The sequence below is a fragment of the Tamandua tetradactyla genome, unplaced genomic scaffold (genome assembly GCF_023851605.1).
Source record: "Tamandua tetradactyla isolate mTamTet1 unplaced genomic scaffold, mTamTet1.pri scaffold_153_ctg1, whole genome shotgun sequence".
NCBI classification, from domain to species: domain Eukaryota; kingdom Metazoa; phylum Chordata; class Mammalia; order Pilosa; family Myrmecophagidae; genus Tamandua; species Tamandua tetradactyla.
In genome coordinates, this window is record NW_027518276.1 from 49,447 (window position 1) to 121,535 (window position 72,089).

The window sequence follows — 72,089 nt, forward strand, 5'->3', positions numbered from 1 at the left end:
CAAAATCTCACACCTTATTCAAGATTCCACATACTTATTATGTTAAACTAAGCTGATCATACAAGTTGTGGTAGTTAGATTCAGATGTCAACTTGGCTAGGTGAAGGTGCCGAGTTCTATTGCTGTGGACATGAGCCAATGGCATGGGAACCTCATCTGTTGCTGATTACATCTGCAGTCAGCTAGGAGGTGTGCTTGCTGCAATGAGTGATGTTTGATTTAATTGGCTGGTGCTTAAATGAGAGAGCTCAGCACAGCCCAAGCAGCTCAGCATACCTCATCTCAGCATTCACAGCTCAGCCCAGGCCTTTGGAGATGCAGAAAGGAATTACCCTGGGGAAAGTTGTTGGAACCCAGAGGCCTGGAGAGAAGGCCAGCAGAGATCACCCTGTGCCTTCCCACATAAGAAAGAACCTCAGTTGAAAGTCGGCTGCTTTTCTTCTGAAGAACTACACATCAACTAAATAAATCTCCTTTTATTGAAAGCCAATCCATCTCTGGTGTGTTGCATTCCAGCAGCTAACAAACTAGAATACAAGTTAAATTAGGAAATATACTACCCATAATATAAAAACAAACATCTCTCCATTTAGTCTCATATAGAAGTTGAAGTTTTAAAATATGGATGATATCATCCTTTATGCTGTCTTCTGATATATCTTAGTCTCACCTGTCAGTTCTCAGAAAATAAAACTTGACATGCAAAATGGATTCTGTGGCAAGAGGGTCCCTTCAGTTTCTCTCCCTCAGCAGCTCCTCTGAAAAGGTCCTGATGTTCTAACAAGATAGATGGGCATGAATGTGCTGACACCCCACCCACCAGAGGGCAAACCAGATAACCATGAGCATGAGGCCATGATCTGCCCTGGCCTGATATCTGCCGGTGATGTCTGTGGCCACAAATCATTCCCCACCCCTCTTAGCACATTTCTTCCTTTAAAACCAAAAGCTGTCAGAAAGAGAATTTGATCTATTTCTCTTTTGCTAACAGGTTGCACTGGCTTCCACCTGCCTGCTCTCCCCTTGATTTCATTCTGTCTGTTTCTTTTCTCTAGCAATAAACTACTAAGCTTTAACTTGCTGTCTCATGTGAAATCCTTTAATGACCCCGTGCCAAACATAAATGTTGCTGAGAATCCGGAATGGAGGTCTGACTAAAAGCTTAGCTTTCCAGCCCCTGAGGGCTATGGGACCACCTTTCAGCCAATCTAGTTTGGAGATGGGACTGAGCTTGAGTTTCTGGACCCATGGGGCTATGTGAGCACCTTCTGGTCATTCTGTTCCCTGAACTACCATGGTCGCTGTAGTTTCCATGTGCTTGATGCCTTGAGTTTCTGGCTCAGACCATCTTAACAAGATGCCAGCTCACATCCATGGCATCCAAATGACTACAACTAATTTGGTCCTAGGTAAGTAATGTCATTCTGCCCAGATCTCCCTGTAAGAGTTTTGTTCAGTGTCCTGGTGACATCTTGTCTAGCCTCGGTGCATCTGGCCCAAAGCCTAAACTCAGTCTAAACTCTTCAGATCTATGAGCATTTTTCTGTGTAGCAGTCAGAAAATATCTGAGGGTGTGCCCTGAGTGAAAGACTGCACACTTTCCCGATCCCTGACAGCAAACCAGGAATGCCTGCTTTGTTGTTGCAATTAGATCTTGGATCAGGATAAGTTAGTCCCACTTAAAACTACACCAGCCCATAAGCCACCAACAGAGCTGGTAACATCCTTAAGCCTCCTGCCTGCACAGCCTGAACAAGAATCAGCGCATCCCAGATGCAAGTTTCTAGGGAGACTGCAAGACTGCAACAGAGCTGATAACTATCAGCCTTGAAAAGAGCAGTTAAATATAAATCTCCATGAATAAATCCCTGTAAGTGTCCTGAAAGAAAAATCACTAAGCAAACAGCAAACCTCCCCCTCTGTATTAAAAATTAACAAATAATCATGGTTAATACCCTATCAATTCCTGATTCTACTCAGATGTTTTGTTCATAATCTTGGTAAACTCCAATAAAAAAATAAAATAGAATTTTTAAAAACCTTAGTTTTCTCTCTGATTTGACTTGGCCATAATAACCATGCCACAAAAATATCAGTCACAGCACGGCACTCTCCATTAACAAATGGTCTGAAAGTTTCTACTCCCCAGCTTAATAAATTTATAAGTGTTTCATGTCTGTTTAATTGTTAACTAATATAATTGTTATGTTCCTACATTTATTTATATTAGTAAAAGATTTATAACGTTACTAATTACAGAAATTCTTTTAAAAAGGGAACCTTTAAGCTGTATTAAAAATTAAAAGCATTTTGATTATAAGTCTATAAAAAGTTTTATTTCTATAACATAATCTGATCTCACCATAATTTAAAATGAAAATACTACTACAAGTAAGGATTGAATATGTTATTTCATCCCATTTTTACAAAAAATTAAGATGGGATGGAATGACATATTCAATCCTTTATCCCTCTCAAAAATATTTGTTTCCATTTTTCTTTTCAAATAATAGACTTCTAATTTACATCTGTATGCATTTTCAATGTATAGTCTCATGTCTCTGGATAATAACAGCAAATTAATAAGAAAATTCTTAACAGACACTAAGCCTAATATCTTTCTGTCTGTACAACCAATTGAAATGTTTTCCTAAATTTAAAATTGGGACAAATTCAATGAGCTCAGTATATTTCCCAGAACTTAACAGCCCATGTACTTTTAAAGTTCTTCATAATTTTAAAATATTATAAAAACAATAGAAGGAATTGAATGATGAATTTTTGAATTGAACAAATCTGATTTTATCCTACTTAGGTATGCTCTACTTAAAGAAAAAATTAAGCTTAATAAAAATATAAATGGATTTTTTATAACTTTAAAGTTCAAAAATTCTAACTTTTCTTACTTAGCCATTGATTTCCTCAGTATGTAAAAAAAATTGGAGTTATGATAACTTTATTAATGCCAGTCTGTCATGAATAAAAAGACATAAATCTTAGCTTCTAAAGGTTTATATTCTAGTTAAATATACACTAGTTAATTTTTTATATAAAACAAGGAATAAACATACTGGAAAAAAATTAAAAAGCAGAAAAATACAAATACCCTAAGATGTCCTTATAAAGATGATGTGCAAAATCTTTGGATTAAAAAAATAGCTTTTAAACAAAGGAACTCTAAACCAGTTTTTAAAAACTGTAACTTAATTATGTAAATTAATACATACCTGGCATTATTTAGCAGTTAAAAATATTGTTGAGAAAAATCTAAGTTTTTGCTGAATTAAACTAAAAAAAAATTAAATATATTATAAAATAATCATTCATTTGTTCTAAGTATAAAGTACACAAATGCCTGTTTTTATTGTTCTAAACCCTGCCCTTCCAAATAAAGTTGGATATTGGTTTTTCTATTTTTGCATGAGAATTCTTTGGGATTTTAATTGGTATTGCATTGAATCTAAAAATCAATTTGGGTAGAATTGACATCTTAACTACATTTAGTTTTCCAACCCATGAACACAGTGTGCCCTTGCATTTACTTAGGTCTTCCATGATTTCTTTTAGAAATTTTGTGTGGTGTTCTTTGTATAGGTCTTTTCTACCCTTAGTTAAATTTATTCCTAAATATTTTACTCTTTTGGTTGCAATTACAACTGGAATTTTTTTCTTGATTTCCTTCTCAGATTACTCATTACTAGTGTATAAAAACACTACTGATTTGAAGGTGCTGATCTTGTACCCTGCAACTTCACTGTACTCATTTAATAGATCTATTAGCTTTGCTGTGGATTTTTCAGGATTTTGGACATATAGTATCATATCATCTCCAAACGGTGAGAGTTTTGCATCTTCCTTTCCAATTCAGATGCATTTTATATTTTTCTGTGGGTCTAATTGCTCTGGTTAGAATTTCTAGCACAATATTTAATAACAATGGTGACAGAGGAAATCATTTTCATGTTCCTGATCTTAGGAAGAAAGCTTTCAGTCTTTCCTCATTGAGGATGATGTTATCTGTGGGTTTTTTGTAAATTTCCTTCATCATGTTGAGGAAGTTCCCTTCTATTCCTATCCTTTGAAGTGTTTTCCTCAAGAAAGGATGTTGAATTTCATCAATTGCCTTTTCTGCATCAATTGAGATGATTATGTGGTTTTCTCCTTCAATTTGTTGATATGGTGCATTACATTAATTTTTTTATGTTGAACCATTTTTGCCTACCTGGAATAAATCCCACTTGGTCATGATATATAATTCTTTTAATGTGCTGCTGGATTCAATATTTTGAAGATATCATTAGAGAGAATGGTTTATAATTTTCTTTTCTTGTAGTATCTATGTCTGGCTTTGGCATGAGGATGATGTCTGTGTCATAGAATGAGTTAAATAGCCTTCTCTCCTCTAATTTTTCTGAAAAGTTTGAGCAGGATTTTGGTACTGACTCTTTCTTGAATGCTTGGTAGAGTTCACATGTGAAGCCGTCTGGTCCTGGATTTTTCTTTTTTTGGAACTTTGTCATGACTGATTCAATCTCTTTAGTTGTGATTGGTTTGCTGAGGTCATCTATTTCTTCTTGAGTCAATGTTGGTTGTACATGCCTTTCTAGGAAGTTGTCCATTTAATCTACATTGTCTAGTTTATTAGCATATAGTTGCTCATAGCATCCTCTTATTACTCCCTTTAATTCTGTAAGGTTGGTGGTTATGTCGTATCTTCCACTTCTGATTTTATTTATTTGCATCCACTCTCTTTTTCTTTTTGTCAACTTTTTTAAGAGCCCATCAATTTTATTGACTTTCTCCATGCACCAACTTCTGGTTTTGTGGATTTTCTCAATTGTTTTAATGTTCTAATTTCATTTATTGTTGCTCTAATTTTTGTTCTTTTTGTTTGCTTTAGTGTTAGTTTGCTGTTCTTCCTCTAGTTCTTCCAAGTGAACAAATAATTCTTTAATTTTTGCTCTTTCTTCTTTTTTGATATAGGCATTGAAGGCAATAAATTTCCCTCTTAGCACTGCCTTTGCTGTATCCCATATATGTATATAATTTTTTCGCATGGGCACGCACTGGGAATCAAACCTAGGTCTCCAGCAGGGCAGGTGAGAACTCTGACACTAAGCCTTCATCGCACCACCCCCATAGATTGTGATATGCTGTATTTTTCTTTTCATTTGCCTTGAAATATTTTCTGTGTTCTCTTGTAATTTTTCCCTTCGCCCACTGGTTGTTTAATACTGTGTTGTTTAGCCTCCATATATATGTGAATATTTGGTCCTCTGCCTGTTATTGAGTTCTAACTTCATTCTTTTATGATCTGTGAAAGTATTTTGTATGATTACAATCCTTTTAAATGTACGGAGACTTGCTTTGTGTCTCAGCAAGTCATCTATCCTTGAGAGTGATCCATTAGCACTTGAGAAAAAGGCATATCTTGCTATTTTTTGTGCAGTCTAATGTTCTGTAAATGTCTAAGTCTAGTTCACTGTTGCATTATTCATATTCTCTTTTTCTTTATTGATTTTCTGTCTAGATGTCCTATCTATTGATGAGAGTGGGGAATTGAAGTCTCCAATTGTTATGGTAGATGCGTCTATTTCTTTCTTCAGTGTTATCAGTTTCTGTCTCAGGTATTTTGGAGCACTCTGACTTGGTGCATAATTATTTATGATTGCTATGTCTTCTAATTGAATTTTTCCTTTTATTAAAACATAGTGTCCTTCTTTGTCTCTTTTAACTGTTTTACATTTGAAATCTAATATGTTGGATATTAGTATAGCTCCCATGTATGCCAATCAAGAGCTTATATTGTTATATATTTCTATGTGTCCCCAGGCTCTATGTACCCCTCTTTTCTGACATTCAAGCCTTTTCCAGTATTTTCTGCTGCCAAAATAAAAAAACCCTCTGTTTTTTATTTTTTTCCTGTCAGCCCCACCCTCTCTCTACTGGGGTGACAACTCCTGGCACCTTACTGCTTACTCCAGATTTACCTGTGCTCAAGGCCTGTTTTCCATAGTCAGAAGTTGTTAATTAATTTGACAATTAGAGCTTGGTTGAGCCAACTCTTCACTATTAATGAAGTTGGTTTCCTTTCCCCTCAGGGAACCAGTTTGTTGTGCCCATGGGGGAGGGGCACCAGCCTCTGTGGCTTGGGAGGCTTACAGTTGTGTGTGTGATCACAGTCATTCCACACATTACAGACTGGTGTATTATGTGTGTCTGGTCACTAATATCCCCTTAGCAGTTTTTCTGTATAATTCCTGGCTATTTGCTAGCTGCTCTGCAGGATGAACAAAATTACACACCTCACTGTGCTGCCATCTTGCCATACCTTCCCAATATATTAATTTTCTTAATCCCTGTTTTTGGATGGAAAATTGGAAACTGTTTTTGCTTCTGATTCAACCGAGTCACTATTATGATAGATATCTGTATGCCAAGTGATTCAGACCCATGCCCTTCCCCATGGGTAGATTCTAAAAACAGAATTAAGGAGGGCCCTGGCCTTCATTCTTAGCCTCCTCACCCACTTTGAAGTAATAACATATCAAAGGTACAGGTCAGCATGTTGTGGATGGGGTTCTTATTCAATAGCACTACCTTGAGAATTAAGTAGATTTTAACAGTGGAGGTGTACCACCCAATACTCAGTGGCTAAATAGGAATCAGAAGACATCATCTGAAACAAGATTTCAAAGGAGATACAGGTAATAGGAGTCCAGAAGGGAAACTTTAAAACTCCATAAAAGCCCCCCAACAAAAGATTCCATATTAAACATTTACCAGGACAACATTTTGTGTGTTTTCTTGTCCTTCACTCTTCCCTTGTTTCTCCCCACTACCATCCGTACTCTTGGCATCATGATCCTTGCCCCTACTATGTATCAAAATAGAAGCTAGCTGGGTGTAGGCAAAGGCAACTAATGAAGTGGATCTTTATTTGAGCCCTGTGATTCAGAAAGCAGCTGACAAATCTCTAGAGAATCCCAACTCCCTCTTTCCCACGACTTTTTAATGCAATTTTATTGAAATATGTTCATATGCCATATAATCTTCCAAAGTAGTCAATCAATGGTTCACAGTATCATCATATATTTTTGCATTCATCATCACAATAAATTTTTGAACAGTTTCAGCACTCAAAAAATTAAGAATTAAAATTTAAAAAAATACCCCAAACATCACATACCCCTTATCTGCTTATCATTTATATTTTGTCCTTATTTTTTTACTCATCTAGACATCATACATTAAATAAAGGGAATTTGGAAAACACTTTTTTTAAACTTTTTTTATTAATTAAAAAAAATTAACAAACAAAACATTAAGATATCATTCAGACTTCCGGAGAAGATGGCGGCTTAGTAAGACGCGCGGGTCTTAGTTCCTCCTCCAGAAAAGCAACTAAAGAAACAGAAACAATACGAAACAGCTCCCGGAGTCACGACAGAGACCAAAAAGACAGCGTACCCCATTCTGGAACAGCTGAACGGGCAGGGAGAATCTGCTGCGGTGAGCTACCCAAGGGGCGCGCGTTTTCCCGGCCGGGGCGGCTGGCGACTGGGGTCCCCTCCACGCACGTGGCTCCCCGGTCTGACTGGGAACGTTGGATAGCGGGGCCCTCCCGTCATGCTTGGCGTTTCGGGCCAGCTGGGCAATTAGGACCGGCACTCTCCCAAGCCGCGGAGGCCAGCGACCCCCACCTCCACGCGCGGTTTCCCGGGCCGACTGCCGGGCAGACAGATGAGCGCCACGAGCGCCACCTACTGGGCAGGAAAAGAAAAACAGAGCCCAGAGATTTCACAGAAAAAGCTTTCAACCAGCTGGGTCCCACACCCAGAGAAATCTGATCAAATGCCCAGACACCAGCAGAAAATAATGGATGACGCTCGGAAAATTGAAGATATGGCCCAGTCAAAGGAACAAACCAATAGTTCAAATGAGATACAGGACCTGAGAAAACTAATGCTGAATATACGAACAGAAATGGAAAAATTCTTCAAAAACCAAATCAATAAATTGAGGGAGGACATGAAGAAGACATGGGCTGAACAAAAAGAAGAAATAGAAAATCTGAAAAAACAAATCGCAGAACTTATGGGAGTGAAGGACAAAGAAGAAAAAATGGAAAAAACAATGGATACCTACAATGGTAGATTTAAAGAGACAGAAGCTACAATTAGTGAACTGGAGGATGGAACATCTGAATCCCAAAAAGAAACAGAAACTATAGGGAAAAGAATGGAAAAACTTGAGCAGGGGATCAGGGAACTGAATGACAATATGAAGCGCACAAATATACGTGTTGTGGGTGTCCCAGAAGGAGAAGAGAAGGGAAAAGGAGGAGAAAAACTAATGGAAGAAATTATCACTGAAAATTTCCCAACTCTTATGAAAGACCTAAATTTACAGATCCAAGAAGTGCAGCGCACCCCAAAGAGAATAGACCCAAATAGGCGTTCTCCAAGACACTTACTAGTTAGAATGTCAGAGGTCAAAGAGAAAGAGAGGATCTTGAAAGCAGCAAGAGAAAAACAATCTGTCACATACAAGGGAAACCCAATAAGACTATGTGTAGATTTCTCAGCAGAAACCATGGAAGCTAGAAGACAGTGGGATGATATATTTAAATTACTAAAAGAGAAAAACTGCCAACCAAGACTCCTATATCCAGCAAAATTGTCCTTCAAAAATGAAGGAGAAATTAAAACATTTATAGACAAAAAGTCACTGAGAGAATTTGTGACCAAGAGACCAGCTCTGCAAGAAATACTAAAGGGAGCACTAGAGTCAGATACGAAAAAAAAGAAGAGAGAGGTATGGAGTAAAGTGTAGAAAGAAGGAAAATCAGATATGATATATATAATACAAAAGCCAAAATGGTAGAGGAAAATATTATCCAAACAGTAATAATACTAAAAGTTAATGGACTGAATTTCCCAATCAAAAGACATAGAATGGCAGAATGGATTACGACCCAGCAATACCACTGCTAGGTATCTACTCAAGGGACTTAAGGGCAAAGACACAGACGGACATTTGCACACCAGTGTTTATAGCAGCATTATCTACAATTGCAAAGAGATGGAAACAGCCAAAATGTTCATCAACAGACGAGGGGCTAAACAAACTGTGGCGTATACCTACGATGGAATATTATGCAGCTTTAAGACAGACTAAACTTATGAAGCATGTAATAACATGGATGGACCTAGAGAACATTATGCTGAGTGAGTCTAGCCCAAAACTAAAGAACAAATACTGTAAGGTCCCACTGATGTGAACCGACATTTGAGAATCAGCTTGGAATATATCATTGGTAACAGAGACCAGCAGGAGTTAGAAACAGGGTAAGATAATGGGTAATTGGAGCTGAAGGGATACAGACTATGCAACAGGACTAGATACAAAAACTCAAAAATGGACAGCACAATAATACCTAAGTGTAATGTAACTATGTTGGAACACTGAATGAAGCTGCACCTGAAATATGGTTTTTTGTTGTTTGTGTGTTTGTATCTTTTGTTTTTGTTTTTTTTCTTTTTCCTTTTTATATATATATATATATATATTATTAGTATTATTATTTTAATTCTCTTCTCTATATTAACATTCTATATTTTTTCTGCTGTTTTGCTAGTTCTTTTCCTAAATCGATGCAAATGTACTAAGAAATGATGATCATACATCTATGTGATGATACTAAGAATTACTGAGTGCATTTGTAGAATGGAATGATTTCTAAATGTTGTGTTAATTTCTTTTCTTTTTTTTGATTAATAAAAAAATTAAAAAAAAAAGATATCATTCCATTCTACATATACAATCAGTAATTCTTAATATCATCACATAGTTGCATATTCATCATTTCTTAGAATATTTGCATTGATTTAGAAAAAGAAATAAAAAGACAACAGAAAGAGAAATAAAACAATAACAGAGAAAAAAACAGATTATACATATGATACCCCTTACCCCTCGCTTTCATTTACCACTAGCATTCAAAGTAAATTTATTTTAACATTTGTTCCCCCTATTATTTATTTTTATTCATATGTTCTAATCTTCTGTTGATATAGTAGATAAAAGGAGCATCAGACACAAGGTTTTCAAATTCACCGAGTCTCATTGTGAAAGCTATATCATTGTTCAATCATCATCAAGAAACATGGCTACTGGAATACAGCTCCACGTTTTCAGGCAGTTCCCTCCAGCCTCTCCGCTACATCTTGAACAACAAGGTGATATCTACTTAATGCATAAGAATAACCTCCAGGATAACCTCTCAACTCTGTTTGGAATCTCTCAGCCATTGACACTTAGTCTTATTTCACTCTTCCCCCTTTGGTCGAGAAGGTTCTCTCAATTCCTTGATGTTAATTCTCAGCTCATTCTAGGGTTTTTCTCAGTCCCTTGATGCTGAGTCTCAGCTCATTCCAGGATCTCTGTCCCACGTTGCCAGGAAGGTCCACACCCCTGGGAGTCATGTCCCACACAGAGAGGGGGAGGGTGGTGAGACTGCTCGTTGTGTTGGCTGGAGACTCGAGAGGCCACATCTGAGCAACAAAAGAGGCTCTCATGGGAGTGACTCTTAGGCCTAAATTTTAAGTAGACTTGACCTATCCTTTGTGGGGTTAAGTTTCATATGAACAAACCCCAAGACTGGGGGCTCAGCCTATAGCTTTGGTTGTCCACACTGCTTGTGAGAATATCAAGAATTCAACTTGGGGAAGTTGAATTTCTCCCCGCTCTCACCATTCCCCGAAGGGGGCTTGCAAATACTTTTCCACTCACTGATCAAATCACTCTGGGATTCATCAGGCATCACTCTGGACAAACCAACAAAATCTCATGTCCTACCTGAGATTCCAAGTACTTATGACATTCAATCAAACTATCTACATGAGTTATATTAGGAAATGCTCTAGTCAAAATATAAATTTTGTAACAAATAAACATTTTTTGCTTTAGTCTCACACATAAGGTGACATTTTAAAGTATTAATTATCATCTATTCTCAGCACCCTGCAATGACATTCCTTTGTTCTTCCTCATGCAAAAACATTTTTAAAATTTGTACATTGTACATTTCACTATTATTATAGACTCGAGGCATTCCTAGATTATACCATCTCGATCTTTACCATCTATCTTTCTTTCTGATTTCATTTATGTCCCCAGCCCGCCTCCCTCTATCATTCTCACATGCAGCTTCATTCAGTGTTTTAACATATTTACATTACAGTTAGGTAGTATTGTGCTGTCCATTTCTGAGTTTTTGTATCCAGTCCTGTTGCACAGTCTGCATCCCTTCAGCTCCAATTACCCAATATCTTACCCTATTTCTATCTCCTGATGGTCTCTGTTACCAATGACATATTCCAAGTTTATTCACTAATGTCAGTTCATATCAGTGAGACCATAGAGTATTTGTCCTTTTGTTTCTGGCTAATCACACTCAGCATAATGTAATTAAAGTCCATTCATGTTGTTACATACTTCATAACTTTATTCTGTCTTACAGCTGCATAATATTCCATCATATGTAGATGTCACAGTTTGTTTAGTCAACTGTCTGTTGATGGACATTTTGGCTGTTTCCATCTCTTGGTAATTGTTAATAATGCTGCTATAAACATTGGTGTGTAAATGTCCATTCGTGTCCTTGGCCTCGTGTCCTTTGAGTAGAGACAGCATATAGATGGGTCCTGTGTTTTAATCCATTCTGCCAGACTATGTCTTCTGATTGGAGAGTTTAACCATTAACATTCAGTGTTATTACTGCATGGGTAGTACTTTCTTCTACTATTTTGCCTTCTGGATTTTATATGTCCTATCTAATTTTCCTTCTTTTTACCTTTAGTCTTAGTCTTCCTTTCTACACTCTTCTCCACACCTCTCTCTCCTGTCTTCATATCTGTCACTAGTGTTCCCTTTAGTATTTCTTGCAGAGCTGGTCTCTTGGTCACAAATTCTCTCAGTGATTTTTTTGTCTGAAAATGTTTTAATTTCTCCCTCATTTTTGAAGGACAATTTTGCTGGATATAGAATTCTTGGTTGGCAGTTTTTCTCTTTTAATAATTTAAATATATTATCCCACTGTCTTCTCGCCTCCATGGTTTCTGCTGAGAGATCTGAGCATAGTCTTATTGGGCTTCCCTTGTATGTGATGGATTGCTTTTCTCTTGCTGCTTTCAAGATCCTCTCTTTCTCTTTGACCTCTGATGTTCTGATTATTAAATGTCTTGGAGTATGTCTACCTGGATCTATTCTCTTTGGGGTATGCTGCACCTCTTGGATCTTTAATTTTAAGTCTTTCATAAGAATTGGGAAGTTTTCAGTGATAATTTCCTCCATTAGTTTTTCTCCTCCTTTTCCCTTCTCTTCTCCTTCTGGGACACCCACAACACGTATATTCATGAGCTTCATATTGTCTTTCAATTCCCTTAGTCCCTGCTCATATTTTTCCATTTTTTCCCTATAGTTTCTGTTTCTTGTCAGATTTCAGATGTTCCGTCCTCCAGTTCAGAAATCCTATGTTCTGTCTCTCGAAATCTACCATTGTAGGTTTCCATTGTTTTTTCATCTCTTCTACCGTGTCTTTCATTTCCATAAGTTCTGTGATTTGTTTTTTCAGACTTTCCATTTCTTCTTTTTGTTCTTTCCTTGCCTTCTTTATATCCTCCCTCAATTCATTGATTTGGTTTTTGATGAGGTTTTCCACATCTGTTCGTACATTCTGAATTAATTGTTTCAGCTCCTGTATGTCATTTGAATTGTTGGTTTGTTTCTTTGACTGGGCCATATCTTCCATTTTCCTAGTGTGATTTGTTATTTTTTACTGGCATCTAGGCATTTAATTACCTTAATTAGTTTATTCTGGAGATTGCTTTCACTTCTTTTATCTAGGGTTTTCTTGCTGGATGAATTTGTTGTCTATCTGTTCTTTGACATTCCGTTCAGCTTTATCTGGACCTCTAGCTTAAGTTTTGTGTAACAGAGGAGAATTTTTCAGTTCTTGTTTTCTTGTTTCTTGTCCTGATTGTGTGTTTCCTTACCCCCCCCACACACACACTTAGGAGGTCTACTTAGAAATTATAGACCCCAGCCAGATTTTCGCAGGAGGAAAGAGTCACCTGCGTCGGTTTTCCCTGAGGGTGAGACCCAGCAGGTTGAAAGACTTTCCTGTGAAGTCTCTGGACTCCGTTTTTCTTATCCTGCCCAGTATGTGGCGCATGTCTGACTGCAGGTCCCACCAGCATAAGATGATGTGGTACCTTTAACTTTGGCAGACTCTTCCTACTGGGGGCATGGTGGAGACAGAGGAGAGGTTGTAGGCTGGTTTTAATGGCTTCAAGTTACTAAGCCCTGGCGTCTGAATTTCTTGATGGAGGGATTCCACCTAAGTTGGGCTTCACCCCTCCCCTGGGGAAGGCACAGGCTCCAGACAAGTCCCTAAAAGAGCTCACACTGTCTATGCCTGTGGTAGTTGCAGGCTGAAAAGTCCTTCTGGTGTATCCAGAGGCAGTCAAGCCTTTGTAGATACACAGTCACAAAAACCTCTGTTTCCTTCTTTTTTTCCCCCTTTTTCTGTCAGTCCTGCCCCCTTGGCACCGGGGCAAAAATGAGCAACCTCCACTTTGAACAGGTTCACCTAAGCTGGGGGCCTATTTTTAGTAGTCAGAATTTGTTAATTAGTTCCACAATTGGCATTTGATTGTGCCCAGTCCCTGCTGCTGGTCAAGTCCTTTCCTTTCCCCTCAGGAAGCGGCCTGTGGGGAAGGGGCGCTGGCTGCTGCAGCAGCTTTGGAAACTCACGGCTCTGGGAGGTGCTCGCAGCTGGTCCAGCTGGTCCAGACTGGGGTACACTGTGTGTCTGGTCACTGACATGTCCCCAGGAGCTGTTCTGTACTATTTCTGGTTATTTAGTAGTTGTTCTGGAGGACGAACTAAAACGCTCACGTTGTTAAGCCGCCATCTTGACCTGGAAGTTGGCAAACACTTTTGACAAGGGAATTGATTAACAGTTAGCTAGACTCACATCGACATGAGGTGATTCATATTAATAAGTAAACTTGGGAATGAACATAGAGAGATTTTATTTGATGCTCTAGAAATAAAAGAATTATAATAGAATACTATGAGGGAAAAGTATGCTTTAAGCTCCAGAAATGAAAGTATTATAATAGAATAATATGAACAATTGTATGCCAAACACCTAAATTAGATCAAATATAGAACTGTATAATATCACACTGTAGTACTCTGTCTTCTCTTGGAAAATGGAAATAATAGGAGAGACCAGTAAATATTATGAGAATTTATAAAAGTTGTCTCAAAAGACTGTTGGTAACTTCCAAATTCTGTAGAGTAGAATAAACATTTTCCATGAATTTCCCAGAGGAAGCTGGTTGGCTGAAGAAGAGATGGAAATTCTCGCCTCTGACTATTATAATCATCACATCTTCTTTTAAAACTGTCAATTGATTAGTTTAAGGCAATCATTGTTGTGGGTAATCTCATCAGTTGATTATAGATGTAATCAGCCATAGAGTCAATCAACTTACTGATGATTTATGTCCATGAAATGTCCACACAATAACAGGCTGGTATTTGCTTGATCAAACAACTGGGCCCCAATAACTGGCCAAACTGAACTTAACCCATCACACACACAAACTTCACAGAATCATGAAGAAACAGATATTCTTAACCAATTTACATCAAATCAATGAATTATTGTGTACAACATTTTAACAACTATTGCATCCAAATAAGAACATATAAATGAAGTGTAAAATTTACCCCAGACAATCCCAGTTCCTCAAAGCAAATTCACAAGATGGAAATTTAAGATGAAATTTTACTTGACGGGTGAAGATTTAAAATTCTGCAAAAGAAGAAATAAGTGCAGTGAAGAGAGGGGAGGTATATTAGAAGATTTCTGTGCTGGTTTGAAATGATGCACTCCAGAAAAGCCGTGTTCTTTTAATCCACTCTTGTGAGAACAGACCTAGTGTTGGGTGGGATCTCTTACTTTGGTTGATTTTAGGGAGAAATAGCCCAGCCCATTCAAGGTAGGTCTTAATTCTTTAATGGAGTCCCTTAAGAGACCTCATGCAAAAAGAGAGATCAGAGAGAAAATGCCTCTGGAGAAGCCAGAAATGCTCAAAGGAGCTAAAAGAGCCATTTTGACAACCCAGAAAAGTCCAACAGATGCCACCATGTGCCTTTCTATGTGACAGAGGAGCTCAGGATGATATCAGACTTTTTTTCAATGAAGGTCTCCTCTTGCTGATGCCTCAGCTTTGACATTTTTTACCATTAGAACTGTAAATTTGTTACCTAATAAGTCCCCTCTGAAAAACCCAGCCCATGTCTAATATATTGCATTCTAGCAGTTTTAGCAAACTGAAACTACATTGTATACAATATTAATAACATATCATTTTATTGATTAAGGGAAATTAAAATAGGATGCATACCAAAGATATCAAAGGAAAAAAGAAAGTAGGGTTTAAATAATTTAACTATATTTGCATACTCTTCTAGACATCTTTATAAAGGCTGACATTTTGTTTCTGTATCAGTATAAATCATCTGCTATTTCTAGTGAAGACATCTTAGAAAGCAGGAATCCATGGCCTAACTAAAAATAATTTCTTTTATGGGTGTTTTGGAATGCCATGCAATAATTTGAATTTGATGTAATTGAAGTTTTATTTAATTCAAGTGCCTAGATTTCCTTAGAGGTCAAATGCATATGGAAAGAAGATAAATTTGTGATTAGTATTTATATATTTAATCCTAGAATTTATAGCTAAATAATACATAAATCTGAAAAATAAGTTTGAAAAAATCTTGTTAATTTAGTTGACTCCATGAACTTCATAATTGTTATTAAAAGCTATACTTGCCTTTTTCATTTTTCTTAGAATTAGCCTATATCTCACAATTTTATTGCAATATTTTAAGTAGAGCTTAAATACTCTACTTTAAGTTGAAAGGAGGTTTATCTCTTTCTAGGATGAAAATATTGCACTGATCTAATTATAAAAACCTCTTTATTTGATGTGCCTTATGCAGACTGAAAACTGGTGAGTGAATAATCAGAAACAGTTCAGCCTCATTGTCACCACACCTCAGTTCCCCTTGGGTTTTAGGTGTTCTTATAGACACAATTTGAAACAGTTAAAAATATTTTAATTTTCTAGGTGTATTTGAATAAGTCACTTCCAGATTTTTTCTTAATGGATACAGAGGAATATTCTCATATAACTGTATCCCAGTTCTTGTAATGTAGGCAACATACATTCAGAGCTATTGGTCATTCTCCCTGTCCCTCTACATCAGAAAGCATAGCTAAAATACTAAACAGGAAAACTTCATGACAATAAGGGGAAACACAAAGAAGACTTAATGGCTGGAATAATGAACTGCTCAGTTTTGGAATGAAGCCAAATTTTCACTGATGAAGTATTTAAGCAATGGGACTCATTAAGCTCATCCTCAGATTTGTGCCTCCTGAGTATCCATATAAATTAATCATCTTGGGGTTGATTGGACACTCCCACAAATCAGACATATGATGCAACTGGGAGCACTTTGAGAAACTGAGAAGCCAAGAAGACAGTGAAATTTGGGGACTGAGTGAATCAGAAAGGCCAAAACACCTGTAAGGGAAGTGTCCAAGAAAGAAGGCAAGGGGGAGCCATAAGATGTTGGTGAATTTGTAAAACTAAGGTAGAATGTGGCTCATTGGATATGCAGAACTTCTAACAGTTGATTTAGAAAATACTTTTTACCTGGGGTCAGTCAATTATTTAAAGAATATACCTATATAATTAGGAGTTAATATGTTGAAAAGTTAGAACAGTAATTCCCTACAGAATTCTTCCTATGAGCATTTTGTGTGATTTATATTGTTCACTAATTGATTTATATACATGAAAATATATTACTTATATGCAATTCTTGGGGCATAATATTTGGTACATCATGCACAATATCTCTGTCTTTATTATCCTCTATTCACCATTTTGCCCAATCTATGCTAGAAATTTGCAGAGAAAAGAAAATCTTCAATATGCATTTAACTACATTAATTGCAAACCAAGATTTTTTCAAATAATTTTTATACAATTACATGGAATATCACCCAACAAAGAAAAATGAAAACAGACCATAAAATGACAGTAAATCTGCCTCATTGATATTTTAAGGCTCTTAAAGTAAACAGATAAACTGACAAAAAATATACATTCATAGATGGGAAGCAAAAATGACTTTTAAATTATGAATGACTTAAGCTTATATGAGGTATAACATGCAAAGCAGATAGAAAAAGATATTTATGAACACAAGGAGAATGAAAGGAAACAATTAATGACAGAATGAAGAAAATTTATCTAAAGAAGAAACCAGATAAAGGCAACAGAAATTTGATATAAAACCCCCAAGTCATAACGTGATCTCTAGTTCCTCAGGAAAGATTGATTCAACATAGTTACCATCAATGGATATTATGTCTGCTCAAGGTAAATACCACAAGAAAGAATTATTAGCTCTGTAGGTTATCCTAACTGAACATTGTTCTGTGAGATGCTCAGGAATCCTAGTATTTTGTTTTATTCAATTTTTTAAAATTTGTTTTATTCAATTCAATTATTATAAAAAATATATTTGGGACATTTCCTCCATTTGAATTTTCATCAGCAATTTGCTCAAAGTTTATTCTGTGGGAGTCCTTTTTGCAGCAGATGATCTGTTGCATATTACTTGGTGTGGCAGAATTTTGTCATTATCAAAATTGTTTTAAAGTGACACTGCAGAAATCAAGTGATCACAGAGTCCATATAGATCTAAGAATTAATTCATTCAGGATACATCAAAATCTCAAATATATCTTAGGTTTATTACTTATAGTGGTATTCAAGTAAAAAACTAAAAGGAAGAATGAAAATAAATTGCCTTTTAATGCACTACAATCAGATATGTGATACTGTACCACTTCATATATACACAAAAACATACCCAACCATACATAGAGATAAACAGATAGAAAGATTAAATAGACAGACAGGTAAATAGATAGATTCTGAAAATAACCTCCATCACAGCATGAAACTAACAAATGTTAGATCATAACCTAAGGTTTTGCATTTACAATTTGGCAGCATATGTTAAATCATGATTTGTGGAAATGAAAGGATGGTATGTTGAAGTGCACGTTCTTGGTAAGTATACTACGTCCACCACTGCGGATGGTAATAAGACAATATTAGTGGATATTGTTTTCACTATCTTATGAAAATATCAACCCCTTTTCACTCACTGGAATAATAATAATGATAGTACAATTTCCTATATTTAAAACTTTATAAATGTTCTAAGACAGACGAAGGAATGTATTCTGGTGTGTAAAGAATCCAAAGAAATGAATGAGAATCAATTTAAGCTAATATAAGGGAGGCTTATATCTCTGGATTTATTGAAACAATTTTCAGTGCGAAATATTGCCATAACGACCATTACCATATCAAGTCTAATTTTCATAATGTGGAGTTTCTGAATTATGAGTAGTAAATTTTTAAAATGGAAGCTTGTATATTTATTCTGATAAATATTTCAAGATTTTCACATACATATACATGAGATATATATGCATGTATATGTGTTATGTGATATATATGTATGCATATATATATATACATGCATATACATGTGTAGGAGCCAAGGGTTAATAGGAAACCTGCAGAATTTATTGGGAGTGCCTGGCTTCAGTTCTTTCTGAAAGAACTCAAGTAATATGCTATAAAATGTTTTTTGAGGCGGGCCGCGGTGGCTCAGCGGGCAAAGTGCTTGCCTGCTATGCCGGAGGACCTCGGTTCGATTCCCGGCCCCAGCCCATGTAACAAAAACGGAGAAACAGAATACAATAAAACAAGAAAATGTTTAAAAATGTTTCCCTTTCTTCCTTCCTTCCTTCCTTCTATCCTTCCTTCCTTCTCTCTGTCTTTCCTTTAAAAAAAAAAAAAAAAAAAAAAAATGTTTTTTGAGTTAGTGAAGTGTGCAGTGTAAGAACTGATTAACAAGCTTGCAGAGCGAGGGTGCTATGGGAAATAAAATTAAAAAATTGACAAGTGGTCCTGCCCTATAAGCGGAAAAAAGTAGGGGAGCCATGATGACATCCTGAACAAAGAAGCTTCAGCATTGTGTTCTTATAGCCTGGTAGTCCAGTCCTTTACTTTTTTTGCTGCATCTCAGAGTACTCCATATTTCTTAACACAGAAGCAGCATTCCTTATTGAGGAATAGGCAAAGACCACTTTCTTTGGCTGTTTGTAGGTCAAGCCCATGCTTGTTTTGCAGTACTACTGCCATGAGTGAACTAATTTGGTCTTGTACATCTGTCAAAGTGCAGAGAGTTCCTCAGGCTATCTTGGAGCTCTTTTGACAGCAACTACGAGGTAACTATACCACTAATTTCAGGGCTTACTCCTGCTAGGATGCCTAGAGTGGCTAAAAAGGGTAGGAGAATGACATCATATTTTGGTTTTAGGTTAATATTAAGGAGAATGGGGGAGGACTGATTAGTGGGAGATATTGAGACTCTGGGTGAAAGGTAGACCAGGGTATAAATTCCTGTCCAATCAGTAGGTAGACAAAACTTTTATAATTTTTACTAAAACAGACTAATAATCCAACAAAAAATTTGTTATTTTAACAGAAAGAAAACTAAAATTTAATTTTATATTAATATATTATTTGACATTAAAACTTAAAAGCATTTTTAATAGACCCATCAGATTTTCCCAAAGTTGACCATAATTTCCTTTCCACTAACATTTTATGAGTAACTATAGCCATTCCAATTTGTCTACTTTTTCCTCATTCTGTAACAACCATTTATTTTATCCTAAGATAAAACTATTCATATTTTCCTTTTAATAGAAGCACATCCTTTATATTCTTTGTAGCTATATTCCTAAGCAAGCATCATATACAATGATCATTAAACTCAACTTGTCAGAATAATGTTAAATATTTATAATACATTAGAGAATCATTTTTGAAATGGTAATTTTGCAATTTTTATCAAGAATTTAAGATTGGTATTGGGTGAAGATTGTGGCTAAGAGTAAATAGCAGGATGGCAGGTGGCATGAGGCTTAGCTTTAAGTGAGGAAAGTGTGAACACCATGTTTAGTTTATCTAGAATGTTTCATTTTTTTGCAAGGGCAGGCACCAGGAGCTGAACCTGGGTCTCCAGCATGGCAGGCAGGAACTCTGCCTGCTGAGCCACCGTGGCCCACCCTAGAATGTTTCATTTTAACAAGGGATTGGGTATGTAGGCACTACTAAGAATGAATGGAAAAAGGAATTGTTTTGGAGAGTGCAGGCTATGGGTAGTTTTGTAATGGTTGGCTGCTTTTTCTGTTAATTTCAACTATACACATGAGGGAAAGGTTTAGAGGTCCTGAAAACTTAGACTGAAAATGTGGCTCCTAAGTTAACTACAAAAGAGATTGGTTTACCTGCCATGAGGATGTTTACCCTGGGCTTGGTTATGGAGATGAAGCCCAGGCCCCAGCAGTCTTCAGTGGTTAGGCTGAGGAGGTCTGAGACATTAAATCCCATAGGAGGGTCACTTGCCAGGGGTGGCTGCCTATTGTCACAGTGAGAGGCTGAAGGACAGTCAGTTTTCCAGTGTCCTATCTTATGGCAAGGAATGCAAGTCTCCAGAGGTGGCTTGGGATTAGGGCAAAGTTTTGTCCAATGTCCCTCCTGGCTGAAGCAAAACAGGGACCCCAGTTTGGTTAGCTGCCAGGTTTATTCCATCCTACTGGGCTTACATAGATTCTTGCAGTGCATTGGCCAGCAGTAAGTAGAAAGCATTTTCTGGCTCCTGTTTCATTTTCCCTGAAGTGATTTTTTTAGTTTCCCTTTCCTCCTGTTTATTGTTGAAAACCCAGAAAGCAATGCTTGCTCCTGTTTTTCCTGAATTGATTTTTTTGGTTTCCCTTTCCTCCTGTCTATTTTTGAAAACCCAGAAAGCAACCCTGATGCATTCATCATGTGGTGTTTAGGGTTCCTGCTCTAGCTTCTAAAGTTTTTTTTACAAATGTCTGGAGCTGATTGTGTTAAGACACGTGTGTAGGAAAAGGTGCCGTTCAGGTGAGGCTGAGTCTAGAGCAGTATATTTGAGAACTGAATCTATTAGGCAGCTCATAAAAGCTGCAAGGTTTTCATCCAATCCTTGGGAGAATTCTGAAAGTTTGTTATAACTGAGTGCCTTAAATCCTGCTTTTTCATTCCCTCTAAAAGACATGTGAGGAAGTGGCATAATTTGGGTAAATCAGGGGAGTTGGATTAGTAATTCCACTCAGGGGGTGATGGCTGATTCCAGTCAACCCTGTTAGTAAGTTTGGGGGTCAGTGGCAAAAAGTTGGTCTGTGTGAGCTGTGGCTGCCACCCAAATATGTTTTTTTTTTTTCTGGAATGGTAGAAGAAGTAAGGATTACAACCAGATCTTGGTAGGTGAAATTATAGGTTTGAGTTAGATATTTAAATTCACATCCTACTACTTCCCTAAGAGGAAAAATACCAGTAGATGGAGAAGTGACTGAAGATGAGAAACTGGAGAATTTAGCACTAGGGGAAGAAGAGGGAGGGAAGGGTAAGGTAACAGAAGAGGTGGGGGATGGGGCTGGTCTCCATGACTGGGTGTGGGGAGGGGAGAAGGGTGAGGAGGAAGAGGAGGGGTGGGGAGGAGTGGAGGGTTGGGAAGGGGAAAGGTGGTAGAAGAGAGGCATAAGATTGAGGGGGTCATAAAGAGGGGGGTGATCAGCTGGGTCGAAGGAGTCAGTGAGAAGTGAAGAAGGGGAAGAGGTGGGAGGCTTTGTTTTATCATTGAGGAGGAGGAGTTGGTAGGTAGTTAGAGAAGAACAAAGTGAGGGTTTAGCACACAGTGTCCAGAAAGCTTGGGCATAGGGTACCTCATCCCACTTTGCAGATCACTGCAAGAAGTTATGAAGGTCAGTAAGAAATTTTAGGTCAAAAGTACCATTTTCAGGCCATGATTTTGGTTGTCCAGAGGGTACTGGGGCCAAGCCACAATAGAGTGGTAGAGTAAAATAAAAGTTTCCTTGGTTTTTTGATGTTATATTGCAGATCTAGGTTTTTTAGGTGGCATAAAAGACAGCTCAAGGGAGTGTCCTTAGGGGGAAGATTGTGTTGCCCCCATGGCCACAGAAGAGAGTGAGGAAGCAGGAAAAAACAAGAACCCTCAGTGGGGACACTTTTTGGGGTCACAGTTCAGGGGTATAAACTATGTCTCTGAAAAAGAGAGGTGGGCATCTCCATGTCTGCATGACAGAGAGAGATAGAGAGAGAGTCTACAAATGGGGTCTGGGCATCCCCAGAATCCACCAGGATTAGAAGCAGAGCAATAGCTCATGGATGGTTCTGACTAAGTGTTTAGATATGTGAGAGGAGAGCTCTGACTGCACCACCCTGGACGGGGCAGTGTGTTTCCATAACACTGAACAAAACTCTCCTGAGATTGGGGCCCAGGACCCAAAATGGAACCTCCATGCTGTGTACACCTGAGACTGAACTGCCATAGACCCTGCCAAGATATTCCATGAGCGTATTCCAGCATGACCCAGTTCCTCAGTTTTACCTTATAGTAGAAGACTGATATTGGGTGCTGGGCTTGGCCAAGTGAAAGGAGGGATGCTTAAGTTACAGTGGAGAGAGTGAGGACATAACTGGTTTTGGCACTCAATGTTAGAACAAATTGGGAGATTCAGTGCAACACTTAAAACAACTCAGTGAGCTGAGGGGTTTATTGTAAAGGAGGGAGGGGGAGGCGGGGAAGGGGGAAGAGGAAGTGGGGGAGGGGAAAGGGTACGGGAACGCTTTCTTTAAAAGCCTGAAGAAAATGTTCACCTGCATTGTGATATGTTTCTCTGTTTATTCTTTGAAGCTTGCTGCCCTCGATTGGTCCAGAATTCTGCCTTTGGCAATTCATCTGATTGCCATTGGCTGGTATTCCTGCTTCCTTCTTTTTGTGCCTGTCCTGACATGTTTGCTCTTTATTGACAGAGCCATAGCATAACTACTTCTTTGATGTAGTTTCTGGCCCTGGGTAGTGTTTTGCAAGAGGTATTATGATTTGTGGCAAGGAGGAGGGGGAAGGGAAAGAGTCATGAGTCAGTGTATCATAGTTTCAACTGTTGCTGCAGGCTGAGAGGGGCTTGGGCCCTGAGTTCTGTCCCCTGTGACCTGTCACTTAACCTTTGAAGCTTCACTTTCATTGTTAATAAAATATATACAAAGATGCTGGAAACAAATAAGAAAGATAATCTATTTATAAATGTAACAATGTGCTTGTCACACAGGGACATGGAATAAAAATCAGTTAACATCACTATTTTAAAATCAGAATTGAATCTTTACTTCAGTAAAGAATACAATACCAGTTTTTGCTCTACTAGACCACTTTGAATTGGGCATTAGGAAGTAAATGAAGTCCAAGGAAATAAAGGAAAATATAAACACCAATTTTTGTAAGGGGAAGTCTATATTTATATGTTATTTACAGTATAATTTTCTCAACCATTGTGATGTTTAACACCTCATTATATATAATTCATATTTGATAATTTTTGTAGACACACGTCTAATTCCACTTCACTCTATTCCTTAACTATTTGCAAAATCTTTCCCACTCACTTCAAGATTATGACCTCATCATATCTTACTCTAGATATTAAAACTGCTGTTTCTCAAATTCATTCACTTCAGTGCCACTGTAGCAGAAATATTATATTACTTCTCTGTTAATTAAAATATTTCTGAGTACTTTTTTGAATGGATTGAGGTATACTTTCATGATGTATTATATTATGTTATGTTATGTTATATTATATTATATTATTATATAGCATATTGTATTATTTGCCTTTGGTATATGGTTCCTATTAATGAGCACAGAGATGAGTTCATACATTTGTAGGTGGGACACTCCCAAATCTGGGTTCCTTACTTGGTGTGGTCAATAAAAGTCATAACGAATGGGGCTGAGGAAGAAAGAAAGGTTTATTTATGCTGGCAGGAGGACAGGGGAGATTTCCCAAATCACCTCCCCCTAGTGATTTTTCAATTGGCTTTTATACAGGTCAGAGACAAAGAGTGATAATCATCTGAGTTAACAGGTAACAGAGATCTGGAGATCTTTAATAGTTTTGTTATCTCAGTTATTTCCTATTCCTTTTAGGATGTGTATCCTTTCTGAAACCTGGGAAAGTTGTCACCAAGCCTAGGGAAATAGATGAAGGCTTTTTCATGTCTGGGAGGTCTGGGGCAATAGATGAAGGCATCTATTTCACATTTCATTTATGGGCAGCATCTTGACATGTTCTCTGGTCAAATTACTTTCAAAATGTATTCAGAAGTTATTCCTTCAACTAATATTCATTGAACACCTTCTGCACTCCAGACAGTCATATGAACCCTGGAAACACAGCAGTATATAATATAGTAGTTAGGACTACCTAGCAAAGATATCTAAGCAATGATATATTCTACTAAATAATTTTGGTATCATTGACTATCGATATGTTTCATCTGGGAAAACAGTCCACATGGTAAAAATTCCATTGTTTCCATCTGAATGATTTTCAAATCACTTCACTGAGAATGCTTAGATTTATATGGATACATAATTATTAGGAGGGATTTACCTGATATCAGGATTTATTATATAAAGTTCTAGTAACTTAAGCTGTATGTATTTAACAGGCTAAGACAGAAAGATCAATAGAACAAAATAGAAAGACCAGAAACAAGCCCACTTGTGTATGAAAGCATTTGACAGAGGTAGCTTTAAAACTTATTGGTGAAAGGATGGTCTTAAAAAAAAGTTTTCTTTTTGCAAAAGAATAATGACATTCCTACCTCACAGCATAGACAAAAAATATATTCTAGATGGTTCGAAGACACAAATATAAAGAGGACATTTTTTAAACACTTAGAATAAAGTGAAGAAAAAATATGTACAACACTGGGGTAGAGAATTCTTTTTAAAGACAAAAAGCAGAAACCCAGATGGAAATTACTGATAAAATTTTGTACATTACTATTAAGTATATTTTGTGATAAACACATTATGGAAGTGAAATATAAAGCCATAGATTGGAATAATATATTGAAATAATTTCCAAGAGAATGTCTAGAAATTAATTTAAAAGAAAAACAAAAAAAATATGGCAACAAAACTCATACTTTTCTGGTAGATGTATAAATTCATACAATCACTTTGGAAATGCTTTTGGCAATGCATTGTAAAATTGCAGGGTGTGGACCTTATGACCCAGAAATTCTCAATTCAAGAAAAGGACATAGAGAATATTTTAGATATACACAAGGAGATGTGCTACAAATTGATTGTTACAGTACACTGAATGTCAAAAAAAGTAGAAACACTCTAACTGGGGTGGATCATATGAAGTTTTATTTTTGTAGTGAAATACCATGTAGAAGCTAACAAGAATCTTCCAGATCCATGTGTATTAACATGGGTAAATATCAAAATGTTTGGTGAAAAAGGTAAATTGCATGAGAATAGTTATGGCTAAAAAAAGAACAACAATATGCTTGGAGGGGTACACAGAAAAATCAGGATAGTGTTTATACTTAGCAGAAAGGAAAGAGACATTTGGGGAGACAGCATTGACTGAATCTGTAATGTTTTATTTCTTTACAGCAGAGAGAGACTAAGCAAAAATGATAAAATGTTAACATCTGTTAAATTTTTATGTACCTATGATCTCTTATTCTTTAAGTTCAGAATATTTCATAAGAAAATTAATATGAAAAATAAAGCTTACCACAGCATCTGTCATAAAAAATTAGCAAGGATCACTTTGTTTTTGTGGTTTTGCAACTGCAGGTGTAGATTTATTAAGTCAATGAATTAACCATGAGACTGACATATGTCTACTTTTCAAATAAATAAATTAGAAAAATCCTGAGGTTTGTAGAGCATTGGCTTCATTAATGGAAATTATTCATTCTCTCTCTCTCTCTCTCTCAATCTCTCTATCCCTCCCTCTCTCTCTCCCTCACTTTCTCCTCTCTCTCTTCTCTCTTACACAGATACACACACACACATGTACATGCACACACTTTCAGGGCATCCATAAACACTTTCCCAAAAGAGAAGCAAAGTAGGGCTACTCATGGTATTACCCTGAGACCCCTTGACAACATGAATCTTTGTGACTATAGGGAGGAAAGAAACCCAGGCCAGGTGCTTCCTTTTCAAATATAAAATTGAATTACTTGTACTGAAACCATTATGAGCATATTCACATCATTTCTATTGGAGTTCTTCTCTAAAGAAGTTGTGACATCTACTTTACCAAATCACGATACATGAACACTTTTGATATCTGTGACTTAAGAAAAATTCTAAAGTGAGAAATAATGTGATAAAACATTTTTATTTTAAGGAGGAATAAGATGAGAAAATATTATCCTACCAAAATTATCTTTTATATGCAATCTTGTAATCTAATGAGTCCTCACAAGGCAACTTTGGATCCAGAATTCCAAAGCCATCAGAATTTAACATTTATAATACAGAGGATTGTGTGATCTCTTAAGGTTGTGTTCCCAAATGAAATATTTATTCCAGTAAGGGCTTGAGGATCCTTTTCAGAAATTTCAAACTTAAACACAATCTTATTAAAGTTATGTTTGCTCCATAAAATATATTTTCTTATATCAACTTTTCCTGAGATTTCAATGCCAACCAATTATGTAGAGAATTTGTTTTTAATAGCAAATATTCTAGCCCTGTTAAGATCAAACCTTCCCACTTTTTACTCAATCTGCTTGTTTCTTTTGCCTGGGATGGGCATTTCCTTTCCTTTATTTTCCTTTCTCTTTATTTCCTTCCCTTCCATTCCCTTTCCTCTCTTTCTTTCCTCCTTCTTTATTTCTCTCTCACTCTTTCTTTTTTCTTCCTCTCTATATTTTTTTAGCCTTTGGAATTTAAGGACATCCCTTTCAAAACCATAGTTGAACAAAGCCTCAGCAACCAACACAACAATGAATATAGTCTTTGCCAAAACAGCTTTGATAAGCCATTAGACTAGTGAATGACTGTAAACATTACTTGTTAAGAACATGAAATTCTGCCTAAGATGTTTCCAACAAAAAAATCACAACTCACTCGAAGAAACAAGAAAGGATATCCAATTTAAAGTGGAAAAATAAATCAACATAAACTGTACTAGAGTAAGCCAAGTCAGTAATATTCCTAGAAAAACAAACTTTGAATCAACTTTTGAATTTGCTTTAATATCTGAAAAGTACTATCAATAAATAAGGAAAATAATTAAAGGAGAAAGTGAGAATGTTAGTAAGAACTTAGAAGTCATGAAAATGAACCAAATAATATTCTGGAGCTTGAACTGAATTAACACTAATAGGGCAGTGCACCGGTGCCTCAGTGGCAGAATTCCTGCCTGCTGTGCTGGAGACCAAGGTTCATTTTCTGGAGCCTTCCCAGGTAAAAAAAAAAAATCAACCAAACAAACACTAATTAAATATGTGCTGTGGTTCAACAGTGGACTTGAGCAAAGAGAAGGAAATATCAATGAACTTTAAGATGGGAAAATTAAGATTAAATAGTCTGAGGATCAGAAACAAAATAGAATAAAGAGAAGTGAATGGAAGTTAAGCAACCTGTAGAACATCTTCAACAGAATCAATATATGCATTGTATGAGTCCCAGAAGGAGACAAGAGACAAAAAGAGACAAAAAAAAATCTGAATGAACAGTCATAAGAATTCTGGGGAAAAAAAGGAAGACATGAATATACATGTGATAGTGTGATAGTTAGGTTCAGGTGTCAATTGGCCAGGTGATAATATCCTGTTGTTCTGTTGCTGTAGATTTAAATCATCACTATGTGAAATTCATTTGTGGCTGATTACATCTGCACTCAGCTAAGGGAAGTGCTTAATTAAATATCAACAAGTGATATTTAATTTGATTAGAAGGAGGCTTAAAATAGAGGTCAGATGAGGGCTCAACAGCTCAGCATACCTCATCTCAGCACTCAGAGGAGCTCGGATACAGAGGTGTTGGAGATGCACAATGAAACTGTACCATGGAAAGCAATTTGAACCCATAAATTGGGATGTAAGGCAAGTAGGCTTTGCTGTGTGCCTTCCCATGTGACACAGAAATCCAGTGGAAAGCAAGACATCCTTCTTCCAAAGAACTGTATATTTGTAACTAAGTAAATCCCCTTATTAAAAGCTGATCAATCTCTCACGTGTGGCATTCTGGCAGCTTTCCCAAACTAAAACTTCACAAATCCAAGAGGCTCCATAAAACCCAAATAATATGCACTCAAAAGAGAGCTAGACTGAATTAAATTATAAGCAAATTTCCCAAAGCAAAAACAAGGAAAGATTCCTAAAATGACAAGGGGAAAGTAGCTAATCACCTTCAAATAATCTTATAAGATTAACATGATTTCATATCAGAAACCATGTGTGGTAGTTAGGTTCAGGCATCAACTTGTCCAGGTGAAGATGCCCATTTCTGTTGCTGTGGATATGAGCCAATGGTATGTGAACCTCATCTGCTGCTCATTACATCTGCAGTTGGTTAGGAGGCATGCCTGCTGCAATGAATGACATTTGGCTGGTGCTTAAATGAGAGAGCACAATGCAGCATGGCCCAAGCAACTCAGCATACCTTACCTCAGCACTCACAGCTCAGTCCAGGCCCTTGGAGAAGAAAGACATCACCCCGGGGAAAGTTGTTGGAAACCAGAGACCTAGAGAGAAGGCCAACATAGATCACCCTGTGCCTTCCAATGTAAGAAAGAACCTCAGTTAAAAGTTAGCTGCCTTTCCTCTGAAGAACTAATGAAATAAATCCCCTTTTATTAAAAGCCAATCCATCTCTGGTGTGTTGCATTCCAGCAGCTAGCAAACTAGAAAAGATTTGGTACTGGAGAGTGGGGTGTTGCTGCAGTTTGCAAATACCAGATTAGTTGGAACAGTTTTTTGGATGGCTAAGGCAAAGATTTTGGAGGACCTGTGAAGAGAATGATGGAGAAGTCCTGGAGTGCTTGAAGAGACTGTTGGTTTAAATGGAACCACTGCCAATCTGGACAAAGGGGGGCACAAAAGGGACAAATTGGGGTGTGCAGAGTGAGAACCATGGAAGCTTGAATCTGAAGCCAAGAAACCTCAGCCAGGAGAGTGGACCCACACATATACATGAAGAGGGTGAGTTTGCCCTGAGGGCAGAGGATGTCTCCCATATCATTGCAGTAGACAAGCTGTGCCACCTCAGGCCTTTGAGAAGGTACAGCTCGCTCCTTGGGAACTGGGGAGGGCCTGACTGCCACCAAATGGAGGGGCTGAGCATGTGTCCCAGAAATGGCAGAGAACCCAGGTGTGGCCCCAGTGCCTGGAGAGAGTGGAGCTGAGAAAAAGGTAGTCTCCTCAGTGTTCGCTGAGGTTGATCTGGAAAGAGACGGGCCACTACATAGGCCCTTGGAAAGGGTGGGACTGCCACTTTCTAAAGCTGAAGGATAAAAGACTTTCATACTTTGAAATCCAGTGGTGTTTGCCCTGCAGAGTTTCCTTCCAATTTCTCCCTATGGATCCTGTGACCGTCCCTCCTTTGCATATTGGCTTCAGATAACTTGTTTTGAGATTCATAAGTCCACAGCTAGAGACTTAAGTCCCGAAGAGAATTTGTGCACTTTAATATCATTTAAGAAGATGCAAACAGTTGTCAAGTTGACAGGGGTCAATATGTGGTAGTTAGGTTCAGGTGTCAACTTGGCCAGGTGAAGGTGCCTAGTTCTGTTGCTGTGGACATGAGTCAATGGTACATGAACCTCATCTGTTGCTCATTACATCTGCAGTCGGCTAGGAGGCGTGCCTGCTGCAATGAATGCTGTTTGATTTAATTGGCTGGTGCTTAAAAGAGAGAGTGCAATGTAGCACAACCCAAGCAGCTCAGCATACCTCATCTCAGCATTCGCAGCTCAGTCCAGGCCTTTGGAGATGAAGAAAGACATCACCCTGGGGAAAGTTGTTGAAACCCAGAGTCCTGGAGAGAGAGTCAGCAGAGATCACCCTGTGCCTTCCTATGTAAGAAAGAACCTCAATTGAAAGTTAGTTGCCTTTCCTCTGAAGAACTAACTAAATACATCCCCTTTTATTAAAAGCCAATCCATCTCTGATGTGTTGCATTCCAGCAGGTAGCAAACTAGAACACCATGGATGTGGGATGGCAGTGGAAAGACATTAAATTTATGAAAGAAAAATTATCAACTAAAATTTTATATTTGGCAAAGTTACATTTTAATTTTTAAAGCAAAGTTAAGAAGTACTCAGGGCAGACCATGGTGGCTCAGTGGCAAGAACGTTTGCCTGCCATACCAGAGGACCCAGGTTCGATTTTTGGTGCCTGCCCATGTAAAACAAACAAACAAACAAACAAAAAACTGTTCTGATGAACAGATAAATAAAATGTGGTATGCATGCATAATGGACTATCATTAATCTATAAAAAAAGTACTCAGATAAACAAAAACTGAGAGAGTTCAATTTTAGTAAATCTGCCATGTAAGAAATGCTAAGTCTTTCAATTTGAAAAGAACAATTGGATGATAACTCAAAGGAGAATGAAGAAATAGAGATTATTTTTTTAAAAGATACTTTCAGGATAAATATAAAAACCAGTACAATTGCAATTTTTATTCCCTACATGATTTAAAAGACAAATGTACAAATACTTGTATATCCATGTTATGATAAATGTAATGAATAAAGTCATTTGTGAAAACAGTAACATAAATGAGTTGATGGCGGTATACAAACAGAGATTTTATGCTACTGAACTTAATCTGGTATTCAAATAATTATATGTGCAGGATAGGATTTTAGTTGAAGTCTTATAGTAACAACTAAGAATAAATCATAAAATGCAAAAGGAATGCAAACATAATCAAAATCAAGCACTAAATCAACTATACACAAAAAAAGACAGTGGTGGAGGAAATACAGTGTAAGAACGTTAAAACACATAGAGAAATACAACACAAATTAGCAGAAGTAAGAACTTTCAGTTTTTTCTATATTTCTTTAAAATATATCAGTTATTTTAAATGTTAGTTGATTAAACTATCCATCAAAAGGCAGAGATTTGCATAAATGATGAAAAATCACATTATGTACCATCTTTGAGAGAGCTGGGTTAGAACTCCAGACAAATTAGATATAAATTGAAAGGATGATAAATATTCCATATCAATAGTTAACAAAAGGGAGCTTTTAACAAAGGTAAGGCATGTGTACTTATGAACATAAGGTAACACAACAGTGGAAATCAGGATTCTCAGTGCATCCAGGGTGCTATATGTACATCAGCTTTATTTTCCATTAATAAAAACAAATATAATTAAAGATCATTTTAAATAAACTTTTTGACTTTTAATTCTGATTTTGAAAGCAATGTGTTTCTATACATTTCATTATCAATTTTGCTATGATTACCATCTTTGTAGAAAAAGGAACAGGTCTACAATTCCTTTAAATTTTAAAGTATGCCTAAGAATAAAGTTGGCAGAATTAACAAATCAAATATATTATTCCTAAATTGGAAATATTGTAAACAATAAATAATATTTTAGCATAAGTGTGTGAGTGAGAAAGAACTGGCTGTTGTGTTTCTGGAAATGGGATATTCTGTATGTTATTTGTGGGCCTCTTGGATACATAATATTTCAGCATAAGTAAGTCCCAAATACTTCATGACATACATGTAAGCTAAGAAAGTACTTTGGTTTTGAGAGGCTTGAATAAAAACAAAAAATGCAGTCCAAGGAGAGCACACACAATGCTTTCAATCTGAGGACACAGTCTTAGACTATATCGCTTCTAAAAATATTTCACCGAGGAGGGGGGCTAAGTGCAAGGAACTGCCCTGGCAGGTTTATAAACATAAAAATTGCAAGCGGTCTTTTCCTACCTGCTACCACAAAGGGAGGGTTGACCCTGGTTGTTCCAGGAGAAGAGGCATCTATCTCCTAATCCTGCAGAAACCACACAGCCCCTTCCCACGACTCCATTTCCTGCCCATCCCACACGTCCGTCCCAAAACCTCGTTCCAGTAGGGCCTGACGCTGTACGCATGCGCACGCCCTCCTGGAAGGGGGGGAGGCGGGGCATTGGGGCACGTGGCCACCTGCCCTTCAGCCTCCCCAGGGGTCCGCTGGGAAATGCCCCTTGAAGGAAAGCGCATGTGCGGCACTAAGGGCACGTTCTCAAGGAAGGATTTCGGTGCTGGATGTGGAAGGGCCTGTCCTCCTTTTGCAATCTCGCTGCTCATACCCTTTTATACTTCAGGTATATAAAATTAAAGGTAATGGCTACTCAGCCTCATGGCTTTCTAATGCTGTCACTGGGCTAACTAGTGTATGTACTTGGGTTATTTGCGTCTGCTGTCTCTCAGAAGCTGTTTCCTAGGGGGGCGCTCTTGCCCTCAGGTTCCCGCCCCACACCATGGGGAGAGCATTTATACCACGGAGATTAGAAACGTGCAGACCCAGACCAGGCTGAATTTACTGATTTTTCAATTGTGAAGAGTTAAAGTGTGTTAGGAAATCTAATAACATAAAGTAAACTTAACAGTGTGTCAAGGCTCAATTGGCCCCCTTCTAATAACACAATTATGTCAAATTCTTCAGTATTTGAAAAACATTGTTCTGTGAGGAAAGGGGTAGCTAACATTAAAACTTGAGTGAAATTCTGTGGTATAGAAATCAAAAGCCTTATAGAAGAAAAATTGGCTGAATGGATTATCATAAATGATGTTGTATATTTTTTATTTTGTAGATTATGTGCTGCACACCTATTAAAGTGTATTATATGTGTGATTATATGACCACCACATTCACTTAGATGTTCATTTTGTTAAGCTTTGCTACACACTGCTCTATGCATAATTGGGCTGTAACATGGTTTTATCTTGAGGAGTGGTAGTTCTGTGGGAGGGAATGTGTTGGTGTGTGAGCCTCATGTGTATTCTTCCTTGGATTGTTAGTGGTCAATACATGTATTTGAAGCTTTTGCTTTTGTAGGGAAGAAATGACTGTGCTCCTGGAAATGGAATATTTTCTATATACTATCTGTGGGCCTCTTGGGTATGTAAAAATTCAGATTATAAGCTATGCTGTGCATGTTATTAGGATTGTGGTCCTATAAATTCAGTTTGTGGTTAGTGTATGTATTTAATGGGTTGGTGGGAATAAAGTATATGTATTCATATGTGTGGATGGTGGTGTTGGTGTAGATATTTGGGAATAAGAAGTCATGAGTGTTTTTGGAGTGTAGCTTGGGCTCAGTGGTTTTGCAAAGTGTGAGAGATCCTATATCAAGGATTTGGGGTTATTTATTTGTAATTTGAGATTTTGAGGGTTTTTTTTTAACGTGTGTGTTTTCCCCATGAATTTTGCAGATTTTTCAGTGTTCAGTGGTAGGTTTGTCAGTTTTCTACCTATGCATATAGGCAGTGTCAGGAAATGTGTCTGTGTATATTAGTTTATAGGGTCTATGTGTTTTGTATATTTGTGGAGATGGGGAAATCATTTATTTGTATGTAGTTCATGTTGAGTGTTGAAAATATTTATGTGATTTTCAGGAGTTGTGTGTGTATATGTCATTGAGTGTAACTATAGCACTATTTTGTGTAGCAGGTAGATATGGTAAATGTTGGATGGAAGGACTGTGGGGTGTCATGAGTCTGTATTCTGGAAGATGCTGGACTTAATTCTATGAGTATTTTTGAGTGTAAGGATTATGTGTATGTAAGTGGTTTGGGGATATATGTGCATATGAGGGGAACAGAGTGGTACTTTTGCATATTTGTAGTGTGCTGGAGAATTTTGGATTATAACTGAGGCCTGTGTATATTGAGTGTATTGTGTATTCAAGGATCATTGCAATTTGGACGTACATCTTCAAATGCTATGAATTTGATTTTATCAGTATGGAATTATTACTGTGTATCCTGGGAAGTTAGTATGTATGTACCTGATGTAGTGATAGGGGTGTGTGTTTATACATGGAAGTAAATATCTTAGTTTGCCTGAGCTGCTATGACAAACACCACAAAATGTGTTGCCTTAAACAACAAGCATTCTTTGGTCACTTTGAGGTTTGAACTCCAAATAAAGATTTGGAGATGATTTCTCCTGAATGTCTATAGTGTTGTGGTGCTGACCACCGGCAACTCCTGGATGTGTTTCTACCTCGTATCACTTGGCAATGTCCTCTCCTTTCTAGCTTCTCTGACTTCCCAGTTCTTTTTATATGGCCTCTAGCAATCTGGAATAAGGCCCACCTTCATTTACTTGGGTCACATGTTAACTAAAAACATCTTCAGGAGATTCTATTTACAATGGTTTCACATCCACGGAAAAATGGATTGAGACATGTCTGAACTGAGTTATATAGTTCAATATATCACAGTGGAGTAATTGTATATCTATATATTGGGGGTACATGGTGTAATTACATCTAAGAGTTCTGGATGTGAGAGTAGGGGGTATAATTAGGGACATGGAAGTGGTTTCATGTGTACTCATATTTGGTTGACTGGAGATAGTGATTTATTTCTTCAGAGTGTGTACTGGTTTGTGTGTATTTCTAGGATTGGGTGGGTGATTTATATAAATTTATTTAATTTATATACATTTATTCATAGGATCTATGGTATAAGGATTTTTAACAATGTTCTTCTTTGGAAAATTCTAGGGTTTTTCCATATCTTTTGGGGAATGTTTGAGTATTGGGGAAGTATAATTGTTCTCTGCATGGATGGGAGGGTGTGTCAAGTTGAGGGGTGTATGTATTCAGTGACCAGGAATATTTGATACAGATTGCTGGTAGGGCTGAGATTGTGGTGTGCTTGTTGTTCTGGTGCAAATATGTTATAGAGTATGTCATAGGATTGCAAGAAAACCCACCCTGAAATATAGAGTACTCTAGGCAGGAAAAAAGGTAAAATGGATCTACCTCTGCCGGGAAGAAGGGTCAACATGGCAGAACTCACAGCTCATAAGCGGGCAGGGTAAGTGTGTAGATTTGTTGGAGCCATGCCTGCATTCAGTTTACACCCCAGCAATAATCTCTTTCTTTTTAGAATGAAAAGCTACCCTTTTCCCCAAATTTAAATTAAGCAGGGGGCAGGTAGGCCCTACATAGGCAGTAGCCAGTCCTCTTCATGATTTTATTTTTAAAGTCTTCAGGATCTTGACAGGTCTTCTGTCAAGCCTCAGAATGGACACTGCAAATGTCAACAAACCCAAAGTTGTTCCTGACTCAGAACTCTTAAAGGCTAGTGGGTCAGGGTGGGCCATAGTGGCTCAGCAGACAGAATTCTAACCTGCCATGCCAGAAGCCCAGGTTCAATTCCCAGTGCCTGCCCATGTTAAAAAAAAAAAGGCAGTGGGACAATGAAAATGTTAAGCCAAATCAGAAGAAGCAGTCCATTCATTCCACTAAAATTTACTGAGTTTCATTTATGTAAGCACATAGGCAAGGCACAAAAGTATTTATTTTTGAAAGTTCCTTATTCTATCAAATACTTCTCTATGCTTTTCTAGTATCTTCTTGCTATCCTTTATGTCATTAGCCAAACCATTGAATTGATTTAGGAGATTTTTATGAACAACCTTTTTTAGTTGTCCCTGATTGTGTGTCACCTCCAGTGTTTTAATTTGGTCATCTGGCTGGGTCATAACTGCCTGCATCATTATATGCTTTTTGATTTTCTGTTGTCTTCAAGGCATTTGATTATTTTGATAGCATTATTTTGAAAGTTGGTTTCCCTCAGTCATGTAAGGTTTTGTATTTGTTTGGGTTTGCATTGAAGTTCTCCTTCTGCACTTGATTTATTAGTAATTTCCCTCCAAACCAAGGCCTGGACCTGTTGCAGGGGATGCACCTCTAATTGAGGATCCATTTAAAGCTAGACAGATCAGCAGTTTGCCAGACTTCACTTTCCTTTCTTCCTAGAAGATAGTATCCTTGGATCTCTTCTTCCCCTCAGGTCCACCTATCCCTGACTATGGCAGCTGGGTGAGCTGGATGGAGAGTATGTACATTGCAGCCAGGTCTGCTTGACCTGTTGTGCACTGAAAGTCACCAATCTCAGGCTGTAGGGGGGGGCATTACACACCTCAACAGATACTCCACTTGTGGGCCTTGATGGCTGCATTACAATATATCAGAAGGTTAATAAACATCTAAGTAAAGTTTATAGAGGTTTAATTATATATGTTAATCCTTGGCTACGCTCAAAGCTCTGCTCTCTCTAGGAAAATATAGGTTTATTTCTGTCCCTTTTTATGTATTTGAAAACCTCATCAGTTTTACAAACCATAGGGCATTCCCTGGATTCCAGTCCAGGGAAATCTTATCAAGGAAGGCCTTATTTAACAATAAGCTTTTCCTTCTTCTTGGGTAAATCATTTAGCTTAAATTAAGGAAAATAGGGTGAGCCTTTTAATTCTGTTGAAGTTCATAAAACCTTCAACAGATACCTTCATCAATTTTCCCAGAAGCCCCACTTATTTCTGTACTGTGGCCTGTTCTAGGAAAAAACAGCAAATAATTTGGGGGATGAGTATCGGTTTTTATTTTTAAGTACGTTTAATCTGATATCATTTTCTCAGCCTGCATGTTTCAATATGGCCCTAGTCAAAAAGACATATTGTGTCACTGGAATATTCAGCATCACAGGTACTTGAGGAAATGTACAATCCAAAAATGAAATTAAGGAAAGATTCCATTTACAAAACCAAATAATAATAAAATCCTTGTTATTAATTTGACCAAGAAGGTATAAGATGTAGCTACAGTTTTCCAAATTCATTTGAGTGAACCACTTGGGTGTGATTCAGATTTGCTATCTTAAATACAACTCTCAATCACAATCTGGTATTTAGCTTCTTCAATTTTGTCTGATTCACAAGCATCTTCTATTATAGAGTACAAAGAAAATATTTTTAGTGTTAGGGACAGGAGGCAATGTCACTATACTGAGAAATGGGTAACTCAAATAAACTCATGTAAATAATACCTTGTCTAATATTTTAACAGTGTTAGAATTTCTTTTGCCTCTAAGTGTAGTCCTCAATAAGGGCAGGACACTTGGGTTCAATTCAAAGTTTGGTTCAAATGTTGAGATTATTGATGTAAAACACACTAAGTGGATATTACAATATTTATTATTTACATCATTAATGTCTGGGTAGAGAGAGACAATCCTCTCAAGGAGGTCTGAAATGGCTTAGTGATGGAAAGGAGAAAGGCTTGAGTTTTTATTGTGGTTAGGGGATGTGGCCAGCAAGGGCTTTCACCTTTGGTAAGCTTGGCAACACACAAGGAGGGTACATCAAGGGTTCTCACCAAATTGCCCAGATGGAGAAAAGGATGAAAGAAAGGAAATGAATGACAGTTTTGATATATAACATGAGAAAATAGGGTCACATTCCTCATCACATGAGTTTACAATAGCCCAGCTGCTGATCACTGCCAAAGGTCGCTTTTTTCTTAGTCTCACACTGATCATCCTGCAAGGCAAAGAGTTTTTTGTTATTTCAATATAATCTAATTGTTTCCTATATGCTTTTGCCTATTATATTATTTCTTGGGCAAGGAATGAATAATTGAATGTCTGCCTGCATCTCTCTGACTATATGGTATAAAAGCAAATGTGCATTTATATATTAGATATAGGTCTCTTAATCCATCTGTGTACATAGTCCCATAATTTTCCTTTAACTGCTAGGGGATGAGTTTAAATGGCTGTGCCAGTTTGAATCTGTGGTGTTCCCTAGAAAAGCCATGTTGTTTAATCCTCATTGAATATTGCTGGGTGGGAATTTTTGATTATCCATAGAGATGTGACCCACCCAGTTGTGGGTGGTAACTTTTGTTTAGATGGTTTCTATGGAGATATGTCTCTACCCATTCAAGGTAAGGTTGCTTACTGGAGCCTTTTAAGAGGGAACCTGTTCTAGTTTGCTAGCTGCTGGAATGCATCACACCAGAGACGGATTGGCTTTTAATAAAAGAATTATTTTGTTGGTTCTTCAGAGGAAAGGCAGCTAACTTTCCACTGAGGTTCTTTCTTACATGGAAGGCACAGGATGGTCTCTACTGGTCTTATCTCCAGGCCCCTGGGTTCCAACAACTTTCCCCGGGGTGACTTCTTTCTGCATCTCCAAAGGCCTGGGCTGAGCTGCAAGTGCTGAGATGAGGAATGCCGAGCTGCTTAGGCTGTGCTACATTGCGTTCTCTCATTTAAGCACCAGCCAATTAAGTCAAACGTCACTCATTCCAGCAGACACACCTCCTAGTTGACTGCAGATGTAATTAGCAACAGATGAGGTTCACGTACCATTGGCTTATGTCCACAGCAACAAGACTAGGTATGCTTACCTGGCCAAGTTGACAACTGAATCTAACTAACACAGAACCATTTTGGAAAGAGTCACAAGAGCCCATGCAGCCTAAGACCTTTGATATAAAGAAGGAAAATGCCCCTGGGGGAGCTTCATGAATCAAGAAACCTGGAGAGGAAAGCTAGCAAATGTTACCATGTTCACTATCCAGTTGAGAAAGAAATGTTGAACGTCATCAACCTTCTTGAACCAAGGTATATTTTCTTTGGATGCCTTAGATTGGACATTTCTATAGCCTTGCTTTAATTTTGACATTTTCACAGCCTTAGAACTGTAAACTTGGCAACTTAAATTCCCCTTTTTAAAAGCCATTCCATTTCTGGTATATCACATTCCAGCAGTTTGCAAACTAGAATAGATTTTGGTACCAGAAATGTGGGGTGCTGCTGTGGTTTGCAAATGCCAAACATATTGATGTTGCTTTTTAAATGGATAAGAGGAAGATTCCGGAGGAGTTGTGAGGAGCTTGATAGAGAAGGTCTAGAATGCTTTGAGGAGACTGTTGGTAGAAATGTGGACTCTAAAGATACTTATGATGAGGTTCTAGACAGAAATGAGGTGTGTGTTGTTGCAAACTGGAAAGAATGTGCCCTTTGTTTTAAAGTTGCAGAAAATTGTGCTTGCTTCAGCAGCACATATATTAAAATTGGAATGATACAGAGATTATCATCGCCCCTGCACAAGGATGACATGCAAATTTGTGAAGTGTTCCATATTTTCTTTTAATAAAAAAATAATAAAATAAATAAAAAAATAAAGTTGCAGAAAATTTATCAAAACTGACAGCTGACTTTAGATGGAAGGCAGATTTTGAAAGCTATGAAATTGGAAATTTAGCAGAAGAGTCTATCAGATTAAATGTGGAAAGTGCAGCCTGGTTTTTCCTCACAGCTTATAGCAAAATAAGGAAAGAGATAAGCCGAGAACTAAATTCTTAGGTATAAAGAAACCAAAAGTTAATGTTCTAGACAATTCTGGGCTTCCAGGAAAGGAGACCCCAGAGAATAGTGCTTCATGTGAGGATTTAACCAAATGTGCAACCAGTCAGCCATATTGTTTCATCAGGAAAGGTTTATGGAAACTCCTGTCAGATGGGCATGATCCTTGCTTACTACATAGGAAACCAACAAGAGTATTGTGGGATCTGTATATATGCAACCACTTTCAGTCTGGACTAAAATTCTCAGAAAAGAGGTAAAGGTAAAATGTCTTCAGAATTAGAAATATGGAATCTAAATTCTGAAGTCAAGAAACTTGGGCCAGGAGATTAGACCTACACAAGTACTTAGAAGGTGGGCCTTCCACTTCATTGCAGTGGAAGGGTTGTGTTGCGTGGGGCCTTGGAGAGGGTAGAGCACATTCCTTGGGAAAAGGGGAGAGTCTGGCTGCACCCATATGGAGGGGCTGAGCATGTGCTCCAGAGACAGCAGTGATTCCCAGTGCTTGGAGAAGGTGGAGCCAAGAAAGAGGTGGTCCCTGCAATGTCCCCCCAAGGTTTCATTTAGAGAGAGATGGGCTATTGCATAGACCCTTGGAAAGGCAGGAGTGCCATATTCTAAAGCCTCAAAGATAAATGAATCTCAGACTTTGAAATCTAATGGAGTTTGCCCTGCAGATTTTGGAAGCTGCTTTAATCCTGTGACCCCTCTGATCCTTCCAATTTCTCAATGGAAATGGGAATATAAATCCTATTGCTGTCCCTCCTTTGTATATTGGCAGCACATAACTTGTTCTGAGTTTTACAGGTCAAGAGCCATAGGATAATTTTGCCTTAGGACAGACCATGCCTGAAGCTGACTTTGATGAAATTTTGTACTGTTTCTGACTTTGTATAATATTTTTATTGTTACTGAAATTGTTAAAAGCTTTCTGATATTGTGATGTAATTAATGTATTTTGCATGTGGAAAGAATGTGTCTTTTTGGTGCCCAGAGGGTATAATGTGCCAGTTTGAATCTGTGGTGTACACCAGAAAAGCCATATCCTTTAATCCTCTTTGAATATTGCTGGGTGGGGGCTTTTTGATTATCCATGGAAATGTGACCCCCCCTATTGTGGGTGGTAACTTTTGATTATATGGTTTCCATGGAGATATGTCTCTATCCATTCAAGGTGGGATTGCTTACTGGAGCCTTTTAAGATGGGACAATTTTGCAAAGAGCCACAAGAGCCTTGCAGCCCAAGACCTTTGGAGATGAAGAAGGAAAATGCCCCTGGGAGGGCTTCATGAAACCAGAAGCCTGGAGAGTAAGTTAGCAAATTTTGCCATGTTCGCTATATGCCCTTCCAGTTGAGAGAGAAATCCTGAATGTAATAAGCTTCTTGAATGTAATCTTGGATGCCTCAGATTGGACATTTCTATAGCCTTGCTTTAATTTTGACATTTTCACAGCCTTAGAGCTGTAAACTTGCAATCTATTAAATTTCCCTTTTTAAAAGCCATTTCATTTTTGGTATATCACATTCTGGCAGCTTGCAAACTAGAACAATTACCTTTCCCTTAACTTCTGAAACAGGAATAGTGAGTCCCTGGGCCCCAAGTTTTTAAACCTCCATTTAGCCCATTGTCATTTTTTATGATCTTTTTGTGCTTGTTCATTTCAAGTTTGAGAAGGGTAAGTGCAACTCAAATACCATATATTTTGTCAGATACTTTATGTACTTTACTTTTTCAGCCTCTCTATGACTTTATAATGCCAAAATTATCCACCATTTCTTGGATAACAAAAAAGAGGCTCTGAATAAGCCCCTCAGAAAATAGGTATTAGGATCTTTGACAGCAGGAACACTGGCAAAGAATTCAGACTTTGTATGGGAATGTTTAGGAGATACAGATCTGAGGCTCAGGGCCAGGCACCAGAGGATGTTGGGGAGGAAAAGAGAGGTTAAGCTGTTGCAGCTCAGGAATGGCCTTGAATTGCACACTAAGTATCTGCCCCTCTGAACTAGGTTTTATGACAGCAGGCAATATATCCAGTCAGAACAAAATCAAATTCCCCAAACCTCCAGGCATTCTTTTCACACAGATTCAGGACCTTCTGAATTCCAAGGGAAACAAGTGATCCCTATTTCAATTATAAACTTAGATAATGATAGTAACAAAGGGATTTTGTTGATAATCTCACTGCCACTATTGTGCCTTTGGCACACCAATACACTAGCCCTGAGTGGACCTCATGCTTGTCTTGAAGTCAAGGGTGTGTCCTGCTCCTCATAGAGCTTGGCACTGATGTTTAAAACAAGTCTCTGAGGCTGATATTTTTAGCTCTATAAACAACAGCTTTCCTCATCCACAAGAGACAGTGCTCAGTGTGGGGAGATGCTGGAGCCCATCACATGTCCTAAGAAACATGAAGAAGGTGACCAGATCCTCAGCCAGGTTTGTCCTTATATTGCAAAGCCTTGCTGTCACAAGTCTAATATTTTCTACAGTAGTGTATTAAGGAAAGTTGCTTATGCTTCACAAGTCAGATCCTACTGGTCAGGTCTACATAGCAATTGGAGGAGGTGGAGGTGGTGGTGGTGATGGTTGACACAGAGTTGGAAGTGGCAGCCAGGTTCCAAAAGGCTGCCAGGGAGGAGGATTTGGCCCATATCTCAATATTGGTGACTAAAGGCCTCTCATGCAGTAATCCATGAAGTTTGGTCCTGGGAAAAGAGGATGCCTTCTTGCAGCCACATTGACCTGGATACGGAAGGAGTTAAGTTGACATATGACAGACAATAGCTGAAACCCAGGGAAGTGGGTGTCAGTGCTTTGCACCTACCCCTTCACATGTTTGAGAAGAGGAGCATTAGGGCTAGAAAACTCTACCCTTCCACTTGGTCCCACAACTGCTTAGTCATCCCACAGGGTGAACTGCTGTTATGAGTGTCAGTGCCCATGTATGAAGAATGAGGAAAGGCACATTGTGATTATTCCTGAGGATTAACAGAGGGAATTCCAAAGAACGAAGACAGGGTATTCCAGACAGTAAGACATCCACTCACAAGACCTACCTGCTCCTTCCTTCACCCCACTACAGGTACTCACTATTTGCATCTTAAGAACATGCAGTATTAGAGGGAATGACAAGTCCATGCTCTACAGAAGTAGTAACAGCTACTTTTCAGAGAGTATTCTCCAGCCTTTCCTGTCTCATCTTTGTTTCCCATGACTGCTCAGTAAGCATGTCCATGCTATTCTCAGCTTAAGAGGACAGAGGCATATATAGAAACTGGATCATTGGCCCAGAGCCACACAACTTTAAAAGGCAGAAGCAGATTCAGTGCAGCACTGCTTGCCAGTATCTGCTTGTCCCCCTATACCTCCCTCCATGCAGAGGGGTCTTCTACTCTCTGGAAGTTCTATACATGGGATTAGGATCTATGGAGAGATAGTGTTCCCAGAGTCCTGCAGGGGACAATTAGGTTTGACTATAATATTTATCTTAATTCATAGATGATAATGTATTTTAGTACACTATGAAATGTAGATTACTTTTATCCTATGGGAAAACATTATTCTAATAAAAGAGTTTAATAAATGTTCTTTTATTTTAAGGAGGAAAAGTGCAAAGATGTATGATCTGAGTATTTACCAGCTATAGGACATGCATAAGCCACAAGAGAACACACTGATGTGAATATAATACAAGGTAAGACCTTGGATGGAAATTATCCCATTAGGGAATGACTGACAGTCTTAAGTACTTCACTTTCAGTGTACATTTTCTTTAACTAATTCATAATTTCTGATAATTGAAAATTTCTTATATAAAAACATTTTGGTATCCTTTAGTAATATATTTCTAAATGGATTGGACAAAAATGACTTTTGAAATTTGCAATGAATTTGCTCTGACTAGGAACATTCACAGTTAAATGAAGCACACAAGTTAAAATTGAAGGGCTTGACTTTTCACATTTTTAAGTTATGTGCAATACATCCATTCCCAAGCAGGAAAAGCATAAAATAACAATAACAGAAGCCTCCTATCTGTAACACTGCAGCCTCCACAATTAGAGATCAGTGGAGTCAACTGTATTACACAAGTTCTTCTTCAAATACAGAAGTGAAAGTCCTTCAATTCTTGCTTAGCTTCTAAGCAATTACTGCTTCTGAAGTTTACCCAAGGATGACAAGCTCAGTTTGGAGAAGCTATGCTTCTGCTTTCTTCAAAAGTGAGATACTCAAGATATCTCAGAACAAGAGGTGAGGCCAGGAGATGGTGTATATTATAATTGAAAATGCCCAGGGCCCTACTCCATTACCTCAGTAGGGAGTGGCCTTCCAGAGCTGCCTTTCCTTAGGAGTGCTGCTCCAGGTCTTGGGGCAGATAAAGGTGGGTTTATCTGAGGTTTACCTGACTTGCATATTCTGTACACAAAATTAACTGCCCCTCTACCCCTTTGTCCAATAACTTAGACTCTTTACAAACTCAGGCCCTTCATCATAGGTCCAGGGTTTCCCAACTGCCTCAAATGAAATCTAAGTTTTGGGTGCAGGGGTTGCTGTCTCCTAACCCCTGTGGAATACACCACAGAGATCTGCCTTCAGGTCCAGGTGTTTTTATAACAAGTCAACCATTTGAGGATAGGACAAGGCTCAACTCTATCTAGAACTCAACACTAAAAAGGGGTCTCCCAATACATAGGGGAAATGGCTAATGGTTTAAGTGCAGATTTGAGACAGTTATGATAAGCAAACTCAGAGTCAGAATCAAGATTATTGTTTACCAGGGCATGAGGTGAAATGGGGAATGGGATATTAAGACTCAAAGTGAACAGGGTCCCCATTTGGAATGATCAAAGTGTTTTGGTGATGGGTGGTGGTGAAGGTGCCACAACATGGTGAATATAATTAACAGCACTGAAAACCTATATGAATGTGATTAAAAGGGAATATATTAAATAGTGTATATAGTAACATAATACATAAATGAAATCCATGGGATTATAGTATCAAATAGTGAACCCCACATTAAACAATTTACTGTAGTTAATAGTACAGTTATGAAAATGTGCTTTCATCAATTGTAACAAATGTTCCACAGAAGAGCACAGTGTTAAAAATATGCTGGAATATGGGAATCTTGCAATTTATGCATGATTATTCTGTAAACACTCAACTTTTCTAATAAATAAAAATATAATAACATAAGAACTGCTTTAGGTAGGAAGAAAACCCTAGGTATATACAACATTGGTCTATAGTTTTAGTTTACATATAATCTGAATGACCTGTATGACCTGTTTGGTCATATATTATATGAGTATTTCTGTATGTTATATACTTATGGACTTTAGTATTATGGTCATGAAAAAAGGAAAAATCAATTAGAAATTTATGGTAAAGCTTTAGGGTTACATTTTTTGCATTATAAGATTCAAATTACATAGGAATTTAATTTATGACTGGAATACTATAATTCACAATAAAAAATGAAAACAGACAAAAAGAAAAAGTTACCTCCAACAACAGTAAATGCTTTGTCATGGTCGTAAAGCAGTCTTGAATTAGATTACCCACAAAGACAAAGCATGAAAATATTTTCTCTAGGCAGAGCATACAGTACATATTCTAAGATGTTGTTCATTTTATTTTTCTCACAAAAAGGAAAATAAGTTCTTCAAACTTTATCCTGCAAGGTGGGAAATGAACCTGCCCAATTCCCACATCATATGCATAACTCAAAAATGGTCTGAAAAGATGACTTTTTATGTTTTTAATTCAAAACCCCTCATCTCTGTGGGGGTATGTAATATTTCTTCTGAATATTTTGCCACTTACTAAATGTGGAGAGCATAAAATCATTGCTAGCTAAAGATTCCTTACTGTCTGTGTTTTCATGAATTTTTTCTACTACAAGCCTCAGAACAATCACTGAAAATTGTTATATACTGAAACAGGAAGCAATATCTCAATAGGTAACTTGGTCACAGAGAATGCAAAGGTGAAATTATTGGTGGAGGACAGAAAGAGTAGGGATTATGAAAACAACAGAAACAACTGAGGAGCAGAAACTGGTGGTTCCTAAAGACCTTCCTCCAAAAGTAAATTACACTCAAGAATCTCTGATAAGAGATGGGAAGGAAAGAAAAGAACAGATTATAGGATAAAAGCAGAAAGAAAGAAAGGCAGTTTCTTACTGACTAAATATGGCAAATGTAAGGCATTAACTTTTCACAAAAATGATAAAATGATCTACATTATTAGTCCATGCATTCATTTACATAACACAATTTGAAGCCATGACCACAGAATTTCCTCTTGCTTCTAGGATACCCATGATACATATGTACATATGCTTCATACTGCCACTCAAGTCCCTGAAACACTGCTCAATATTTTTCTATTCTTTTCTATATATGTTCTTCTGATTTTAATTGCCTGCCATCTAGTGGCTTATTCTTTTTTCTATTTGTTAACATCTGCTGTTTGCTTTCACTATTTCCTATGAGACAGAATTCCCTCTCCAGGGGGTTTAAAGCAACCAAATCTTTGCCCCAGGCTATCTACCTCAACAGATTCTTACATTCTTTTCCATGTCTTAAACTGCTTTCACCTGGAGGGCAAATTCTGGAAAATCTCTGAGACTATCCCAGAGAATACTTTCAAAATCAGTCTTTCCCAGCCAGAGACCTACAAATGGGGTGCAGACTAGCTCCAAATGGCCTGTAATTCACTAGCCATTGTTTATGACTCAGTATTCAAAGAAAGAATGACAACTACTGACTAATCAGAATTTATGGGTCCTCATGGGTTTTGTTTCTTAGGAGAGGCTATGATGTAGGTCACACCTTTCTATAATTGAAGTCTAGGGACTGAACTCTGCAGATAGAAAACATTTAAGGTCTATTACAGAGTGAAGTTTAAAGGTCTCTTGAAATGTGAGTGCTTCCCAAAATCTAAATGCTGATGCTGTATCTTTTCTGTAAGACACACACACAAAAATATTGAAACATAGCTAAGAGTCAGAGAGTGACTGTCACTTTCCAGATTAAAGAGAAGAGAATATATTCATTGCACCTACACTTTGACCACACCAGTAAGTATGACAAAGTCTTCCTTTTTGAGAATCCATTACCTATTTTGCTGATTTCACATGGTATTGGTAAGACCAAATGAGATGATGTATTTGAAAAAGATTTTGCAACACTATACATGATCATATAAGTGTAAATTTTCCTCAGCTTGTTTATTAAAATTATGCATATTTTATTAATTCACTATATTGTGTGTATGATAGCGTCTGGAGAAGTGGGACATGCTGGCATGTGTGGGTAGAAATCTCTAGGTTGAAAAATAACAAGAGGTCTAAGGAAATGTAGCCCATTGTGGTTGGGCATCCTCAAAAAGTCTCATGCCAACCCAAGTCTCTACTCTCCAGTTGAATCCTAGTTTATACTCTCTTCTCCTTCATCTCCATTCATATTATATAATCTCTAATCACCAGGCTTTCTGTAATTAATCTTTATTTTTCCTTTTCCTGTGTATTTGCTACTCTTTCTTTCAATCCATTTTCCTTATATGCTTTTATCTCTTTTCCACATGCTTAATTTTCCTTTCACTAAGTCACTTTTTTAATTTTTTTGGTGTCTTTATCATTTTTTGGTCTTCTCCATTTTCCAGTAATGATTTATAAGGAGGTATTGAAAAGCACCCAAACAGCCCTCACTATGATGTGGGAATTCTACAATTTCAATATGAAATTTTGATGATCTTATTTTTAAACTGAAAGTAAAAAAAATTGATCAGTTCTTTATGTTGCTCACCTTCAGAAAAGGGCCTACTTGATATTTATTTAGGTAGATAAAACTATTTTCTATATTCTTGTTACAGGGCATTTGGACTCCCTCATCACATTAAATGTATTAAATACATAATTGTCTAACAAATGAATGCATTTTATTTCTGCTTAGCAGTTATTCTCTGGTTTCAATATTTGGCATAACTCGCTCTTGTAGTTACTCTTGTATGCTTAAAAGGTAGACTGCGAATGAGTATTGTTATGTCTTTTTTTCTGTGTCATTAAAACAAACCAAATGTCACTAATAATTTCTTTTCCTACTGTGTAGAGTGTTCTTCATTTATCTATAATGGTAGAATTTATTTAGTATATCAATACACAATCAGAATTTTCTGGGAAAAGTATCAGCTACAAAAGTTAAATGTTCATAGAAAATAGACTGCTATGACAGCTATAGTCTACACAAAGTTGTAAGGTGTAGCTTACAGAGTAGTTCTTAAAAAACTGGGTGGGGTATTATTTGGTTTGATATACACTATTTTCTAAATTGCTGATATAAAATAGAAAAAGCTTGATGTATTGGCATTTAAGCCAGGGAAGATTAGGCTATGCAAGAGAGAAAAGATAGTTGAATTATCTTTTATGTCAAATGTTTTGAAAGCTACTATGTGCTTAATATTTTTAATGGAAGAAAGTCTAGACAACAATTATAATCCCTCACTAGGGTAAATGATCATCAAAAAATACCTATTGGTATCAGAAAGTATGATCTTGTTATACCAAATATGATTGTACTAAAAGCAGCTAAAACAACAATACTATAATAAAAAAGACATCGTTAAGTATGTAAGGAAAGAACATGTTAGAGTATTTCAGGCCTTCATGTCTGGAAGTCCAGGAGAATTTTTTGTAGGGGCTTTTTCAAATTTGTGGCAAAATTATTCTTGGGAATGGTCTAAATAGTGTGGTGTATTAGAGATGGAGCATAACAATGTAGGCTAGAGACAGTAATTGGTAGCTATTTGCTACAACTAGAGAGTTGGTTATACTCCAACCTGTCCTGTCCTTACTCCATTGTCACTGCCTTGTCTTTACTCAGGTTATCCAAGGCAGCTGCAGATATGTCCTCTCTAGTTCACATAGTTCTACACCTTTCAATACATCTGTTCTTTTAGGATTGAGAGATCCCCTTAAAGGCAAAATTGATTCATAGGAATTCTGCAACTTCATACCACAGCTTAAACCATTTTAATACCTCTTTGATATTTACTGATTAAATGTTAATCTGGTTTATTTTTCACAGTGACCTACACCTCACACAAGTACACCTCCATCTTTGGCTATTGTGAAGCAGGTATTTTACACAGTCACACCTGTATTCATTGTGATGGAACAGACTCTATCAGCATCCAAAATAGCACAAGGAAGTGAAACTTTTAAGGATCATGGAAGGGTTTTCTTTTGTCCCTCAGATATATATCATGTTCAATTTATAACAATTTTGTTGTGATGAAAAGATTTTTTTTCCCAAATATGACTGGCCCCTTCTCACATATATTGGGAGAAACAAAATTATTCTCAGAAAAGAAAAGTATGTCTTTTTTATAAGAAAATATTGAGCTAGTGTTTAGATTAGACAGGTTCTAGAGCTTGTTATGAAGTGGACAGTTTAAAATGTAGACTAGTAAATTTTTCCGAATAAAGTTGAATACATGTCATGACAGGGTGCACTGATCCCATACTGTCTCACACTGGGCTTGTGAAACAAGCCTATACTGACTGTGAAACTGTCAATATTTTAATAGGTTATGACTCAGTTTTCTTGTCTGTAAAATAGAAAACACTTTTTACATTGGTCTCTGTGAAGGATTAATGATAGAAAAAACAGGAAAATATGAGATCAATTCAAATAACTGTTACTGTAAGTAAACTGCTTGAAAATGAAGACTAGTGAAAATATCTGATATGTCATGTGCATTGCCTGGTAGAGGGTCTTGCCCATGGTATGCATTCAAAAATATTTTCCTGAAATAATAAATAAGCAGCTGCCTTCTCTGCAACTTCCAGATAAGACAAAATAACCATCATGAAGTTGAGAAATCAGACATTCACCCCTGACTTTGTACTACTGGGAATCTTCAGTCACAACCCCATCAACACCTTCCTTTTCTCTCTGGTCCTGGGCATCTTCACAGTGGCCTTCATGGGTAACACTGCCATGGTTCTCCTCATCTTCCTGGACACCCAACTCCACAGCCCCATGTACTTCCTCCTAAGCCAACTCTCCCTCATGGATCTCATGCTTATTTGCACAACAGTACCCAAAATGGCCTTCACCTACTTGTCTGGCAATAAATCCATCTCTCTGGCAGGTTGTGGGACACAGGTATTCTTTTATGTGTCCCTGCTTGGGGCTGAATGTTTCCTGTTGGCTGTCATGGCTTATGACCGCTATGTGGCTATTTGCCACCCTCTCCGATACACCATCCTCATGAATCAGAAACTGTGTGTGCTCATGACTGTTGCTTCCTGGATCCTGGGGTGTCTTGACGGTATCATTGTGCTTGCAGCTGTATTGTCATTCACTTACTGCAGATCTCTGGAAATTCATCACTTTTTCTGTGATGTTGCTGCCCTTCTACCTCTCTCCTGCACAGATACCTCTTTCTTTGAAAAACTGCTTTTCATTTGCTGTGTGGTGATGCTAATCTTCCCAGTCTCAGTTATTATCATTTCCTATTCCCATGTCCTTCAAGCTGTCATCCACATGGGCTCTAGGGAAAGCCATCACAAGGCCTTCACCACTTGCTCCTCCCACCTGGCTGTGCTTGGGCTCTACTATGGTGCTGCCATGTTCATGTACATGAGACCAGCCTCAAAGCATATCCCTGACCAGGACAAGATGGTGTCAGCCTTTTATGCCATCCTCACACCCATGCTGAACCCCCTGATCTACAGCTTCCGAAACAAAGAGGTATCCAGGGGTCTTAAGAAGCTATTGGGAAAAGGAAAGTTATTGTAACTCTATCAAAACCCTTTTTATTTCCTGCTTTATTAACAGTCTCCCATGAAAACTGGAAGTACTTGAAACATTCATCCTGCTAGTCTGTATCTTTCCTATGATCTTTTTCAAACTAAAAATTTGCATAATATTGTAGATGAATCATAAGTAAGTAGTATCTAAATATTAGCATATACTGCTTCACCAATGTGAATTTTTCTTATGTCATTGGTTTTTACCATGGGTATTATCTAACCTTAGAATGCTTGTCTTTCAAATCAACTTTTTGAATGAATGGTCCTTGCTTCATTGCAAAGTAAGGGTTGGAGTTGTTTCACTGTTTTTGTTGAGATGTGTCTTGGTTTATTGATTACTAAGCTGCCAGTACTTCTCTTCAGTTTCATCTCTATTCTTGGTTATTGGCTGCTTTATTCCTGGCTCTTCTCAGCTTAATTACCTAGTATTTAAGTATGGGAAGTTAAGTATCAGCACAGTTTTGCATCAAATTTCATGTCTTTAAAGTAGCTGTACAAAATGACTAATACTTTTAGCATTTCTTTGACAAGTGGATAATATAATGATTTTAGATAACAGAATCTACTTTTTCTGACTGCAGAAACTTCATCTTCATCCTCTTTATTGAAAAAAATGGATACTATGATTTCCTGAAGTTATTAATCACAATTTTTATATAACTTATAAAATGTTCCTTAATTATCACACAAAATTTTTTATCCATTATATAGGAACTGGCAAAGTTTTACTTGAAAAGTTTGTGGCCTCTAAATCTCTTAAAACATATTATTTTAATATGTCACTGATGCCAACTATTTGATGAAATCCTTGATGTAAGGAAATTGTTATGGGTTGCACTTCAAATTTTTAGATCCTCTAAATCCTTTACACAAAATGATTTCCAGCTCTGTTGGAGCTGCCTTGTTTTATTTATACATAATTTTGCTACAGTAGTTATTTATTTTTAGTATTCTCTTTCTGTATAACTGTTTTTAACTAAATTGGATTTTATCTTTTAAGAACATGTACAATGAATTATAAACTGTTGCATCCTTTAGAGCACTATAGATATTTTGAGGCAAATAGAATATTCTCATTGTTGTGATTGCTTGTTTATGTTTGAAATGAAATTCATACACCATAAATGCACTTGTTTAAACTGTACAAATCATAGGCTTTTAAAAATATTTTAGAATATTCAAATAATTTTTCAAATTTTGTGACTAATTTCAAAATATTTTCATCATTTCAAACAGAAAAGTTATAGAATTAGTAGTCATTTCACATTTCCTCTGCTCTCAGCCCCTGATTATCACTAATCTATTTTCTAACTTTTTCATTTTCCCTATTCTGAATATTTCATATAAATGAAATTATACAATATGTGACTTTTAGTGACTTCTCTCTTTCACTTACCATTATGTTTTCAAGGATTTCCCATGTTGAAACATGTATTAGTGCTAAATTCCTCTATATTACTGAATGATATTTCTTTGTAATGCTACACCACATGTTGTTGTTCATTCATAAATTAATGTACATTTCAGGTGTTTCTACTTTCTATTTAAAACAAAAAAATTCTGTGATGAATACTAACGTAAAATTTTTGCATGGACCTATGTTTTCAAGTCTCTTGAGTAAAATCCCTTAAGTGGATTGCTGAGTCATATGCTAACTCCATGTTTAATTTTTGACAAAATTGTCAAAATAAAAAAATGTTTTCCACAGTGGCTGTAGATAATTTCTACCAGTGGTGTATAAGAGTACCAACTTCTACACACCCTTTCAAGCACTTTTTCCTCATTTTTCATGTTGTTTATGATGTTGTTTATTTTCTTTGTCTTTGGTTATAGCCCTCCTAGTGGGTATGAAGTGGTATCTCATTTGGATTTGGTTTACATTTCCATAATGACTAATGATGTTGAACAACTTTTCATGTGCATATTTTCCATTTGTATATATTTTTGGGAAAACATCTATTCAAATCATTTGGAATTCATTGTATTTGAATTATTGTGTCAGAGTTCTTTATGTATTATGGATATTAAATCCATACCAGATAAATTATTTGCAAATACTTTCTTGCTTTCTGAATGTTGTCTTTTTACTTATTGATGGTGCTTTTAGAATCTCAAAAGTTTTAAGTTTGATGTAGTACAATATTAATTATTTCTACTGTGGCTTATGCTTCTAGTGTTAGATCTAAGAAATCATTCTTCAATCTAAAGTCACAAAGATTTACTTCTCTGTTTTCTTTTAAAGAGTTTTATAGTTTTAGCACTCATATTTAGATCATTGATCCAATTTGAGTTTATTTTGTGTATAGTGTGAAATAGAGTTCCCACTTCATTCTTATTTTTATTTATTTATTTATTTTTGTCATGAGCAGGCTCCAGGAATCAAACTTAGGTGTCCTGCTTCTCAGACACAAATTCTACCACTGGGCTATCCTTCCACAGCCCTTCATTCTTATTTTTAACCTTTTAATTTTGAAATGCACTCACATTTATAGGATACTAACAAAAATAATGCAAACTCCATACAGAAAATTCTAAAATACTCTTATACCCACAGGTGTATGTTCCTTTAGAATCACAAGAGACAATTAAAACAATAGGTAAACACATGGGAAAATAATGTATTCTAATAATGCTATGATGCATGTTTATTATTAGGATGTGCTAAAAAGGTATGGTGTCCTGTTTATACATCTTAAGGGGGAAGATTACCCAGATGGAAAGCATATTAGTGTTAATTAGCTCTAGAAAGCAGTGTGCCCTTCACAGAATTAACTAATCAATTTAGGTATAAAATGAGTAATTACAGCTGTTAGGTTACTGGGCTTTAAATCCACAAAGAGAACATTGTTGTAGAATATTGTCTCAAATGTGCACGAGGATTCCTTGTTCCACTATTAAGTGTGGAACCCTCCACTTACCAGCTCCAGTGAAATCTGAATAGGGCAGGTGAAATCAAAGTCAGTTCTGACTAAAGAAATCCTGTAAAATGTGGCCTAAATAAATGCAGAGCAAAAATAAAACCATGTGTCAATGAGCTCTGGAAAAAAAACATATTGTAATAAAATAAAATGGAGTGAAAGAGAGGCCAAGCAATAAGTAGGAACACCAAATTTTGTGAAAATGATATAATGATTCTTTCTTTTGAATCTACTTTGAACCAGAAAGAATCATAAACTGCTATCAAATTGTCCACATTATTGAATATAACCCATCATTTTCACTAGAAGCAGTGTAACTCTTACAGTGGAAGAATGGCAGTGACTGATGAAATCTAAGTTGACAGAAGAGAGCCAGTATTTCACAGTCTAGAGTAAATGGGCACCAGAAGGTCAATGTTAAGAGTAAGGGATGATATTTATTAAATATTAAGTAAACAAAAAGGATATTTTAATCCCTATGTAATAAGGGAGTTTTTCAAATAAAAGAATTATATAGAAAATGGTAGTTCTTGTACAGATTCCGACTGGACTGTACAAGTCCGGTGCCATCCAGTCAGCAGTGAATGGGGCTTTTCACAAGAGGGTGGCCAAAATGAAGCCGTGTCACATGACATGAAGAAAGTTAACTGAAATAACATAACCATTTTTAAAAAATTATGCTGATGAACACACATGAAGATTTGTTTTCTATCCAGTTACTCATTATCTCTCAAATAGTTTACTTCTTGAAAAGTCCTTCACAAGTTTAAGTAAAATTTAACTAAACTTTTAAATGTCTAAAAACTAATATTCTAAAAAGAGTGTGTCTCTGACCCAAGCTAACTGTCCATTAAAAATAACTTTGAAAACAGAAAATGTGCAAACTGCTATGGAGAAAGCAAAGCTGAAACCACTTAGATTTTCCTGTTTTTCTGAATGTGGGGTCAGGGTAGGGAACTGGGGGAGAACTCGGAGAGGATTTTCACTGGCTATGGAGAGCACAGACTGTTTTCTGTGGACATTTGAGAAACAGAAACATCAGCACATGTCTTCACCAGATAGGAAACCATGATGCAGTAAGGGTCCCTGGCTGCATAGGCAGTGCTCTAAGGGTCCCTGGCAGCATGGGCAGCACCCTAAGGGACTCTGGCTGCATGGGTAGTGCCCTAAGCATCCCTGGTTGCATGGGCAGTGCCCTAAGGGACCCCGGCTGCATGGGCAGCACCCTAAAGGACCCTGGCTGCATGGGCAGTGCCCTAAGGGTCCCTGGCTGCATGGGCAGTGCCCTGGCAGTGGTTTGGATAGTTTCTTCACCCTGGACAAGACACTCATTGACCACCTGCCTGCTGCCTCTGACCCGCCTTGCCCTGGCCTTTCCCCAATGCCATCCTAAAACCAGAGACCTCTGGCTGGGGTTTGGGACTGGTGGGCAGCTCACTGCATGTGGGTCTCACTTAGGGCTCCCTGGGCAGTGCTGGCCATGGGCAGTGACTTCCCCACTGTCTCATTTCACTGGCTCAGTTACTGCACCTGGATATGGCCTGCACGTGGTGTGGATGTGGCCTGGACATGGCCTGCACATGGCATGGACATGGCCTGCACGTGGTGTGGACATGGCCTGCATGTGGTGTGGACATGGTCTGCACGTGGCCTGGATGTGGCCTGCATGTGGCATGGACATGGCCTGCACATGGCCTGGCCGTGGCCTGGCTTCACCGGTGGCCTTGGCAGAGACCACCCTAATATCTCACTCTGAAATGGGCCGTATTCCGGTTATTGGCTCCTCCTCTTATCAACTACCACATAATAATCATGTTTAGCTTTGAAGCAATGCTTCCAAAATACAAATTAAAAGAAAACTCCTAAAAGAAAAAATATTAATTGTCCCATTAAACTTTAATGACACTAAAAAAAAAAACAAAACAAGACTCCTACCTAGGGGGATTGCTTTTGGTTTATGTTCTTGTTTTAATCACCTCCTGTTCACATGCTGGTGGGGAGGGATTCTCACCACGGCCCAAGACACCAGGCCTGGCAGACCAGACTGAAGGTGGTTGGGCTGCATACAGGTGGACCCTGGGCCCAAGGCACAGCCGGCCCCAGGGGCACCCCAGAGAGGACACAGGGGTCAATGACAGGCCTGGGCCTGGGCCGGGAGGGAGGGCCGGGGGGCAGGCTGTGGTCGCTGGACGGAAGCCCCCATGGCAGGGACAGGCAGGCCTGTCGGGTGACTGGGGGCAGGGGCTTGGCACAGCCAGACTCACCACCATCCCCGTCCCACTCACGGCCCAACACCTGGTGCACAGCGAGCTCACCAATGCATCCCTTTCAGATGAGGATGAGGGAACTCGGAACACTGCACCAGGTGTGAGGCTAGGCTTTCACCCTGAGATAAGCACCACCCTTGGTAAGAAAGCCGAGCTGGCATATTCTCACGTGCATGTGGACAGCAAGGAGAGAAGGCATGAGAAGCATAAAAGTAAGAAAAACCAAAGAAAGACAGCAGTTTTCCCGTATGATATACATGAAACAATTTCTCTCAATTACTTTGGTCCAATCCAAATAGCGGGAAATAATTCGTTGTTTGCATTTTCCCATTTCCTTTAGTATGGCTCTGCCCTGCATCATTCTGTAAATGTTCCTTCCAGGGAACAGAGAGAAAAGTCCGACTTCCACTAGGAGACTGGGAGCCCAGATTGCACGAAACCCTAAATACAGAGCCGTTATTATAATAAATGTGGGTTAGCTACATTCCTACTGCACCCAAGTGCATATTCACATTATAATTGAACATGTTTTTGTGATACACTGGTCTGTTTGCTGAGAATACTAGTGAGAGTTTCTGAAAAAAGATTGCTTTTCTAATGGAATATTTTGCATCTTGGTCCATGCCATATCCAAGGAGAATATAAAAATCCATCAGAAAGTGAAACCGTTGCCTCCCCGCCCCCACGTGTGACATGACATCTGGGGTGAAAGTCTCCCTGGCAGCATGGGAGAGGACACCCAGGGATGAGTCCAGTCCTGGCACTGTGGGATCAACAATTCCATCCTGACAAAAAGGGGAAAGAAGTGTAACTAATAAAGTATGAGTGGCAGAGAGACTTCAAATAGAGCCGAGAGGCTACTCTGGAGGCTGCTCCTATGCCAGCTTCAGGCAGACCTTGCTGCGTCTCCCAGCCTGGATATGTGCTGTCCTGATGCAGTCAGGGTTTGCCCTGCTGGGTCCATGTTGCTGGAAGGTGAGGCAAGCAGTTGCCTGGGGCTGGCCCTGTCCAGCAGACACAGTCTGCGATGACCGCAGGCCAGGGAGGGACCATCCGGCTGCGACTGGATAGCCACACGGTGCTGCCATGGGCGGGCGTTGAGAGGACCCGGGAGCCGACCCTACCACCCACTTCCCACCCCCAGGCACTGGGCCACTCCCCAGGTTGGAGTTTAAGGTGTGGCCTGTCCACGGGAGTACGTGTGCACCAGAGAGAAAGAGGAGGGCAAGCCAGGGCCGATGGAACAGCTGGACACCCTTCCCCAGCAGGGAAGTGACACTTCCCAACTCATGGATTTTATTCTGAGCAGGGCTGCCGGCATCTGCTCCCCAGTTGTGGATTCATGCAATGAATTCAAGTCGAGCAGCCCAAACCCGGAAAGCACTCTATATGTACACACACACACAGACACACACACACACACAGACTCATGTGAGGCAGAGAGTTGCAATATGGTTCATAAAAGATCTATAAATGAGAATAACTGTGTATCCAGAAGTTGTCAGTTCCCTTTCTGCATGGGAAGCAGGGCTACTGACAGCGACTGCAGCATCTGTCAATATTGAGAGCGGCGTCTGCCAGCTTTATTTATGCCCCAGCATTTAAGCACCTCTGACGTGTGAGGTCTGCCCAAACAAGCTCTAAAGAGAGAGTCAATTTAGCAAATGAAAATCAAGGGGTAATTTGCAATTTTTAATCTAAATATTCAAAATAAATATATCTGTTCTAAAAGTAATTTCACATCTTTGGAATGATTAAAAGTATTCCAATTTCCGAGTTTTAATTATGAAAATATGCATTGTTATAATTTGGTAAGGACCTAATATTATGAATTTTTAAATGCTGTGAATCATAATATATTACATGCCATGTATATTTTTTCTTGATGTTCACTGCCCAAAATACTCAGTCTATCTGGTAGGGTAAAACTGTTTTAAAAAAAGCTTTGTCAAATATCATTGTCAAGAATATGACAAGATTGAAGAAAATAGGAATTAATTAGCTTAGCAAGAGAGGGTTATAGGAACAGTTGGTGTTTCCATCTCTAGAAACACAGAGGTGGAAATATTTAGAGAAAGAATAATTTGAATGGGGACTGAAATACCATATCTAAAAATCCAAGCAACCCCCATGGAAAGCTGTGCAAGTTCTAGTGTTTCCCTGCCTTCCGACCACAATCAGGAGATCACACATGTTCCCACAGTGTGGCCTGGAAATGGCTGAGCAGAAGCACAGGTAGCCCTTGAACCAGAGGAGAATTAAGGGGTGGTGCGTGTGATGTGGGAAATGCCACCAAAAATATATAGACATTGCTTGAATCTTTATTTAAAAATCTTTGCATTGAGAAACAAGAGCTTCCTTAAGCAACAGTCAAGAGCCAAAAATTGTGAGCCCCTCTTCCTGATGTCCTTTCCCCCAGGAAAACTAACTGTTCATTACAGTATGTTCCTATCCTGATTGTAAACATGGGAATGAAGCTGTTGCCATCCGGTGTTGTTTCCTGCAGCCTCAGCCCTGCCGGGGTGGCCCTGAGAGCCCAGTGGGGTTCACTGTAATGTAGGGAGGTCGCACCTCAGCAGAGTGCCTGTGAATTCACCTGATGTGCCTGGTGCCTGGGACAGTTTTCCTTCTCCACCCCAGGGAGAGAGGCCAGAGGTAGAGACAGAGGTAGAGAGAGAGAGGTGGGTGCGTGCAAGATAGATAGATAGATAGAGAGAGAGAGAGAGAGAGAGAGAGAGAGAGAGAGAGAGAGAGAGAGAGAGGCAGTGGAGGTGGGGAGAGATGGAGAGAGAGACAGAGAGGTTGAGAGGGGTGTATGCATGAGAGACAGAGAGGTAAGGTAGAAAGGGTTGGGTATGTGCATGCATGTGCAGGACAGGGAGGGTGAGAGAGGTGGAGAGAGAGAGGGAGACAGGGAGACTGAGGCTGGGACAAAGACAGACTTCCGCCTTAAACCCTAGAAGGTGAACACATGCTGGGGCAGGGGATGGAAGGGAAAGAGGAAACCACCCTCCCCATGGCACAGTGGGGGTCTCTAAACCTCTCCAGACTCATCACTGTCACTCCAAGAGTGGGCCTGAGTTGCTGTCCGGCCTTTGTCCTGTTGCTCTAGGTTCAGCTGCCGCAGACTCTGTGGAATTGTGAACATATCAATAGAAAATGGTTTCCAATATGCCCCTGCACCAAATCTAAGTGGTGAAACTCCTGAGCTGTTCCTCATTCCAGTCAAACCTGCAGAGTCACCACAGCTCAGACAAACTCTCTTTCCAGGGTGTCCTTTGCAAATTGGCCATGTTCACTTTCCCTGCGAGTATTTCTGTGGAAAAGGGCATGATGGTTTAGTCTTTTCTACATGTTCCCTCAGGGGCAGAAGGTATTTCAGGGATGGATTTCACAGCATCTACACGATGACAGCTTTCTCATCTCTAGGTTTGCCTCACCCTACCCAACAGCAGAACAAATCCTGCTTTTCAACTCAATTTTCATCCTACCAAACTTTGAACAGTACAATGTTATGAAAGTGCTGGTCCTATAATTTCTATTTAGAGTGGGAGAAAGCCACCTCTAAATAAGATGCAATTTACCCTTTCAAAATTATTCAATCATTTCACCTTATTTTGGGAACTAGAAAAATACAATTTGAAATACCATCATAAAAATCACTTACATGTTTCACTTTATTAAGTCAGTATGATGTGGCATAAAATGCATATTCAAATTTAAAAAGAATTACATCTTTCTCTTTCCTTTTGTTTTTAGTGAAGTGTCATCTGAAATTAATACACCTTGGAATGCTTTATTAAATTAGTCAGGTGAAATAGAGTTGACATACGTGTTCTTGCTCACACTTGGATTTCCATCAGCCATTTCTCTGTCTCTTGCACACCATCCCCACATGAGCACAGATACCCTAATATTCCCAAAGCCTAAACCTTCACACACATGCACACGACTCTCACCCACTGCCCCATTTCTCTAACTTTGATTCATCAATGACTTCATAGAAGCATTTTTCACACGTGTAAATGTACTTGCACACATTTTTTTCCTTATCTCTCATTCAAGCCCTGCTTACAGCAGTGTGAATCTATGGAAACTATTTATTTTGTGTTAATGTCACAGAAACGTGTGCTAAATCTAGTAGATGCACAGAAACATTTTCTATGCAAATCAGAAAAATCAATTGAATTTTTCTTACAGGTGTATTTATAGGAGGAGGAGAAGTCTCAAATATTTAAATGAATTCCAAGCTGAAGTATGTCCCTTCCACATAGAGCATTTTATTCTAACAGCATGTTCTAGTGTGTGTCTAGAGGCTGAGGTACCTGAGTTGGTTAAAGAAGCAATAGCTTGGATAGACCCTAAGGCAAGTACAGACCATTCATTTACTCCATTGGAACCACTGTACTTTTCTGATTCATTTAAATATCTTGACCACACTGACCTACTTTCTTAGGAAATTTGCATCCATAGAATTAACCCTTTTAAGTGTAGCACCAATAGATGTTGTTCATGTGAGCTGCTCTTGCTTGTGGATGAGTGACCTGAAGCTGACTTGGTCATCGGGGACAATATTCTCACTCAAAAAGTCCATTTAGTGATCTCTTCTTGTTCTTCTGGTTGGATCTGTTGTTTTTACCTATGGTTTAAATCATTATATTCACCACTACTACATGCATTACTAGAATATATAGCATTTATAAAGCAGGATGCATAGAATATTGATTCACCTTGGCCACACATTCCATACATATAAACCTTCTCCAAATCATTTTACCAGATATGTAAATGTAATATGGTTTCACACTGACAATAAATTATGCATAAATTCAAATTTGTAGTTACAGTTTTTAATATTTCAGAAAAACAGATTATTTTATAGGCAGAAAATTTAGTTCCCTGTAAATAATAAAAGGGCATTAATTATGACTTTAGAATTTAATACCAATGCATACTCTCATTCTTGAAAATGTGCTTTTCTCGGATAAGTTGGCTCTGATATGGTGGTCATGCTCATAGATGGAGCACAAACTTGAAGATTACTTTAACCATGGGATTCTTTTCTTTTCCCTCCCCAAACAGACAGATATTTTTCTTTTCCTGAAATTATGAGTTAATGGGTACAAATTGTCTTGGCCTAAAGGGATTTATGTTGTTTTTTTAATTTTTATTTTTTCAATAAAAAGAAATAAAAACTTTATGGTTAAAATGAAGTCAACCTTTCCTTATTACTTTTCATTAGATAAGTTTTGAGTTTATAGAAAAATCATCAGGAAAATACAGAGTTCCCATATACCTGTGCCCATTATTAACAGTTTGCATTAGTGTGGTAAGTTTATTATAATTGATATGAGAATATTATCATGATTATACTGTTAACTTTAGTCTATAGTGTGCATTGGATTAGATGTTGTGCTGTTCAGTCCTATGGATCCTTTATAAAAACTTTTCTTCTAGTAATATGTATATATACAACCTGAAAATTGCCTATAACCATGTACAGATATATAATTCAGAGGTGCTAACTGCATTCACAAAGTTGTGCTACCATTACCCCCATCCATTACCAGACTTCTCCACAAACAGAAGCTTTTCTCCAATTAAGCACAAACTCTTCACTCCCCAGCCATACGCTCACACTGGTAAACTGTACCTCATATATCAGTATGAAAATTTGCTTCTCCCAGTGATTTCATGCCAGCAAGATCATACAATATTTGTCTGGTTTATTTCCCACAACATGACATCTTCAAAATGGACATTATCCATTTTGTCACAAGTATCAGTTTTCTGGGTTTTTTTTCATGTATATATCCTGTTTTATTTATTCATTCCTCTGTTAGTGAGCATTTGGATTGCTTCCATCTTTGATAGCTGAGTGTAGTAACATTATGAACATCAGTGTGAAAATATCTGTTTGAGTCCCTGCTTTCAATTTCTTGGCATATGTATCTAGAAGAGGGATTGCTGGGTTATAGGGTAATTCTATACTTAACTGTCTGAGGAACTAGCAAACTGTTTCCACAGTAGCTGCACCATTTTAAAATCCCACCAACAATGAAAACGTGTCTCTATTTTTCCACACCTTCTCCGGAACTTGAACATTTGTGTGTGTGTATGTGTGTGTGTTTACTAATAGCCATTTTAGTGGATGTGAAATGGGATCTCCTTATGGTTTTGATTTCCATTTCCCTAGTGGCTAGTGATGTTGAGCATCTTTTCATGAGCTTTTCTGGCCATTTGTATATCTTCTTTGGAGAAATGTTATTTAAATTGTTTGCCTATTTTTAATATGGGCTATTTTGGGGGGCTGTTGAGTGGCAGGGTTTCTTCATAAATTCTGGATATTAAGGCCTTATCAGATATGTGGTTTCCAAATATTTTCTCCCATTGAGTAGGCCGTCTTATTTACTTCAATAGTGAAGTCCATTGATGTGCAAATTTTAACTTTTAATGAGGTCTTATCTATTTTTCTTTTGTTGCTTGTGCTTATCTGTAAAGTCTAAGAAACCATCACCTAACACAAGAGCCTGAAGATGTTTCCCTACATTTTCTTCTAGAAGTTTTATAGTCTGGGCTTTTATGTTTATGTCTTTGATCCATTTTGAATTAATTTTCACATGTGCTGTGAGGTAGGTAGAGGTTCTTCTTCCTTTTTTGCAAATGGAGATCCAGTTTTCCCAACACCATTTGTGAAGAGGCTATCTTTTGTCAGTTGAGTGTTTTTGCCACCTTGTCACAAATTAGTTGGCCTTAAATGTGAGAGCTGATTTCTGACTCTCGATTTGATTCCATCAGTCTATGTGCATGTTCTTGTGCCAGCAACATGTTCTTTCATTACAGTGGCTTTGTAATAAGTTTTAAGATCTGGAAGTGTGAGTCCTCCAACTTCATTCTTCTTTTCCAAGACGGTGTTAGCTATTCATGGCCCCTTCCCCTTCCATATAAATTTGATGTTTGGCCTTTCCATTTCTGCAAAGAAGGTTATTGGAGTTTGGTAGGGATTGCAGTGAATTTATAAATGGTTTTGGTAGTAGTGAAATAATAAGGCTTAGTCCCAATCCAGGAACATGGAATATCCTTTCATTTCTTTTGATCTTCTTGTTTTCTTTAACAAAAGTAGTTTATATTTTTCCATAGTTTTGTAGTTTTCTGTGTTCAAGTACTTACATCTTTGGTTGGATTTATTTCTAGATATTTCATTCTTTTAGCTATTGTGAATGGAATTGTTTCTTTGATTTCTTCTTCTGATTGTCCATGGCATGTATATGGAAATACTACCAATTTTTGCTTATTGATCTTTGTTTTAGTTTGCAAAAGCTGCAGGAATGTAATATACCAGAAACAGAATAACTTTTAAAAAGGGGAACTTATTAACTTGCAAGTTTACAGTTCTAAGGCTGTGAAAATGTTGCAACTAAGGTAAGACTATAAATATGTCCAAACTAAGGCATCCGGAGACAGATAATCTTGGTTCAAGAATGCCACTGACATTCAGGATTTCTGTCTCAGCTGGAAAAACACATGGCAGCATCTGCTAGCTTTATCTCCAGGCTTCTTCAGTGGCTTCCCCGGCAGCATTTTCTTTATGCATCCCCAGTGGTCTCTGGCTGTGTGGACTCTGCACTAAAGCTTTTTCCAAAAATGGTTCCTGTTGAAGGGCTCCAGTAAGCAACCCCACCATGAATGGTGGAGACACATCTCCATGGAAACCATCTAATCAAAAATTACCACTCACAATTTGGTAGGTCACATCTCCATGGGAACGATCAAAAAGACCCCACCCAGCAGTATTGAATGAAGATTAAAGGACATGGCTTTTCTGGGTTCCATAACAGCTTCCAACTGGCATAATCTTTCATACTACCCCATTGCTGAATTCATTTATTAGCACTTGGAGCTTTGCTGTGTATTTTCAAGGACTTTTTTTTTGTATATAGGATCATAGCACATGCAGATAGGAAAACTGTACTTATTTTTTTCCAACTTAGATGGCTTTGATTTCTATTTCTTGCCTCATTGCCCTGGCAAGGACTTCCAGTACAATGCTGAGCAACACTGGGGCAGCGGGCATCCTTGTGTGGTTCTAGATCATAGAGGGAAAGTTTTCAACCTTTCACCATTCAGTAAGATGTTAGCTATAGGGTTGTTTTTTTTCAGTTTTAAAAGTAAATGTTCTACAACCTTTTAAGTTAATTGTGCGATACAGAAAACTGAAAAACATGACAAGCAAAGAACACAAAAATCATCCAGCCTCACATGCAGTTCACACTTCAACATATCCTCCAAGATCCTTAATGTCTCTGAGCACAATGAGAATTTTTGTGGATTTGAAACCAGACAGGATATATCATGCTTTTCATGAGTATTGCCAACTCAACGTCCTAAAGCCAGGAGTATTGTGATAACCAAGAATACATGACACCAATTCAATCAGGGGATAAAATGTATTCTTGCCTTTTCTGGGGACAAAAATTTCAAGGAAAGCAAAAGTGGCCATAGACTTCTATAGATATTGGCAGAGTTACAAACACTGCCTTGCCTTAATGCTCAGTTTAAAAGGAGACATACAGCACGAGGTCAATACATATAATGTGTCTAAGATAATTTGTTATCAGATCTATATTGAAATATTAGCAAGGATGCATGTTTCCACTGAATTATTTAATAATATTCTCATACAGCACAGACAAGAGATGTGCACATATGACGGTTCCCTGAAAATGGAGATGTGAGCACATCTGCACACATCCCTCCCCTGAAGCCACCATAAGGAACAAGTCCTGATATAAACTGCTCAGAGGTGGTTAACAATTCCATGCCAACCATGCTATTTCTTATTAATTTTACAAAAAGGTATCTATACATTCATTAATTTCATAGCTTTTCTTTTAATGTACATTATCACCTTAAAATATCTAAAAAGCTTAGATTTTGTGAAATAAAGAATGAGACTTATGCATAATAAACACAGGTGCTTTTTTAAAATGCTGATAGAGGTATGGTTATACCCTGAAATGTCCTGTAGATAAAGGAATGCAGGCAAAGGACCATCCTTCTGCTTTCCTCTCCCCACCTGCCCACCGTGCCAGGTCTGCATATCGTCCCACAGCAGCAGGACTAACAAAGCTCATAGCCTAATGAGCTATTTCATTAGTTCTTCAGAGGAAAGGCAGCCAACTTTCAACTGAGGTTCTTTCTTACATGGGAAGGCACAGGGTGATCTCTATTGGCCTTCTCTTCAGGCCTCTGGTTTCCAACAACTTTCCCCGGGGTGATTGCTTTCTGCATCTCCAAAGGCCTGGCTGAGCTGCGAGTGCTGAGATGAGGTGTGCTGAGCTGCTTGGGCTGTGCTATGTTGGAGTCTCTCATTTAAGCCCCAGCCAATTAAATCAAACATCATTCATTGCAGCAGGCATGCCTCCTAGCCAACTGCAGATGTAATGAGCAACAATGAGGTTCTTCTATCACTGTCTATGTCCACAGCAATAGAATTAGATGCCTTCACCTGGCCAAGTTGACACCTGACCCTAACTACCACATATGCTGAGTCCACAGAAACCTGACTTATTCCCCAGCTCACTCCAGCCAACCCCACATTGAAACAACATCACTGTGTTTATTTTAGCATGAAAATGGAATATGCCAAATTTACCCCATACCCTTAGGCTTATAGTGACAAATTAATGTAGCTGTAAGAAATGACACATGTATTTAATTTAAATAGATTTCCTTAAACTTCCTCAGTTATCAGAATCACATTTTAGTAAGTTGATTCTGAGACCCTGTGCCAAACAGTTTTATAAGCTTCTGAAGACAAACTAATGATGTTGCTCCTGACTTCCTATCCTATATTCTTTTCTTTTTCATTCTCATTGCTATGACTTAATTTCCAGCCCTTATAATGTCACATTTAGATTATCAAGATAGCATTTCAATTGATTGTTTTATTTACAGATTCAACTCTAATGCCAAACCATCTTGCACAATGTCATATTAATTTTCCTAAGAACAAGTTACTTACATACTGATAAACCTTCAGTGGTTCCCACTGTTGAGCAATAAGGTAAAAAATCATATGTATTTTTCATCTCCAGTTACTCCATTACCCTGCAGCAATGGTCTCTTGACCACTATTTGCTGCTTCCAAATTCTAGCACTTAAGATACCCATGGCTTTGTCCCTTCAACTTTGTGTTCTCTTTCTGAGTCATAGAAGTATTTAGCTTGCTATGGAGCTGGACTATGTTTCAACATTATCATGTGTTTAAGGCAGAGGATGAATCGAAGTCAAAACTTATAGCAACATCTCGATCAGCATTCACCCCCCATCCCACATTTAAAATTCTCCTAATTGATGTTATTTCTAGAAGCCAGTTGTAGGAGTTGCTCTGTATCTGCTTAGAATCTTGACTTTAATAATATTCTCATTCTATCCACAGCTAATGTTTATTTATAAAAATATTTAGGAAAGATCTCTCATTTGCAACTTCACATACTCAATAGGAAAATTAAATAAGATTGGCTGAGCATGCTAAGAAATCAGCCTTGGGTAATGGTTTATAAAAGAGTATATAGATATCATGAAATGCAATAATATATAATATAGTTCTGATGTTGAAATGCTAAACACTTTCTGCCAAAGAATTAGTGAAATTCTTAGCCATGGGTGCTTCAAGGAATAGTTTCTCTTCTACTTTTGTTCGGAAACTTTTCTTCTACTGCCATCTTGGTTGTGGTGTACACTAAGCTTCTTTTCTGGCCTGCCTTGTCCTGCATAAGCATGATCATTCCTTTGTTTTAAAATCAGTATCCAGTTGCTTTGTCTTTACCCTCTGATATTACTGCAATGCCCAAGATACGTGTGCCCCAATATAAGAAATACTGATTTTACTCAAAGATTTTGAGGAAAAAAACAGTCCTTTCATAATTCATTAATATCTTAGTAAACATTTGTGGCATAATTTTATTCTTGGCCTGATGGCTTAGTCTTTTTCATTCCCTCCCTCGCCATTTTGGCACATCCGGTTCTTCTAGACCTCTGAATTACAAGCCTCACCCGGCGACTAGTGATGCAGCCTTGTCTCTCAACCCCTGTTGGCCTCCTCCTTATCCCTCCACCCGCCCAACATCCGCAGCTACAGGCACACTCAAAAACAACATCTCCCTGGTGCCTACAGACTTCACAGTCACCCCATCCGTCCTCCCTGTGTGATTGGCTACCCTCCCCTGGAGTCCACGCCCTAACTCCACCTCTCCTCAACTGTATATATTCCGGGGCTCACCGAGCCTCGAGGTCTTTAGCTACTGGCGGCCATGGCATAAGCTCCTACCAACAATAAAGCTACCTTGCTTCATGCCTTAATTGACTCGGCCTCCAGTCCTTCAGACCCGCAGTGGTCCCCTGCACGCACGCCTCCGACCCAGACCCTCGAGCTCGAGCCCCCTCTGCGCCTGGCGGTTCTACTCCCTGGACCCCCTCGGCAGGAGGAGTGGACCCTCGCTAGCCTAGCAGGACCGGACTCGGCGGAGTCCCACCTCTCCCCGCAAACACTGATATATATAACTGGATTATTGAATGCATATGACCGAGTAGGAAACAGGGTCAAAACTTTATTATTATTATTGTTTTGGTTATTTATTTAGTACTGTTTCCTTTAAATCCATTATGAGCAATTGTTCTTTCCAACCCCTAGATGAAAACTTGGGATGCTCCAATTGATTTTCTAGTCAATTTCAGGCATTAAAAATTTGAGTCAAGTTGATTACCAAAATTTCAATCTTAAATTGAATTAGAAACTTCTCTCTTTCTTTGGTTCTGCAACTGACTCAGGTTTCAAAAACTGTAATGTAAAGTAGGAAGAGTAGATCTTTATTTCCTACTCTATTTCATCTCCCTCTTTCTAGGTCCTGGTTCTGGCCCCTCCAGGGATAAGACTGAGGCCTGTTTCAGAGACAATAATCAGGTATTTTTCTTTTTGGGTGTGACAGCTGTCCAAATGCCAGCTCCTAATCTCTTCAGAGATTTCATCCCTTCCCCACTGTTGGTGGCTCTTCCACTTCCAGCTCCCTAACATAAACAATACCTCTTCCAACTGGCTGCTGCTTATGATTTTCCCCTCAGCATCCACCCACACCCATTTCCCTATAGGACCCTTCTCTTACACAAGATCCTTTTCTGTATGACTCAGACTTGGCTATCATTCATGGGTCTCCTTTGTTGATGGAAAACAATGACTTCTTGGCCTTCTAAATTTGGGGAGTCCACTTTTATTTTCCCCAATAAAGGCTTTCTATCTATTACCACAAGTTATGACAGCCACCCTTTTACCTTTTGTCTTTCTGGTAAGGGTCAGGAATTGTCCTCAAATTCCAAGAGACACGTGAGCTTTCAGAATGGATCTCTTGAAGCCCCAATCACTCAGGAAGGAAAGGGGAAATGCAAGATTCCATGACAACATTTTCAATGTCCTCTACGATCTTTCTCCTCCCTCTTTTTACCTACTACCTTTGTGGTAGATGATGATCTAAGAATTTCAAAGCCACTTTCAGATATATATATATACATACACATATATATTTTTTGCTTTAGTGCATACAGCTGTACTATGTATTGTTTTTAATCTTTAGAAAGACTATATTTGAAAATAGTGTCTGAATAAAATGTTTTATAAGTATGCCAGTTTGAAACAGTATGTATCTCAAAAGCCATGTTCTTTAATCCTGATGTAATATTGTGGGAGTGGAAACCTTGATTGGATTGTTTCCATGATACCCCCAATTGTGGGTGTGACCTTTTGACTAGATGGAGATATGATTCTGCCTATTCAAGGTGGGTGTCGATTAGTTTACCGGAATCCCTTAAAGGAGGAAACATTTTGGAGAGAGTTCAGTGCTGACTGAACCAACTGAGACCCTTACATTTGGAAGCAGAAAGTAAATACCCCCAAAGAAGCTGTTTGAAACCAGAAGTCAAAGACTCAGCAGATGCCAAGCTCATGCCTTCCCAGCTGACAGAGGTGTTCTAGACCCACCAGACTTACTTGAGTGAAGGTATCGTTCTCTGGATGCCTTAGCTTGGACATTTTTACAGCCTTAGAACTGTCAACTTGCAACTTAATAAATTCCCTTTATAAAAGCCAACCCATTTCTGGTATATTGTATTCTGGCAGTGTTAGTAAACCAAAACAAACAGGCCAATCAATATAATCCCTTTGACTCAACCAATAATATTTTTTAAATGATATTATTTTGATTATTTTAGTTATCATTACACTGTAAAGTGTATGAGTTTGGAAGAAACAGTATATGGTTACTTAATTTAAAAAATACATTCACTTGTAAAAATAAAGTTGAACAACTTTTTTTTAATTATTATTTTTTTTTTACAATTTTTCTTTTATTAATTAAAAAAAGAATTAACAAAACAATTAGAAATCATTCCAATCTACATGTACAATCAGTAATTCTTAATAACATCACATAGTTGCATATTCATCATTTCTTAGTACATTTGCATCGATTTAGAAAAAGAAATAAAAAGACAACAGAATAAGAATTAAAACAATAATAGAAAGAAAAAAAAACAAAAAAAACAAAAACAAAAAACCTATACCTCACATGCAGCTTCATTCAGTGTTTTAACATAATTGCATTACAATTGGGTAGTATTGTGCTGTCCATTTCTGAGTTTTTATATCCAGTCCCGTTGTACAGTCTGTATCCCTTCATCTCCAATTATCCCTTCTCTTTTTTTTTTTTTTTAATTAACGGGAAAAAAGAAATTAACCCAACATTTAGAGATCATACCATTCTACACATGCAATCATTAATTCTTAACATCATCACATAGATGCATGATCATCATTTCTTAGTACATTTGCATTGGTTTAGAAGAACTAGCAACATAACCGAAAAAGATATAGAATGTTAATATAGAGAAAAAAATAAAAGTAATAATAGTAAAATCAAAACAAAACAAAACAAAACAAAACAAAACAAAACAAAAACCTATAGCTCAGATGCAGCTTCATTCAGTGTTTTAACATGATTACTTTACAATTAGGTATTATTGTGCTGTCCATTTTAATTATTTTTTAACTGGCTTGGGTTTTCTTTCTTTTCTGATTTGAAAGCTCAATAAATATATTAAAATCAATTTGATTCAGGACTAAATTGTGCCTCATTCATATTAATCCCCTACAAATAATTTTTGTGATGTTCATATTTTTTTCTAGACTCTTTGGACACATCCTAAAATCTCTTCCATGGATGGCTTGGGCCACTGTGTAGTCCCTCTGTCCCCCTAAGATTATTCATGAGGATTTTGGTTGTTTGCATGTCATGCCTGTATAATCACCTTGTAGAATATAAGAAAATTCTGTTTCTTATTTCTGCTTTCGCCTAGATTTCATACTGTCTATATTTAAGTAAATTTTTTTCATACTGTATATATTTAAGTAACTATTTTTTTTTGCATGGGCCAAACTGGGAATCAAACCTGTGTCTCCAGGATGGCAGGTGAGAACTCTGCCTGATGAGCCACCATTACCCACCCCCATGCTATATATATTTAATAAAGGTATTTCAGAAAAATACTTCAGAACTATAAATAAATATGAATATTTTAAACTGTTCTACTTATTCCAAGTATTGAGGAAAGTAACTTGCTTTAAAATCTCCCACACTAGGGTGGGCCATGGTGGCTCAGCAGGCAGAGTTCTTGCCTGCCATGCCAGAGACCAGGGTTCATTTCCCAGTACCTGCTCATATAAAAAAAAACTTATAAAATCAAAGATCTCAATGCATGTCTGGAGGAACTAGAAAAAGAACAGTTAACTAACCTCAAAGGAGGTAAAGGAAATAACAAAAATAGATCAGAAATAAATGAAATTGAAAATTTAAAAAAAAATTAGAATCAACAAAACCAAAAAGATGGTTCTTTGAAAAGACCAGTAAAATTGAAAACCCTTAGCTAAACTGTCAAAGAAAATCAGTAAAAGATGCAAATAAATAAAATCAAAAATAAGAAAAAGGACTTCACTGCAGACCCCACTGGAAAAACACAAGAGCATAAGAGGATACTATTGTTGTCAACAAATTAGACAAACAAGATGAAATGGATGAATTCATAGAAACAAACAAAAAACCTACATTGACTTTAGAACAAATAGAAGACTGAAACAGACCAATAACAAGTAAAGAGATTGAATCAGTCATAAAAACCTCCCCAAAAAGAAAAGCCCAGGACAAGATGGCTTCACAGGTGATTTCTATCTATCATTCCAAGAAAAATTAATACCAATCCTGCTCAAAATCTTCCAAAAAAATTGAAGAGAAGGGAACACTAACTCATTCTATGAGGCCAACATCACCCTAAGACCAAAGCCAGATAAAGATACAACAAGAAAAGAAAATTACAGACCAATTTAGCTTATGAATATACAGGCAAAAGTCCTAAATAAAAGACTTGCAAATTGAATCCAACAGTGCATGAAAAGAATTACATACTGTGATCAAGTGGCTTTATATATGCAAGGGTGTTTCAACATAAGAAAATTACTGCAATACACCATATTAATAAAACAATGGGTAAAAACCATGAACCTATCAATTGATGCAGAAAAAGCATTTGTCAAAACTCAGCCTCCTTTCTTGGAAAAAAAAACACTTAGAAAAATAGGAATAGAAGGAAACTTCCTCAACATGATAAGGACATTTATGAAAATCCCACAGCTAACAACATACTCAATGATGAAAGACTGAAAGTTTTTCCTTTAAGATGTGGAGCAAGACAAGAATGGCCACCGTCACCACTGTTATTCAACATTGCACTGGAAGTCTTGCCAGAGTAGTTAGACATGAAAAAGAAATAAAAAGTATCCAAATTGGAAAGGGAGAAGTAAACTATTCAAAGATAGCATGATCTTATATCTAGAAAGTCCTGAAAAAATCTACAACAAATCTACTAAAGCTAATCAATGAATTCAGCTAAGTGTCAGAGTACAAGAATAACAAGCAAAAATCAGTAGGGTTTCTGTACACTAGTAATGAGCAATCTGAGGAGGAAGTCAAGAAAAAAGTTCCATTTACAATAGCAACTGAAAGAATCAACTATCTTGAAATCACTTTTTAACCAATCCATTTTTTATTTTTAAATTCTTGACATTACAGAACTAAACTGAAATGCATTAACATTCCACTCTTCCATTTCTTATCACCAAACAGAAATAAAATTCATGAGCCTAAAAAAAAACTAAACTAAAAACAGGGAATAGCTTATAAAACTAAATATGTATCACAGCTTTAACAGCTGAACAGAGAATGTAGGATTTTTAAATTCTTAGCGGATGATAAAGTTGTGTAGAAACTGAACACTTGCAAATTATTTTGAAACCTGGAATCACTGACCAGAAATTACACAGTTGGATCATGAGAAAACAGCATTAAGGGTTTTGAGTGGATCTACAGTGTTCTAGCTGCACCCCAGAACCTTCTCAGAGAAAAGCCGAGCATTGATTAGATACTGGGCCAGGCTAATTCTGGCAGCCAAGCCA

The 72,089-nt window shown here is 37.8% G+C and overlaps 1 protein-coding gene, 2 long non-coding RNA genes and 1 other non-coding gene across 4 annotated transcripts; 3 read left to right on the top strand and 1 right to left on the bottom strand.

The window, feature by feature from the left end:
• Positions 1 to 14,823: 14,823 nt before the first annotated feature.
• LOC143673151 (uncharacterized) lies at positions 14,824 to 32,210 on the bottom strand. Its single transcript, XR_013170215.1, has 3 exons — positions 32,080 to 32,210; positions 28,788 to 28,864; positions 14,824 to 14,890 (listed from the first exon to the last, which is right to left on the bottom strand). It is a non-coding gene; the product is annotated as an uncharacterized LOC143673151 (long non-coding RNA).
• A 155-nt stretch (positions 32,211 to 32,365) lies between these two features.
• LOC143673154 (uncharacterized) lies at positions 32,366 to 43,347 on the top strand. Its single transcript, XR_013170216.1, has 3 exons — positions 32,366 to 32,472; positions 40,694 to 40,828; positions 43,125 to 43,347. It is a non-coding gene; the product is annotated as an uncharacterized LOC143673154 (long non-coding RNA).
• Positions 39,198 to 39,301, top strand: LOC143673155 (U6 spliceosomal RNA). The gene has a single exon (XR_013170217.1). It is a non-coding gene; the product is annotated as a U6 spliceosomal RNA (small nuclear RNA).
• Positions 43,348 to 49,399: 6,052 nt separating the features above from the next.
• Positions 49,400 to 50,401, top strand: LOC143673150 (olfactory receptor 2M4-like). Its single transcript, XM_077147493.1, has one exon. The coding sequence runs from the start codon at positions 49,400 to 49,402 to the stop codon at positions 50,333 to 50,335; it is 936 nt and encodes a 311-aa protein (XP_077003608.1). The 3' UTR covers positions 50,336 to 50,401.
• The last annotated feature ends 21,688 nt before the right edge of the window (positions 50,402 to 72,089 follow it).

Bases quoted from the DNA above. Each gene is read 5' to 3' on its own strand.
- LOC143673150 (XM_077147493.1), top strand. From the start codon at position 49,400: ATGAAGTTGAGAAATCAGACATTCACCCCTGACTTTGTACTACTGGGA.